The sequence below is a fragment of the Gymnoscopelus braueri genome (genome assembly GCF_963280865.1).
Source record: "Gymnoscopelus braueri genome assembly, chromosome: 8".
Lineage (NCBI taxonomy): Eukaryota > Metazoa > Chordata > Actinopteri > Myctophiformes > Myctophidae > Gymnoscopelus > Gymnoscopelus braueri.
Genome location: NC_137609.1, coordinates 31,716,966 through 31,789,054, shown reverse-complemented (window position 1 = coordinate 31,789,054; position 72,089 = coordinate 31,716,966). Strand labels below are relative to the sequence as shown.

The 72,089-nt window shown below is 41.7% G+C and overlaps 3 protein-coding genes across 7 annotated transcripts in view; 2 read left to right on the top strand and 1 right to left on the bottom strand.

Moving 5' to 3' along the window:
- The window catches only part of LOC308089964 (E3 ubiquitin-protein ligase RNF14-like), a 14,987-nt gene extending 2,750 nt beyond the window's left edge, over nucleotides 1-12,237 (top strand). Inside the window, exons 2-9 of the mRNA XM_080434957.1 lie at nucleotides 696-857; nucleotides 1,135-1,265; nucleotides 2,652-2,838; nucleotides 7,064-7,476; nucleotides 7,878-8,106; nucleotides 8,442-8,614; nucleotides 9,524-9,654; nucleotides 10,098-12,237. Coding sequence (XP_080291083.1) covers nucleotides 704-857; nucleotides 1,135-1,265; nucleotides 2,652-2,838; nucleotides 7,064-7,476; nucleotides 7,878-8,106; nucleotides 8,442-8,614; nucleotides 9,524-9,654; nucleotides 10,098-10,158 — 1,479 coding nt within the window. The 5' untranslated portion in view covers nucleotides 696-703 and the 3' untranslated portion in view covers nucleotides 10,159-12,237. The remainder of the gene's footprint in view (nucleotides 1-695; nucleotides 858-1,134; nucleotides 1,266-2,651; nucleotides 2,839-7,063; nucleotides 7,477-7,877; nucleotides 8,107-8,441; nucleotides 8,615-9,523; nucleotides 9,655-10,097) is intronic.
- Nucleotides 12,238-14,474: 2,237 nt separating this feature from the next.
- LOC308090770 (grpE protein homolog 1, mitochondrial-like) lies at nucleotides 14,475-16,564 on the bottom strand (the record flags this gene model as incomplete). The annotated part of the gene is made up of 4 exons (XM_080436036.1): nucleotides 14,475-14,818; nucleotides 14,927-15,008; nucleotides 15,830-15,962; nucleotides 16,497-16,564. 4 exons carry the CDS (start codon nucleotides 16,562-16,564, stop codon nucleotides 14,475-14,477), a joined length of 627 nt encoding a protein of 208 aa, XP_080292162.1.
- A 5,417-nt stretch (nucleotides 16,565-21,981) lies between these two features.
- Nucleotides 21,982-45,832, top strand: macroh2a1 (macroH2A.1 histone). Of its 5 annotated transcripts, none has more exons than XM_080436276.1 (9): nucleotides 21,982-22,046; nucleotides 23,775-23,975; nucleotides 24,375-24,481; nucleotides 25,900-26,091; nucleotides 29,247-29,354; nucleotides 33,931-34,030; nucleotides 37,583-37,672; nucleotides 42,682-42,856; nucleotides 44,207-45,832. In XM_080436276.1, exons 2-9 carry the CDS (start codon nucleotides 23,804-23,806, stop codon nucleotides 44,370-44,372), a joined length of 1,110 nt encoding a protein of 369 aa, XP_080292402.1. In that variant the 5' UTR covers nucleotides 21,982-22,046; nucleotides 23,775-23,803; the 3' UTR covers nucleotides 44,373-45,832. The 5 variants fall into 5 exon arrangements, with proteins under 5 accessions (XP_080292402.1, XP_080292405.1, XP_080292403.1 ...); XM_080436279.1 differs by lacking the exon at nucleotides 33,931-34,030 and adding an exon at nucleotides 35,302-35,392 and having other exon boundaries at nucleotides 21,992-22,046; nucleotides 23,772-23,975; nucleotides 29,250-29,354; XM_080436277.1 differs by having other exon boundaries at nucleotides 21,992-22,046; nucleotides 23,772-23,975; nucleotides 29,250-29,354.
- Nucleotides 45,833-72,089: the final 26,257 nt, after the last annotated feature.

Here is a 72,089-nt window from a genome sequence, read left to right as displayed (position 1 = left end):
CAGAGTCAAACTAAATGTAATGCCTCAACTCCTACAATTCCAAGTGCTTGTCAGGGTGGGGGGGTTCAAATGATTATTTTGGGGGGTCCGACCTGAAAAGGTTGAGATTGAGAACCACTGGTCTAAATAATGTTCTAAATATTTTTTTCTACTGGGAGCTACAGGTGAGAACAGTGTGGGGACTTCCCTTCCTTCTCCAGCATGGATGATGGCTCATAGTTCAATAGTATATATCTAGTACTGAGCCATGAGCCCCACCCAGCTTGGCTCACACAGTATATACACACAACTCAACTTCATTGTCACATTGCAGGTTTACATTGTGTAAAAAAAGTGGGTGAAATTCTTTGTCATACAAGCTCCATCATTTCACAACATCACAGTTGGAACGAAATAGGGAATGAAAGAAACAAAAATGATATCAGTATGAGCAGTGTACTGAAATATATACATGATCATGTTGACTATGTGGATTCTTGTTTGGTTTTTTGAATAATAAGCAATATCGTGATTTGACATTTGTGTGCTGGCAACATGTGACAACTGTGTTTATTACATCGAGTCTAGTGTTACTTGGAAAGCCAAGTTTTGTACTCCACAGTATGACGGCGCCGCTTGCCAAAAAGATCAGTTGTTTGAGACCATCATGCAACGGAGTATGAAATATTCTTAAGTACAGTTTTTGTTGTTTGTAGGAATGTAAATGTCTGAGGAGGACAGAGAATCGCAGGAGGATGAGCTGCTTGCTCTAGCAAGTATCTATGATGACCAGGATTTCCACAGGGCCAACTCAGCCCAGGGAGGAGAGATGCAGCTGTGCCTGGAACTGCCTCCCGACTTCAAAGTTGTCGTGAAAGGTAACGCACTGCTGTTTGGAGGAGATGTTTACTTGAACCACTTAGGCTTAACACCAGGTTTAATGTGGTTAACCCATTCAATCCGGGAACGCATACTGTGTCATACACAAAAAATACATATATTTAAAGATTTGCAAAAAAAATCACGATCTTTCAAAAATAGCAGATCTACAAGCTCATAGCGCAGCACTTGGTCTTAATGGGTTAAGTGACGATGTGTTGATCTCAACCATAACCTTTTCTGCCCTAAAACGTGCTACATTGAATCGTCTGACAGGGGAAAAACGGGCAGAGTACAATGTCTCCTACCTACCTCCTCTGGTCCTGAACTTCGAGCTTCCTTCAGAGTATCCATCTTCCTCTGCACCGATCTTCACCATCAGCTCCAAATGGCTGACCAGAGCACAGGTAAGGCTCATGCTGAACAGAACCTCATTATACCAAAACGTTACGTTGTCAGAAGCTAGAGATGTACCGATACCAGTTTTTCCTTACCGATTCCGGTCCCATATCTTGCGTATCGGTCGATACCGAGTACCGATTCGATGTGTAATTTAAACAAATCTAGGACTGTGGTTCTCAAAGTAGGGTCCTGGGACTATCTGGGTTCCTTGAGGGGGTTCCAAAATGGACCCTTACAGGTCTGTAACTCTGAGAGTGTACAAATGGAACCAAATGGACCATTTGGTTCCATTTGTACACTCTCAGAGTTATGGGGGGAAATGAAAAGGTCTGAGAACCACTGATCTAGGAAAAAAAATCTAAATTCCATTCATAATTGTTAAAGGTAGGGTAAGTGATATTTTTTGGTTAAAACAAAAAGTATTTTGTTAAAAGGTTAAAATACTATATTCTGATAGTAATCATTGATATAGAGTGTTTGTTCAGTAACAGATGTCTCCCTGTCTCTCCAGCTCTTTAATAAACAGAAAGTAAATTTTTCGGTAGGTGTCAAAATCTCAGCCAATCAGGAGAAAGTACCAATTTTTAAGCTTAATTTGTATAGTGTTCCAGTTCCAATTTTGTCTGCTCATTTCTTAGTGTCATCACTTCCAATTTCACTTGTTTAATCTGTATCCTGATTGAGTTCTCTGTCCTGGTTGGATAAAATTGGAAATGAAACTGAAACTGAAACGAAAATGCATTTTCTGTTTAATAAAGAGGTGGAGAGACAAGGAGACTCCTTTTACTGAACAAACACTCTATAGCAATGAGTACTATCAGAATATAGAGCTATTTAACACTTATTTTAACCAAAGCAAATCACTTACCCTACCTTTTAAAGTGCAGCTACAAGTAGGTAAAATAATGTAAATACTACAGTAAGAGTACAAAACAGTTGTGCAGTATGGTATGTATGGGTAGCCCAGTCATTTCAACACTACAGCTCTGAAGTAGGACTGTCACCATTACAAATTTAAGTTGACGATTAATTGTCACTCAAAAATTGCGATGAACGATTTAATTGTGTGTTTGGCATTGAATGTTGGAACATATGAATACAAAATACATTTCTTAATGCCTTTTAGGCTTTGTAATAAAACAAATTGCACAGGGCAGATATGAAAAATAACTTAAATATACAAAGAAATTATTGACATATTTAATAAGTTTATACAGGTAAAAATAGCAGAAATAGCTGATCTACAAGCTTGTACCAGTGGCTTGTTTGGCTATTTATGCTTTTTTAATATAGCGATTAGACGATTATGTAATAATTGTGACAGGCCTACTCTGAAGACTGTGTGTGTGTGTGTGTGTGTGCGTGTGTGTGTGTGTGTGTCTGCATATCAGATGAGTTCCCTGTGCAAACGTCTGGACGAGCTGTGGGAGGACAGCCATGGCTGTGTTGTCCTCTTCACCTGGGTCCAGTTTCTCAAGGAGGAGGCGCTGGACTTCCTGGGCATCCAGTCCCCTCTGGAGGTAGTCAGGGGAGGAAGCAAGGCCAACGGTGAACGCAAGAAGAGTGAGCCTGCTACAGGTACAACACGAGAGGATGAGTTGTGGGTTTCATTTGCTGTACTTGCAGGTACAATATGGTGATGATGGTGTTATGGGTGTCATTGCCTGGCTATGCAAAGAAAGCAGAACAGAGGAAATCTGCAGAAAAAAATAGATCGCTGTACATACTGTACATAGGCAACATAGATATACACATTACATGGAAACATCAGCAGAGCTTCTGTCTCTCCCTCAGTGAGTGAATAGAAACCATGACCATTATCTCCGTCTGATCCTTACGGATGAGGAGAGACATGGCACGGTCTCAGTTTGTTGTCTCGTCGTGGCCACAAGATCAAAGTCATGCCTCACGAAAGCCCGATCTCGTGAGTTGTGCTCACTAGATCTTCATCTAGTGGGCACACCTTACAGTTCCAGTGGCCGCAAGGTTGGGATCTTGTGGGCCCGTCTTAAGCGTCGAATGCGGTTACACGTTGTGATTGTGAAAGGAGATGTTTTTCAACTGGACTCTGTAAGCTTCACTATTGTTTCCCCTGTCATGATGAGGATTACTATTGCATGATGTCATAGTCTGCGTCTACTGGGATACATGATTAGGTCATGTGCATTTAGAGTTAATGAAAGTCAAGGCGTGAAAACTTCAATGTGCCTGTTAGTCAGGGTGGATATATTCATCAAATGTTAAATGAAACATTTACTTTATTTATTTGTTTATTTAGACAGGACAGAGCATATTAATGAACGTCACATGAACGTGAATACACCGGATTTAGCAAAGATGCTAATTTTCATCCGCAGTCCTCACACAAAACATAAAATCAGAAAAACATAACATCAGAAAACAGACAAACGGTGGGATACATTTACATAACATTACATAGCCTAAAAATAAACCTAAAATATGATCACAAATGTTTGCAGCTTTGGTTTTCAAGCAACCATCTTTTCACATTGAATTTAAAAGATGGAAATGTAGCACAATCCCTTATATGTAGAGGAAGGCCATTCCATGCTACACAACCCTGTACTGAGAGGACATTTTGACCGAAGGTTGTTTGCCGGTGCGGCACTTCACAATCTCCTCGAGTGGTTGCTCTTGTGCTGATTCCTCTTTCAGGCTTCCTTTTAATGAATTCCCTTAGGGGGGGCGGGCACAGACCATGTAAGGTCTTGTATATGACCCCAACCTGTTTGAACCTTTTGAAATTGTCGAAGCAAAAGAAATTGAGCCTCCTGAGTATGTTACAATGATGATAAGAGTGAGGCTTCCTGTCAAACACCTTGAGCGCACTTTTGTAGAGCTGTTCAATGGGTTTTAGAATCGTCACGCCTGTGCAAGACCAGTTTGCAAAACAGTATTCAGTGTGTGATAGGATCATACAGTGAAGATACGATCTGGCAGCTCCAACTGTCAGGAAGGGTCTAATTTGTTTAACATTTTGAAGGTTGAATTTAATCGTATTTGTGACTTTCTTCACATGTTTTTAAAAAGTTAGGGTTGAGTCTAGTATGACTCCGAGGTACTTGAACTCTGGGACAAGTTCAAGTTCCTCCCCACCCAGAAACACATTTGTATATGTGCTCAAATTAACTGAGGTCTTCACCCCAGACACCTTCGGATTTGGCATTTGTTCTCATGCCCACCGTGTTAGTTGTGTGTGGCTTTAATATGAGTTAGATATATTGGTGTTTAGAGCTGCATTGTGCCATCATGCCCACGGTGGCTGCAGTTAACTTCAAAACAAAGCTTTAAGAGGGAAATACGGCTTTGTTTTCTACTTATAAATCCCAGTTTATAAGGGCCCTGAGTTTCACTTTCGATTTTAATGACTTATTGATTTAAAAATAAATGAAAGGATTTTCTCTGAAAACGTAGATGATAAAGACACAACTAGGAAACTACTTGGCACAGGCCTAACGTCAGTTGCACTACATTAATTATTAGTTATTGTGTCCAAGGCTCATGAAGTTCACTACAATGTTAATTTGTATAGATATGGCGTCATGCTATGGTTAACCGTGGATAACCGCAAACACTCCCAAGTGTACATAAATGTTCCTTAAAGCCCACTTGACACCCCCACCATGGAAGCTATTTTAGTTTGTTTTGACTTCTTTTATTTTGTTGTAATGCTCATGGTTGAAGCTACATCTCTACAGTGTGTGATTACATCACAGTTGTACATGACTGCGATCTTATTATGGTGTTTGGGTGTTTGAGCTTGTTATCTGTGGACTGATGTGTTATTGTTTGCGTCATGGTGCGCAGACCGAGCAGATATTACGCATAGTTTAGCACATAGAGCCTATATGTCCAGCAGGCTGCCAGAATCCTTAAAATGTAAGGATTACTGGTCAAATAGAGCCCCAATCGAACCCTGATAGTGCATTTGATTCAAATAGGCTATAGGCTGGGTGTGGATGTGAAAGCTCATCTTTTGGAAAATGTATTACTCTATCTCAGAATTTTGCAGTCTTAACCCAGTTTAACGTGTGACTGTGATCAGAGGCAGACAAGATAAAAGTTGGCAAAAAATGCCTTGGCAAACATCAAGAGAAATAGACATACTACATCATTTGAAATATTACATTTTGTAGCCTGTTGTAACTTGAGCTGTATACAGGCAGTCCAATGAATTAGCCAACACCATAATGAACACTCCAGACAGTATTGGACATTGTGCTATCAACAGCCTTCAACTGTCCTACAAAGTTGTATTTCATAGACAAAATAATGAATAATCAATGAGCTACACATGTACATTTGTGACTGTGGTTGGGAGCGCCTAGTATCCTCCTGTATGATCCTTTTCTTAGCTGTAGGGCAAAACTCTTAGCCACAGATTATTCTCTTGGAAACCTGCAATTCTATGCTCATGGTGATACATTTTTATAGACAATTTTGTGAGTAGGTCTATGTACAGTACCGATGATAAAGTTTTGTTTGTATAAAATGTAGGCTATATCCCTTGCAGGCTGCATAATGTAGCCTATCAGTCTAGAGTAGACTATATTATGCCAAGATGATCAACAGCAGCTGATTTGTTTTTAAATGCTGCTGCTCTCTTGTATTTTCACGTGAAAACGACTTGACCAACAGCAGTCGACGGTCTCTTGATAATATGCACACATCTATTGTAGCAGATGACCCCCAACGCCAGGGACCTCTGCTATTGGCCAACAGTTGGCCTTTTGGAAGGGCCGCTTTATACAGCATCTTGTGCCCACTACCCATGAGATCAAGGATATGTAAAGAAGGAGGGGACAGATGTTCTACGTCATAGCAGGGGCCATAGATGGACTGGGTGGGAGGAAAAACTGGAGCCGGAAATTCAAAGGAATGCATTGAAGTCAATGAGAGCCAGTTGGCGCTGCTTATGAATAAACACTATTTTTAATGATTGCGACATTTGTCAGATTATCTGTTCATGAAAATAAAAGAAGACATATCACATGTAGATTCATGATCTCTTGTTTTTTTGGATGTGCACTCTACGGTATATCATTTCATTGACTTGCATTCCATTGAATGTTCGGCTCCAGTTTGCCTCCCTGTATCTGTCCTCTAGTTTTTTGCAGTATATATATTCTTGCACGAGATCAGGATCTCCTGGGCATATATGGAGTCATATATCCTGTGGCCACAACATACAGTAACTAACTGAACAGCACAGAATATCATGTGATCATGTGGCCAAAAAATATAACATGTGTGGCGTGCACAAGATCATGATCTCGTCACCACAAGATCTTCATCTCCTGGGCAGTCTTGACATGGCATTTCTAGTGGCCACATGCTCTGTATTTCATGGGCTCGTGCACATCTTGTACTGTATCTTGTGGCCATAACTAACTGTGTCATGTAGACCACAGATTACCGATGTTTTGACAGATGTTTTGACAGATGTGTCGTCAAAAAGAGCAACATTTCTAATCACTTTCTGACAAAGTTAGATTTGATTAAAGTTCTATTTGAACTTCTTTTTAAAATATACACAAATAATCACTTAACCCTATTCATAATGTTTCCAAAATAGCCAATCTACAAGCTCATCCTGTTGCAAAGCATTGTGAGCTCGAAGATATGCAATTTTTGAAAAATGGGGACACACAGGCTGCATAATTGCCAATACTAATGTTGTCAAAAGTCAATTAATGGCCGATACAACGGTTTGGCCGATATATCTCTCTAAAACATATATATGGCTCTAAACCTAAACGGCACTTTTCTTCACTCTCTTCAGCCGTGAAGTGTTCAGGCAAATCCTCTGATCAGGAAGAAGAAGAGCGACCAAGGAAACCTAAAAGGGGAAATTGTGAACCGCAGTCATCGGCATCTTCGTCTTCATCTTCGTCGCCCTCGTCTCAGCTGGATCCACGGGCCGTGCTGGCAGTGGACCCGCGCGCCGACATCCTACCTCAGCTGTTGGACTTTGACGAGGCACACAGTCAGAAGGTGTTTGACAGCAAGGTGTTCTGCTGTGGGATCTGCTTCATGGAGAAGCTGGGCTCGGGCTGCCTGTGCTTCAATCAGTGCCAACACGTCTACTGCAAGGCATGCATGACGGAATACTTCCAGATTCAGATACGAGATGGCAACGTACAGTGCCTTAATTGCCCTGAGCCAAAATGTACCTCTGTTGCCACACCACTGCAGGTGAGCAAGGCAGGTGTGTGTGTGTGTGTGTGTGTGTGTGTGTGGGGGGGGGGGTGTATGTGTGTGGGGTATGTGCAAGTTTTCTCTGTACCAAATTCCTTCACTTGAAAATGGCCAATCTACATGCCTTTAGATTTTGTGGCTCCACTGAATATTATGGATTTCACTGGCACATAAAAAAAATAAGCAATAATGTTGTTTTTGATACACCTCACATCACTGCGAGTATTTTAATTCTGTGTGTGTTTGTGCAGTTCTCTCGTTGCCTTATGCACTGGCAGAAGCCATCAGAATATTTTTCACTTTTTTATCATATTATTTTGCTAGTAGATTCCTGATAATGAGTAATGATTTTTGCTCTGGGTATTTCTGTCTCTCCATCCGCCCGTCTTCTTTCGCAGGTCAAGCAGCTGGTGGACGATGAGCTGTTTGCTCGATATGACCGCTTGCTGCTGCAGTCCACTCTGGACCTGATGGCAGACGTGGTGTACTGCCCCCGGCAGTCCTGTGCCACCGCCGTCATGGTGGAGCCAGACACTACTATGGGCATCTGTCCTGCTTGTCGCTATGCCTTCTGTACCCTCTGCAAGCTGACCTACCATGGCCTGTCCCACTGCAAAATCACTGCAGGTGTTTACCTCTGTCTTTTACTGTTCCTCTTAGCTTTTTGCGTATCATCACCTATTTTTGCCAATTTTCCAACATGGAGGTGGCTGAATTTGCCTTAAAGTCTTGGAAAGAATTTGTGGTTTTGACTTCAATTAATCATATTCCTGTGAAGGCTTACAAGGAGACTTTCTGGGAGTTACTTTCTATGTTTTTGGTTTAGTCTTGTACAGACTGGCCATTAACCAGAAAACAGAACAAAGTTAGATATCACAAGATATTAACAAGTTGAACATGTTTTGAAGAAAGATGACTGCTGTGCTGATGGTATTAAAGCCAGTGTCGTCTGTTCCGTACAGATGATTTGCGTGGCCTGAGGGATGAGTATCTTTCCGCCAGTACAGACGGGAAGAAGTTCATGGAGCAGCGCTATGGGAAAAGGGTCATCCAGAAAGCAGTGGAAGAGTCCTTCAGCAGAGACTGGCTCAATGAGAACTGTAAAGGCTGCCCACGCTGTGGGACAAATATACAGGTATGTACACCAGGGGTTGGACTATTTCATTTAAAATGACAAATAAATTGGCAAAGACAGACGTGGAAAGACATGCAACATAGGTCACACATTAACACATTCACTGCCACAGGCTTTCTAATGCTGGCAGATAGCTTTCTGCCAGCATTTTTAAGCATTCTGACTCATTTTTCAAGAACCACAGAATATTTATCTCCAGTATGATCGATCCCCTGATGGTTGATCCCCTAATCACGGAGGAAATCACTGCGCTTCCGTGAAAAAAAAAATGTCATCGTGACCTCCCGTTCTCTTGTTATACCCAGTTGAAAATAGCATGTTTCACCAAAAATACCTAGTTAAAAAACAAAGTACTCAGGAGCCGAGATACAGGAGTAAGTAATAAGTTAACCAGGAAGTGAATGGAGCAGTAAATCTTCGGATCACGTTATCTTGGGTTCTGGACGTTCCCCCCCCAAAAAAAAATCACGGACATATCCGTGAATGGCGGTAAACGCTTGGATTTTAAATCACGGATATGTCCGTGAATGGCTACAATCTGGCAGTGAATGTGTTAAGCTGTACACAGAGAGACAGACACACAGACATACAGAGATTTGTGGATTTATAGATGTTTTTGGAGAACCACTCATCTGACTGACTTCACACTTGGGTTCTCAGCAATACACACTTGAAGTTTGAAGTCGATTGGTTGGATGGTTCTCGAGATAATGTGAAGGACATACAGTACATACAGACAGAAACACACACACGCACGCAGAGATTCAGTGAATGTATAGATATATAGATATTAGAGACCCCTCACATATGTCATGGGAGCTCAGAACCTTCCTTATGGGAGCTCAGCTCCTACATAACTCGTGCCTCGTTTCTGCCCTCGTCTCATTCTCTTTACCTTCTGTCCTATAGAAATCAGACGGCTGCAACAAGATGACGTGCACGTCCTGCAGGCAGTACTTCTGTTGGTTGTGCCTGGGACAGCTCAGCAAAGTCAACCCTTACAGTCACTTCAACAACCCCCACTCTCCCTGCTATAACCAGTATGTAAACCCCACTCACCCTGCTTACAACCAGACTTAAACCCTGATTTGTATACCCTCAACTCAACCCTGTTTGGTGAAGGAAAACTCAGCGTTAGATTGTGCTGTTTTCCTGCACCTTAGCCATTTGTCTTTCTATTATAATTCACATACACATCTCAACACATACAATATATGAAACTCTTCACATAGTGACGTACACAACACTACACTTGTTTTCTCTCAGAGAAAGACAGCATGAATATCCCAATACCTGTATAAATATAATCAACTATTTGATCACTCAGTCCTCAGTCATATTCTCTATTCATTATGAATCCAGTTGCATAATTGGATAAATTGCAACCTGAACACCCCTGCATAACCATCACACACAGCTAAACAATCATTTCCCCAGTGCCTGAATGTGTCTTTAAAGACATGGTCTGTGTTGTCTGTTCCAGACTGTTCCAAGGTGTGGATCTTGATGAAGAGGATGCCTTCTGGAGTGACGAAGAGGACTGACACACGTGCAATAAATACCTCCCTGCTCTGTGCGCCATTTGAATGCACTTTAATCTCCCCCTCACCACATCACACACATTGACCATGCTTTACTGTATGTGCATCTGTACACAGACAGTTTCAGTGCCATAGCTACAGTACCATCTGTTGACAGAACAGAGATGGTCACTTATACAGTGTTAGTAGGAAGGCAGCAATGGATTTTCCTTGTAGTGAGTTTGGCAACTTATGAGTTTTTGTCTCTCAAAATGTATCAGCTGGAGACAGCATTGCAGTGGAGTCCATTCAAAATGCAAAAAGTACAGTCAATTTCCCAGAAGATATCACATCACAAGACCTCAATTTAGCAAGTTAAGTGTTCTCGAAATCAATGATATACAAAATAATCGCATCTTGCAGTTGATGCGTGATTGAATAATAATCTTGGAGATATTCCACTTTAATGAAGTTTTGTTAAGAAAATTGGCACAGAATGGTTTTATCTGTCCAAATTCAATTTGGAGTTCACGGTTCACAGTTTGGTACATAAATTGCTTTTGTAATAATGATTGAGAACACGTTCAATGCGTTCAATGCAAACCTTTTTGATTTGATAAATTGCAAATTTTATTTTGTAAACTAAATAACAGAACTTTGAATATGTTAAAAGCAAATTGGGTGAAGGGAAACCCCATGCTTGAATTTCACACTGATGCACAGCGTTTTACTGCTCTTTCAATCTATTCTGTTCAATCAGGAATAAACATTTCACTCCTGTAATAAGTGTATATATTTTCACATGTGTTTAGGCGTATTTATAATAAACTTTAAATTGAGATACTCTTAATAAAGCTGCAATCTGTACATGTCATGTTCTAACCAGAATTTGAACCTGGGTCTGAGTTATATTGTCATCTATCATATTTTATCATACTACAGATTGGTTGTTTTATTCATTAAAATAATACGTTACAGATTGCAGCTTTAAATCAGTATGGAATGGCTGACTAGTATCCCCGGGCCGATATGTATCTTTATGGAAGAAGACATGTCAAACAACTGTACTCCGGCAGTTTAACGTAGCATTGCTTCTTGGCAATAGATGCATACCATGCAAAAAAAGCTGGTTGCATATTATGTAGACGATGTAGCACGGCCAAGGAACATTGCAGTTTACACATTAATTTCCATTCTATCAAAAAATATACATACCTGTTGATGGCAATTATTTTACTTCATTTCTTTAAGGGCTACAGTATGTTATTCTGCAATGAATGTGTATCCTGGGAAATTTGTTCAGTACAAAAAAACACTTGGCAATGGTATTTCTCCTCTTCTGCATTTAACTATAGCTTAAAGATCAAGATATGGCCCAAACTATTTTTACAAACCAAACAGCTTAAGTGTCGCGTGCCCAAAATAGCCGATCTACAAGCGCACAACGTGCCACGAATACGAAGCATTGTGAGCTATTTTGGGCGAGCGACACCGTTGTATAGCGGAGAATACAGTGGCATTAGTTAATTTTCACTGGGAAATCTTACTACTACTTACAAAGTACTTAAGTCAAAATAAAGTCAGGAGATATACGCTATTAGGTATAGGACCTATATCTAATACCCATACTATAGGTATTAGGAAGTTTGAAGGCTTGGGCGTTATCAACCTGTAGCAAATTATAGAAACAAGGAGTTCAATACGTTTTGATAGAGCTCCTTTTTATTTTAATTAAAGTAGCAGGAAGAATCAGCAGATTCTTATATCTATGTATTTTGGTGAACATATCATAGAGCAAATGTTTTTGTTGGTTAGAGTAGATCCTTTGCTGAGTTTACTGATTACCCAGTGCAAGAGGTGAAATTGTTGGCAAACAGTGACTGGCAACAGCTTGGGATGATAATTCACTATTGCACACATTTGTATCCCTCCTTATTTATAACTACAATTTAGTCATGGTTGCAGTCATTTTTTTCTATTGCCAAATAATGATTGAAGGCCATAGAAATTTAATAATTGGTGTTTTTTTGTTTTTTCCAAGTGCACAATCTTCATGTTTTTCTTCATTTTTTGAATTGATAAAAATGAGATCATTTATGGAAAGTTTGTCTCTGTCTTATGTTTTGTTTATGGAAAAAATAGTGCTGAATGTATTGTTCTCCTTAGCCAATGTGCATTCTGAATGGTTAGTAGGTTCTGTGATTATTATCACTGGCTTTTGTGATCCTGATGAAATGATATACTATCTCTGCCACTCCATCTCTATCTCACTCGTGCATTGCACACTGCTATTTTTTACAGTGCTTTTGAGCTTTACAGAATAAAAGAGCATTCACAGTCATAGTCCTATAGAAAGAATGTGAGTGAGATGCTGCGTTAGTTGTTCCTCCTACTTAGTAATTTAACAACCATGCTGCTGAGTCCTACATGTCATACTTGTAAACTTGTCTTGAGCACCAACTTGTTGAATAGAAAGCTCTGAACATGTCTGAAATTGCTCATTCCAATACTATTTTTTATTTATTAATTAGATATTAAATGTGGTGGTTTTAACATTAGAAATTTAAAGTATGTATGTCATGGTAAATGTAGGAAAACTGGAACATTTCCAACATACTGGTAATGTTGGAAACCTTTTCCCTGGAAATGTGATATCCCACAGTAGGTCTTACGATTAATGGTCACTGTTTTCACTTTTGCTGACGAGAATTATCTAACTCTTGTTCTGAATCATGTTTAAATAATTTTTTCCAATGATTTCAGAGGCATACATCTGGTCGGGAAATGGGGCGCTCGCTTTGTTTCAACCAACATCCTGCATATGTGCAATTTCACAAAAAGTGATAAAATGACCTATTCCGTACACTGCAGGCATGCCAACACGAACGGCGAACGCTCTCCGCTGGCATTGGCTGGCGGCTCACTCTGGTGTGCATCTCAAGCCTTGAGGCCTTGCGGTTGGAGGGCCTGCTTTGTTTTCAAGTGATGTAAATAGTCATGCTCATGCATGTAAAATCATTCTTTATTCAGGTGAGAGAGTGAAACAAAACAAATGCTCCCCTTCCCTCCAGCCCATCCAATCTAGTACTAAAGACAAGTGTTCTGATGGACCGCTGTCAGGTGGGTGTCCACATTATTTCCATATTTCATGGTCTTCTGGGAAATATCTACATATCCTCTAGGAGATGTAGTCTAGACATTTACCGGTCTGTTGGGTAGCGTGAGAGATTTCTAACATTTCCTGTCTCCCTAAATTTACAGTGACAGTTGCTGTCGGGCAGAAACCAGCTAACTCCATCTTGACACTTTTGCATTTTTGCACCTCATTGTGAGCTTGGAGGTCCATCAATGTATCAATGATGAACAAAACCTCCTAACTCCACTTTTTGTTTTGTTTATTTTTCATTTCCTGACAAATTAACATTTTGGAGTTACCTGGTTTCTGCCCGACAGCAGAGATATATTCCTTTTTAAGAAGATTCATTGTAATGAGTACATTAATATTTAACAACAGACTGCTCTGTAAATGAAAATCTGTTTTCTTTTGTTTACTTAAATAGTTACCAAAATGTAAGTACCGTAAGTAATATCTGTGACAAAACCCATAATTACTCCAGAGGGTTTTTCCAGAAGGTCAAGTTGTGGCCTGACTGAAGCCTAATTTATACTTCCTAGCACAATTTAGGCATTTAGCAGACGCTCTTAATTAGAGAGACTAGTACTATTGCCTCTCTCTCTATGAAAATGACAAGGTTGTTGTAGGAAGTTTAAAGTATCCCTCAGAGAGACAGAGTGGGAAACTATGAAAACCACAAAGTTTCTAAAGAGATTTAGAACAACCCTGGTGTACACCTGTGAACATATTAATTGTGGCGTTTCTGCTGTGCTACATTGATAAATGTCATTCACTTTTTTGCTGTAGATAATAGAAGGACAGTTTGAACGTATATGAATAACTAACTTCCTGTAGTTTCAATATCCAGAGATATAAAACAAGAAATCGTTAAGCAAATTGAGGAACCAATCTTGTCAGGCATCAGAAACAGTGGAGCATGTTCTTGTGTACTGCAGGAAGGATATGATTGAGGGAATGGAGCGAGCTGGATTAGCAGGTGTAGGAATGAAGGGAATATTATGAATGAATGTAGTGGAAGTGGGCAGGGAAAGAAGCATTTGCTAAATTTTCTAAAGAGAACCAGACTGCTGGGAAGAATAATATGATTAGTGGAAAAATGTAAGAGTTAAATAACTCCGGCAGATGGCAGTAATGCAACACAATGGATGCAAGCTGCAATTAAAATCCACACAGGAGAAGAAGAAAGTATGTAGTAGATAATCTTTTAGGGGGCTTTTGCTACACCGACAATGGCCGGCCGGAGTGTGCGGCCGTGGAGCTTGTAGCCCACCTTGATCACCATTGTGACCATACCGGGCTCCTTGCCCGGCACAGGTGCGTGGAACAAGGCCTGATGTTCATATGGGTCAAACTTCTGGCCATCGGGGTTGATCTTCTCCAGACCATGTTTGGAGAAGACTTTCTGGATCTCCACCTCAGTCATCACAACACCTTTAAACAAGTTCTTCAGGTAGGGGTTCTGGGCTAACTCCTCCTTGGGCACACTTTCCGTGGCCTTCTCTAAGATGTCGGCCACCTCCAGCAGGTCTTTGCAGATGCCCTGGATCCCTAATGGGTTTGGGGATTGAGTGGGACAATTAAGAAGATGTTATGCTGTTTGCGGTGACTTCTGGGTTAGGCCTATACATGTTTTGTAAAGATGTTTTTATTTCTTACCATATAACTTGGCATCGTCCACCAACCTCTGATTCCTCGCCCGGAGGTTCTCCATGTCTGCCAAGGACCTCTTATATTTTTCCTAGTAACAAAAGTATGAAAAAGATCAGAACATACATTTAAAATACATTACAGTACAATGATACAGTACTATCTTGTACGAACGTGGCCAAAGGCCAATCCATCTAAACTAAAGCAGAGTTTGTAAAACCTTTTTCTTCAGTAAATACACCAGAATTGTTCTTTTCAATCGGTTTTATACTTAATATTGTATCTATTAAGATCACTATTTACATTTGGTCACAGGAAAAGTAGACTGTCCCAATTATACAACATAGGAATTTCCAAATTTAGAAGATGCTCTTATACAGAGAGCAACTTACAAAGTTAAGATGGGAATATGGCATGAACAATAGTCAACGGTAAATGCTTACATAGAGTGCTAAGAAAATACAGATACTTATACTGTAATGCTAAGCATGTTATTTAGATGTTGTTTATTTAGACAGATGCTAGGTTTGATGTTCACCTGTTATCCTACAGTAGTTACTAAATTGGCCTTTTTATTCTACCCGTTGTTTGTTGACTAGGGTTCATGATATTTCTTCTGATAATGCACTCTGTAAGTGTCTCTGGCTTCTGGATAAGCGCATCTGCTAAATGTCCAGGATACAGGATAAGCAAGTGAAATTGGAAGTGATGACAAAGAAATGAGCAGAACATTTTGGAACTGGAACACTACAAAATGTAAGCTGATGAATGGGGTACCCTCTCCTGATTGGCTGAAATTGGCAACCCACCTGAAAGTGTATTTTCAGTTTATTAAAGAGCTGGAGAGACTTCTGTTACAGAACAAACAGTCTATAGCAGAGCTCAACCCCCTTAGCTGGTGAACTGACTCACCATGACCTCCTTCAGCTGGCTCTTCTCCTCCTCTGCACTCTGCTCTGGCGTTACACCACCTTCCTCCTCCGCAGACCGCTGTCCATTCTTCTGCCTGGCAACTGTACACAGCAACCATGGAGATGCCCTGGACCTAATGGAGAACATTAGCCAGGGTCACTTCTTGTCATATAATAAAGTCATCATGTGAACAGTTTATGATATTCACACAAGTCAGTTTATTATTATTTCTCAGTTAAAGACAATGGTCGATGCTCATGAACCGGAACATTCGCCCCAAAACACACTCGCCCCTATTTTTTTCACGGACCGCTCGCCCCCAGCGGTTCTTGTATTATTTTATTTGTTTTACTGAGGTTAAGGTTAGGAATACATTTTGGGTTAGGCATAGTTTTACTGAGGTTAAGTTTAGGAATAAGGTTAGGTTTAGGCATAGTTTACTGAGGTTACGTTTAGGAATACCTGGTGGCGACACATGGTGGCGACCGCTCCAAGGTCGCCGGATTTGACCCGGCCGGCGGGCGTGTTTTGGGGCGAGCGTTCTTCTATTCAGACATGTGTGTTCACATGACAGCAAGGCAAGCTCACAGCATTAACTTTGATCTTAAAACGTACGGTATAACGTACACATTTGGAGCAACACGAAAGCTTGGGTTGAAATCCTTACCGTAGTAGTGAATTTGAGGCTACAATAGAGTAGCTCTGTCTAACTGCTCGTACACACAAACTCGCCATCTTTCAGTACACACACACTGATGGGATTTCTCGATATCCTCAATGAATCGCAGTTCTGTATTCCCAATGTCTGTGTCTCTTTGTGGCTGCGTTTGCACCTTTATTGTGTGCCTGCATGGCAGTATGCTGATGACATCACGCTCATGTCACTATGACACAGCTATGTCCATATATGGAGTTCCAAATACAGAACGGGTCATGTTACTATGCCATAACCATGTATGGAGTGTGTTGTCTAACCTCAATGGGTTGTCATGGCATCATACGCAACAATCCATATATGGAACCGAACAATCATTCGGTTCCATATATGGAGATCTAGAATAATCACCATATATGAAGTTGAGGTTGGTATCCTACATCGAAATGGGCGGACGGACCACGGCAATGTAACTCTGACTCAGACATAATAGTAAACAAACCCAATACGCCCATAGGCAGACCACGACCAAGACACTATGACTCAGACATAACCATAAATAAATCCGATACACCCATATATAGGCATGTCACTATGAACTTCACTATGAACTTCACATGCCACTATGAACTTCTCACCCTATCTCTAAGGGAGATGCCAGTCACCCGTCTGAGAAAACTCATTTTGGTCGCTTGTAGCCGCGACCTTATTCTTTCGGTCATGAGTCATGACCCACACTTCATGACCATAGGTGAAAGTAGGAACGAAGATGCCAAACCCTAAACTTATTCCTAACCTTATCCTCAGTAAAACGAATACAAGAATTGAGGAACCGCTGTTGGCGAGCGATCTGCAAGAAAAATGGGGGTGAATGTGTTTTGGGGCGAGCGTTCCGATTACCGTTTGAAGCAGGAGGGGACTGCAGACTGGTTCAAATGAGGATGAATATAGAGGGCTCTGCTAGCTGGTCGGCACACTCTCTGAGGACACTGCCTGGAATGTCATCTGGCCCTGGTCACTTTTGTGGATTACCTCTCTTTGAAAAGCTAAGTTAGCTGTAGTTGGGTACAGAGTGCAGTTGTTCTGGGCCTCACAATAGGAATGGTGTTGCTCTCCTCAAACCGTGCACAGGCGTTGAGCTCATCAGGGAGAGATGTACTCTCTAGGGCTGGGCATCACAAATATTTCTCCCTTTACAGTCTTTAGTGGATCGCCATCCACACCACAGCTGTGGTAGTTAGACCCCAACTTGTCCTTGTATTGTCTTTTGCCACCTCAGTTGGCTTTCCACACCATCACCATTCACCCAGGGTTTATGGTCACGGAAAGAAGAGGTGAGGCAGGCAGAAGACCTTGAATGATGGGGGGCTGAAAAAGCATACCAGAGCGGGGAAGGCCAGAGAGCTGGTCAGCTGGTCACCCCTTTGGGGTTTAATGAAGTGTTATCCTTTTTTTTTTATGTTTGCCTTTAATTGATAGCTAACAGTTGAGATACACAGGGAACAGGGAGAGAGAGATGGGGAGAGACATGCAGCAAAGGTCGCCGGGAACGGGACTCGAACCCGCGACGTGCCGTACGGCTACTCATAGCCATGTGTTATCCTATTCTATTATGTTTGGGGAAACTCCTAACTTTGACTTTTGTCTACTCTGTGTGTTCAGCTGCAACACAGAGAATCTTCCAGTCTGTGGTTTCAAACCAGCCCTGGAGAGTGGCAATCCTCACAACACTGTTGAACTGTCCAAAAAACTGGTTTATCCTTATCCTGTAGTCAGTATTGTATAGGTTGGGAGTGGAGGATAAGAATGGAGATGCTTTACTAAAGGCAGGGCAGAGGAGGGGTTTGTAGCAATAATGCAACAATCAATGGCCTGATCATGGCAGGGCGGAAGGTTAATTTGCTAGTGATTTAGACACACATTGAAGTGCAGTAGTAACAGTACCACTCTCAATTCCACATTCATCTAAACCACCCACTTTTGCTTACTTCTGATAAAGCCCTAATAAATACTGCTCTATGGCTTATAGTGTTGTGTTGACTAATCTATATAACCATATTTACGGAATCTCTGTGTGCGTGCGTGGGTGTCAATGACGTTCCACATATCTCAAGAACCGTCACAAAAGTGTTAAGTCGGTCAGATCTCCAAAACGTATTATACATTTCCATACATTCATATAATGTATGACGGTGAAGTGACAATTTAAGGAAAAAATCATAATAATGATAATATTATATATATATATATATATATATATATATATATATATATATATATATATATATATATATATATAAAATAAAAAAAGACCATTACTGCATCAAAAGTAATCAGCAAACTATACTATAAAACTGGTTGGCCAAACATTGGCCAAATTGTCAAATCATATAAGGAAGAGGCAAAAATATGAAAATAGCTGACAACAACGTCTTGGTTGCAAGGCCTTGTGAGCTTGTAGATCTGCTATTTTCACAATATGTATCTGTTGAACCGAGTCAAACTAAATTGAATGCCTCACTCAATCCCTACAATTCCAGGTGCTTGTCAGCCCCTGTTCAAATATGATCATTTTGGGGGTTCACTGCCTGAAAAGCTGAGAACCACTGCTATAGACCATATTCACACAGCGGCCATATTGGAATTTAACATTGAAAGTGCCACCCCGTTGCCGTGGAAACGGGGTGGCACTTCATTGACTTAATAGCAACATGGCCGCCGTGTGAATATGGTCTATTGGAAGGACCAGCACTTACTATCCCCAAGTTTGTGCACTGTGCAGGTGTGAGAGTCCAGTGTTGATTGGTTGGTGAATGAGCTGATGAGTAGGCGTGAATAACTCAAGCAGATTGACAAGAAGGGTTCAAACACGGGAGGAGTAATTAAATCAATAAGCACACGTGCAACCACCTTAACCTCCTGACACACCCAGAAAACACCGAGACTGACATCCTGACTGACACCAAGTAATATAATAATGGGTGTTGCACTAAGTACTCTTACAACAACAGGTATGTGTACAATGGGTAAATAATTGACAACATCTGCATAAACATTTCGGAATTGATGGCATACACCTAATTGAATCAATTCATCATCTCAGGGATGCAAAACAAATGAATGACTATGTAGTTGATTTCCATTGTGAGACAGATTTAGTGTGACCGTGTTGATCTGATTCGATAAAGGCTATGAGTCTGGGTAAAGATCATAGGACAGGTTTTTTTTCTCCATCCAAGTCTGCTATTTGCATAGAACCAAATTACTCATGGCAACAGCGCGCTCACTCACTTCAATGTTTAGTTCGCTGTGGATTGTGGGAGTTGACACTGGCCACTGACTGAGCCCAGGCTTGTTACCGGGGACTGACAGACGAGCACAGTGTTCCGTCAGGATACATCATTGAAACACGCTCGTCATATCGGTCCTTAGTAAGCATTTCACTTCCGGTTGGTGGACTTCACAATAAGTGTTCAGTTGAGTTGTCTAATAATGTTGCAGTTATATATTTTTGAGTAAGTAACAAATACAACGAAAAAGCACTGTACACTAAACATTTCAGGAATATGTTGCAAACAACAACAATAAAAAAATAAAATAGATTTGGTGGCCACTTAAAAATGTTACAAACATGTTTGTAGTAGTTTGGGACAGTGAAGAGCCTGTTCGTCTTAAAGGTAGGGTAACTAAGTGATATTTTTTTATATATATATTTTTGGGGTTTAAAAAGTTAAAGTACTATATTCTGATAGTAATCATTGCTACAGAGCGTTTGTTCGGTCACAGGGGTATCTCCAGGTCTTTAGTAAACAGAATATAGAGCGTCGCAGTTCCCGCCCACTTCCTGTTTTTTTTGGTGCCGGAAGAAAAAACTCAATGCATTTTTCCATTGACATTTCCAAAAATATTTATATCTATTAATTTAAGCCTCGAATCAAGCCATCATGACATGACATGAATCATGACCATAAACGTTTGATTCTGTGATTTTTTTTTTGTTGAAAACGGCAAAACAAAGGGTATTTATTAAATATAGTATATCATATAATTAAATATAAAAAAAAAAAAATCACAGAAAAAAACGTTTTATGGTCATGATTCATGTCATCTCGTGATGGCTTGATTCGAGGCTTAAATTAATAGATATAAATATTTTTGGAAATGTCAATGGAAAAATGCATTGAGTTTTTTCTTCCGGCACCAAAAAAAACAGGAAGTGGGCGGGAACTGCGACGCTCTATAGTACATTTTCAGGTAGGTGACAACATTTAAGCCAATCAGGAGAGAGCACTGAAAATGCATTTTCTGTTTAATAAAGAGCTGGAGAAATGTGGGAGACTCCTTTTACTGAACAAACACTCGCAACTAGCAATGAGTACTATCAGAATATAGACCCATTTTGCAATTATTTGAATAATTGCAAATCACTTACCCTGTGTTTTGCATGTTTATTGTGATTGATGCGATTTGTGTCTGTTACTCCATTTGGTTTTCGTATGCATGTGTATGGGCTGGGTTGTGAGACCATGGGTGATGGGGGGGCATTTCCCACTGCCCTGCATTGAAGATACACTTGACCACATCTCTGGTCTCAGTTGGTTCAGCTCGACGAACCAACTTTACGCGGGAGATATGTATATATGTAGAGCGAAAACATGAGGGGGACCTGGGTCACATGCTCAGCAGAGAAGGGTCGCCACTGACCCAGCTAAGGTGGCCGGCCAGGCCACTGTAAAGGACTGTCCGGCAGTTTTCAGGGCCTAGAATTATAATATAAACATTTTGTCAGAGACTTTGCGGCCCATGCCAGGCCACTGCACCGCCTGACACACAAAGTAGGCCTTACTGTGGGTGAAGAGGTGCGGTACAGCCTTCGATCAGCTGTGATAAGCACTGGGTACCCGCAGGGCCGGATTTATAGGAGTTGAGACCCGTGGGCTAGAGTATTTTTTGAGGCCATTGGCTTTTTTCCTTTTATTTCGGGTTTTTGTTACTTTAATTCAGTTAATTTGGTAGGGTTACTTTACAATTTGATCATAAAAAGAGGCCCCCCCAGTTGGGGGCCCCTGAGCTAGCCCAACGGTAAGTCCGGCCCTGGGTCCCCGTCCTGGTGTACCCCAACTGAGGTTGGGGTACAACTGAGGTAGCTTGAGAATTACAGTAACAGAGTTATGGTTATTACTAGTGCATTGTCTCCATTGGAACGCTGATGCACTGTCCTGTTCTACTGGGAAAATATACTTTTCTACATACGTCTTTTACTTATTTTATATAATCTAAACCATTTTAGCATTTACAGTGCATGATTGGTCAGAAAAATATGTTAGTTGTTTTTATGATCTTTATTGGACCTGTAAAAGGGTTTTTTTGCACGTTACAGGTTCGTTACAGGTTCGTCTACTCCAAATGCAACTTCACCCAGTATGCTCTTATTTTGAAGTCCATCAACCGGACGTCGCACGCTCATGTAGGCGCGACTTGACGAGCGTGTTGTCAGGATTATTTTACCTGACGGAACACTGATCAGAGGACCGTGTAGACATATTGCTGTGCCGTATTCCCGTAAGTAATTCACAGGGTCGGGTGGTTAAACGTCGTGTTGGTGGGGGGGATTTGCGCACCGTTGCGCCAGGTCCCACTCTCCCGTGCGAACGTTGTCATTTGGTGTTATTTCCTTGCATGCTGGGGGGGCCGAGGAGTGTTGAGAGGCAATGAGTGTCGGGGCAGCTGCCTGTGCACTGATGACATTTCGTGTGTTATTTATTTTTGCCCCTTTTCCCCGGAAATGTGGAAATATTCACTATGTTATGGGCTGATGTACTTGGTTTGGCGGGCGTTCGGCAGTTTCACTGGGAACGGAATGGAATTAATGGTGCAATCCCATAATATTGTAAATATGTGTACACGTGATCCAGTGGACTCTTGACACGCGGAAATCGCTCCGCTTGTCAGCGTCAATTTATTATTACGCTCCATCGCGCGATATTGTCGCTTGACAAGAATAACTGATATCCAAGCTATGCTGCGGTTGTTGCCTTGCCTTGTAGATCCGTTATTTTTGCCAAGCGACACTACTGTGTAACCCCCCAACAACCCCCACCTACACCTGTCCAGATGTGGCAGGGTCCGCAGGGAGGAATAGTTCTCCCAATGACTTTATTTCATGCTCGTTATATATGCTCTTGAAAAATGTAATGAAAGGAAATTGGTTGTTTTTGCCAAAACATTGGAAATGTTGTTTAAATTGCTGAAGAAAGACTGACAATAAGGTTTAGAAAATGTGAAATTTCGCAATTAAAGCTGTAGCCAGGCCTAGGCTAATTGATGATCTATAACAAATATTGCTAATAGCCTTATTCTTCAAGGCATTTGGTTCAATAATTTATGGTCTAGAAAGATTTGAATTATTTATAAGGTTTAACTGAAACATTTATCAGATGTGAATTTGATATAATTGGTCATGCAGTGCTGTTTAGTAATCTGTCTGGGTGATGTTTAGTCTTAAATTAAGACATTGGACTAATGAAGGCTCTGGTGGGATTCAGTCCCAGGCCAGCAGGGTCACATGAGGTTCCAGAGGCAGTCTCAGGAGGTAGCCTAGACTAGAGAATCAGAAGGACCCTGGATTGATCCGCACTCATCCGCTTCATGTTGCCTGGTTAAGTTAAGTGCCCCTGAGCAAGGCACTTGCTCCCCTCGTGCTCACTCTGAGCAAGCCACTGCTTGTTCAGTGCAGAGAAGTAATTTCCCCTCGGGAATCACTCAAAATCCTCCAACACAAAGTGTGCTTTATACCTACTGATTGTGATCTTGCTCCCGGCCTGGGGGTCTCTTTCTAACACCAGCCTATCTGGCGGATTTGATGGCTAGAAACAATTAACTTTGATTTCACCTGCTTGTCAGACCACCAGGCCACACAACCATTCAAAAGTCAATTGACACTTCCGCTACCTGTAAAAATATTGACTATAAATTCTTAAAAGTTTTTCATATTTATCAAATAATTTAGTGTCACCCGGTGTCCAGGCGCTTTAGAGGGAAATGGTTTTCTCGTCGTTGTCATAATGAGGATGATAGCTATTTACAAAGCAGTTATCAAAATCAGCAACCAAATGAAAGAAGTCACAACAACGTATATGCTAAAATATAAAAGGTGCAGTGAGAAATAAAATGTTAAGAGAATCGAACAATACAATTTAAAAAGGAAAGACGTGATTTAAAAGAAGACCCTGATTTAGCAGGCCTGTGTGTTGCATGCTGTCTATTTTATCCTCCTGGGTGTCGCAGCAGAACCTGACGCTGTCAGTGCTCTCGGCACAATGTCCAGCCGAGGAGGAAAGAAGAAGTCGACGAAGACCTCCAGGTCCACCAAGGCGGGGGTCATCTTCCCTGTGGGACGGATGCTGCGCTACATCAAGAGGGGCCTGCCCAAGTATCGCATCGGGGTGGGGGCTCCTGTCTACATGGCTGCTGTCCTCGAATACCTCACCGGTGAGCTATATATATCTTTTTATAGGAGAAAAACGGGGAGCTTGGTTTCGTTACTTCAGCAAGGCAGACAAGCACGCCGTCCGAGTTTACAAGCCATGGTGGACGGAATCGTTTATCGAGCGCTCCCGTCCCCCATCTCAGCCAATCACAAGCCAATTCCTCAAGCCCTATCCTAGATAGCAAATTATTGCCACCGGTGAGGGGGCTGGGCTGCTGTGATCGGGTTTAATTGAATTTTATTTAAACAGCTTTTGTTTCATTATGAGATTTCTACCTTTTGTTGGTAAAGCACAGTTTTTCACAATACTTTATTCACAATAGCCCATTTTGTATCATCAATCATGTTTTGCTGATTTCGCCTATGTGGTATCTTTATTGTTGTTTGTTTTGTAACAATAGCTGAAATCCTGGAGTTGGCGGGTAACGCAGCAAGAGACAACAAGAAGGGTCGGGTCACCCCGCGACACATCCTGCTGGCAATCGCCAACGATGAGGAGCTCAATCAGGTTGATTGTTTCTCAGAGCAACTATACGTTTGGTAGACTGTACCTTATCAATAGTCGTCTACGACTGCCAGTCACTTTTATACTTGACAAGTGTGTACATGCTCGCTCGTGCTCCAATTACTGGGAATAATCTGACTATGGCATGATTGAAGCATTTACATGTTTTAAAGTTTGATATCCTTGCTTTACACGATTTTATTCAAAAGTTGTGTTTCAAATGTCTTGATTTCTCCCGCGCACCATGTTCTGTGTGAAAAGTACTTCATGCATCTGCAAGTTATTTTCAAAATTGAAAGAAATCAGACGAAAGCATTTGGAGTACATGCTCCAATAAATCAAAAGATTGTCTAAACATCCAGCCGTCTTAATGAGGCATGATTAGTCTGATTAAGAGCCTAAATCTAAATAAGATGCTATTGTTTACATGACCGTTAATAATAATCAACAGTATTAGATCAGTGTTAGATCAGTGTAAGACTGGAGTGTTAGTGTGCATGTATACACACTTGCTATTGTGCCAGACCATCTGTGTACACATCCTTGCTAATTATTTCACGCAGGACACAAGAATTTTTAAAGCAATTTTCTCTCTCTCTGACTAAGCACAGTCATTTGATCCCCTTATTATTATCTATAATCAGTGTTAACGGTGTTTCAAGTTTGCTTTGCCATTATATAATTACAGATCAATATTAGGGGTGCAGCAGTTAATCAAACTAATCAATTTAATAGAAATAATGAGTACCATTATTTCCACGTTCTTTGCTGGTGTTTTTTTTTTTTTAGTATTGACTAAAGCTGAGCACCCACAGCCATGGAGGCAATCAGAGGATGAAGTGCACCTGCTCCACATCTTGAGCGCAATGAAATGTTTACTGACTTACTTGAATACCAACTTATATGACTTTGAAATGAGGCAGTTACAGAAAGTATACACAAGGTGCCGTACACAAGTGCATGTGGAGCAGTAACATTATATAGATGCATAAACAGTACGATGCAGGAGTAAGATAGCTACGATAAATTAACCACTTTAACTCTGCCATCCCTATTTTGGGGACGTCATTAGACGCAACAATTGTCTAAAATAGGCATTTCCGCTACTCTATAGACCCACTACCTTTCTCCCTTCATACCAAATCTCTATACTGAATCTACAAGCGTCACACACGTGTTTGAGCTTTTAGATCTGCAATTGTTGCCGAAGTTTCTCCCCAGAACAGGAACGCTAGGGTTCATATGGTTAAGTGTTTAATGGGTTACGGTTAATAGATGGGGTAGGGTTAATAGATGGGGTAGGGTTAGAACGGCTCATGTCATGCGTCTCCATTGGTAACTTGTGGGTAATCTAATGACTGACCACCACAGTATCGTTGCGATCTAGTGCCACTGATATGTGCCCTGTCTGTATATCTCAGTTGCTGAAGGGCGTGACCATCGCAGCGGGTGGCGTCCTGCCCAACATCCACCCAGAGCTGCTGGCGAAGAAGAGAAGTTTCAAGGGCAAGCTGGAGACGCCCGTCTCACCCGCTCCCGAGAAGAAACCCAAGACGGCCAAGAAGCCAGTGACAAAGAAGCTGAGTGGAAAGAAGACAGGAGGAAGGGCAAAGGTACACAGAGTGACTGAAAGAGTGACTGAAAATATTTGTGTATTCTGACCTTTTTAAAGCTTTTCTTGTCAATTGTATGTTAGATCTGTGTGTGTGTGTGTGTGTGTGTGTGTGTGTGTGTGTCTGTGTTTAAATGTATTCCAAATGTGCATGGCTGAGCCTTGTCAAGGACAATTGTCTGTTACTTAAGTTGTGACAGACAATAAAGTTATCTTGAATCTTAAAAGACTTGAACCAAAGCAGGTAAAGGATATTTCTTTGGGTGAAGTACTCCTTTAAAGGACCATACTGGTGTTTACCACATGTAATTGTCCATTAACAACACAGGACACATATTTTTCACCTGTTTGTTCGTGTTTTCTCCTTGACAATATTTGTCAAAAGTTAAACCTCAGAACTTGCCTGAACTTATAAACAAGAAACTAAGTCAATAGCGTTTGTGCCTCAGCAGAATCGCAAACTAGAAACAGTATGTGCTTGTTATTGAGCCTGGCGTACACCTGAACTGAGAGGCTTCATATTAGCAGCTAGCCTGACGTCAACCTGGAGCATGGTCCTTCAGTTATTATACAGTGTCTGATTTTTTAGCGGTGCAACCAGGCGCGTACGGTGGGTTTTAACGTGGACCGGGCAAGATTGTTAATGACTCCCCCCTTCCCCCTGGCCCCCCACCCACTGCGTCGCGGGCATGTGCGCCCGCGAAGCGCGACCGATTTTTTTGCTTAATTAATTCATTAAATGACCATAAAACAACATTAACAACACTCTACCCATCCCTCAGTGTGTTCCATCCTGAAATGTTTTACTTAAGTAAAAGTATCAAGGGTTAGAAAACTTTTTTTTCACATTTGAAAACTTGTGAAATGGGACCTTCTGCATAATGAGTATCCGTATACTTTTACTTTTGGTACTTTAAATACATTTTGATACCAATACTTTTCTACTTTTACTCAAGTACATTTTGAATACCTTACTTTTACTTGTAACAGAGTATTTTTACATCGCAGAATTGATACTTTTGTTTAAGTAAAAAAATGTAGTACTTTTTCCACCACTGCCACTGGTATTCAGTGCATGCAGTTACTGTTAGTGCACACAGGACGAGGGAGTCAAGGGACACAGCATAGCGACCCTTCATTTCAATAAGGGCAGATGGCAGAGCCAATTCAGCCAAAACCTGCAGAACATGTTTAGCACAGCCACAGCGATCAGGACTTGTTTATTAGAGGCAATTAGCATGTCTGGCTGGGGCCGCTTGACAATGGGAACGGTGGGGTGGGCGGAGGCTGCGGAGCTACTGCGCCGGTAGAGGAAAAAAAAGACGATTTATTTTTATTTTATATATATATAAAAGAATAGGGGAGCATAGTTTTCCAGACCGGGCCATGGCCCCATTGGCCTCCATGACGGTACGCCTCTGGGTGCAACCGCTCCTATAAGAGGGTTTAGGATCCATCCGTGGTGAAAGTTTTTCTTTTCGTCGTGAAAATGTGTGACGCCATGCTGTGGAAAACACGCCCATAGGCTAAGCTTTGCAGGACGTGCTGTGATTGGCTAGCGAGACACATGATGAAATTAACTTCAAACTTCGCAGACGCCCTGTGATTGGCTAGCGAGACGCATGATGAAATTAATAATAATGTAAAAAATTTAAGCACGTCACTTCGCAGGACGTGCTGTGACTGGCTACCGAGATGCATGATGAAATTAATAACTCATAAATAGCACCGCTCACTTCACACTGGGTGTTGATAGGGTTAGTAGAGGTGAAATAATGAGGAAAGGAACGATGGAGCAAGAGGAAGAAATCCAACCAAAGCAGCATTGTATGAGCATTGTACCTAGCATTGTGTGATGAAGTGTATTCATATTGGTACAGTATGAGAAACAAATTGCCTCAAGTTGCATCATTATCTCCATTACAGAATCATCCTTTGCTGCTGTAGCTCAGAGCTCCATGAGCCACTGTATTGCACACATTTCTCTCAATTTGTATTATCTTATTGTTAATCAAATGTTTTCTGTCTATTGTGCTCAACATTTGAAACATAACTTAGCACAGTGCATTAGAAATTTTGAAGCTAATTCACAACATAACATAATGATAACTTCATTGGTGGAACAAGCTCACAATATGTCGTGATGTGACGAAGTATATAGGGTTTAAAGTCATACTGTGTAACTTTTTCAACAAAAGTTATTTGTGATATAATCTTCCACTGGTCTATTTTTCACACTAGACCCTCCAGAAAAACGTGATTATAGGGAGCATTGCATAATATGCGCATCGCATAATATGCGAATATGTGCATCGCATAGCAATGCATAATATGCGCAACGCATCGCATAATATGCGAAATATGCGCAACTTTATTTACATTATCTCGCAATTATTAACATTATCTCGCAACTTTCCGGATATTTTGCTACTTCACGCAATTTCACCGCATAAAATCACATAAAACCCCCGCATATTTCATTGCAAAATCTAGGATTTTAGCCCGCATAATCTAGGATTTTAGCCCGCATAATCAAGGATTTTTTTTGGTCAACTTCTCTAAATATTATTAAACACTATTCTTATTTGAGTCTGCTCCGACACTCGCGGCGAAATGATGTAGGCACTGGAAGTAAATATTTTTTATGTGACGTGTGGTTGCATTCCAAAATATCCTCGGAAGCTAGCACTCTGCAGCATTCATTTTTTCTTCCCCTATAGACAAACGCTGCAATGACAACAGAGCTACAAGAGGTGTCGCCAAAGAAAGACAGACTGAAATGAATGTTACACAATATGACTTTAAGTGGGGGGAGGGGAAGAGTGCTGTATCAATGTTGAAAAGTTGTATCTTAAAAATTTAATGTAGGAAGGTCTGTGAAGTCTGAATAAAACTGAGTTGATGTGGATGCTGATCTGTCACAATTATTACATAATCGCGTGATCACAATTATTTGAGATTTTGCAGAATTGTCAGAACCGTTCCAAGTTTAAACATGACTTGTTCATAGATTTTCAGATTAGATTTCATATATATATTATGGATATGTTCCATGGCAAAACATTTTTTTATCGTTAATCGCAATTATTTGTATGACAATTTGTCGTCATGTACAATTTTATGATGGTGACAACCCTATTGATGTGTTCCTTTCAGAAGCAGGGTGAGGTGAGCAAATCGGCGTCAGCAGACAGCACCACAGAGGGCAGTCCAGGAGATGGTTTCACCGTGCTCTCCAGCAAGAGTCTCTTCCTGGGACAAAAGGTATGTATCCTCTGTCAATGTCGCACTTTTATTAGCACCAGACGGGTCTGTGCTACCTACTTAAGGCTGGGCAATTAACCGAAAAAGTTATCGAAACCGACATTTAGAACCTTTCACCGACTTAATCTTGCACATGACGTTAATCAAATAATTACGTTTTTATTCATTTATATATATATTTTTTTATATATCAATGATTTGACAATGATTTTTTGTTATAATCGACTAGTCTGATGAACCGCTTAAGTCCTATAATTATACTATGTTGTACAATGGTGGCGTGGGAAAATAGGGGATCTACAAGCTCACAATGCATTGCATCACAGCGCGTTGACAGTTTGTATATCTGCCATTTTCACTATTTATGACAATTGATTACTTTATGAAAATTTATATAATTTTTATAATTGATTAAATCATGAAATTAAAATACAGTAAATGAAATGAAACTATGAGACAATAACAAAGAAAATGCTTTCTTCTTCATGAATTAAGCAAGTGATAATGCACAACAAGGTGTCCGAATGGATGAGGCGGATGTGAGGAACTCGAAGTGTGATATGGACTTTCCTCTGCCGAGTCTGTTTTGATCCAATATGGGGATGCTTCATCGTGCATTATCACACTTAGACTGTACCGTGGGCACTTACAGTACTAAAGAAGAAAATAGGCTGTTTATATATATTTCTTACTATCATATCAGCAAATAAAAGTTGTGGCAACATAAAGTAATATATTATTCAATCACTTTAAGTAATGCAGTTTACTGTATTTAAACCAGGACCTACAGTACAGGAACATTTTGGATGGATAATTTGTCGTACTCTGATTGATCTGTCTATTTAGCAATAGAAACTGTCAAGAGGAGGTACAGTACAAAGACAGTATGAGTTTTCAATTCTGGGCTGGTAATTAATTGAATATTGCCTCATATTGCCTCCTCCTTTTTGGTGAATCAGAGTGTAAGGTGGAAAATGCTAATCCCTTAACACCACCGGAACTCTTCTTAAACTAGTTCCGTTTATCCCAAAAAATCTGGGACCTTGGTCATGGGCCGACAGGAAAAAAGATCACACATGTATGAAAGGAACTCCTATAAGTCACAACACTGTTTGAACTGTACAAGTTCAGCTGCCTGCAACACCCAAGAATGCTATGGCAACGTGTGTATGTGTACTTCCTTGCTTTGCCGCTGCTGTTAAAACAATCAAACGCTTTGTGCTTCTTTTTTTTGTGAGCTCACTTGCTGCTTATGTCACATGCTAGCAAGCTAATTAATCCAGGCTGCGGCAATAGAACAAGGACAAACTTTGGGGTAAATCAGGAGCTGATGTTGCCCACAGCATTCACCTAGTATAGTCTGAGTAATTTATTTTCACAGATTTGGTTTGCGTTTAACAACATTAACCCCGACGTCCCTATTTGGGGTATGTCATTATAGTTATCAGAAATAACCTAGGCTTACTGTATGATTAATTTATTCAAGTTGTGTGCCGGTGTTGCGCAGTGAAAATAGCCGTTCTACAAGCTCACAACACATCACACATCACAGTGCAATGCGTTTTGAGCTTGTAGATTGTCTATTTTCTGTGTATGACGTGTCAGGCTCAAGCGGTTAATGCACGGTGACACACACCCACTATTTTTGGATTCCCCAGACAGCTTGTAGCAATGATTGCCACCTGCTGCCTTCCCCCATCAACAAATACCCACATTTTTGGAAGGAATCTCACACAAATGCATCACATGCTACAGGGTTTGAAATCAGATTCACAGCCATTGTTATGAAATGTTTTCAACCTCTTATACTGTACCTTTCTAGATGGGCCACATACTGTAGATTGAAACAGAAGATTTGGTATGCTCCATTGACCCATTATATAGACATTTATTACAAGACCCAACATATTACATATTTTATGCATTTTAAACAGAATAGACTAAAAGGCCAAGTCGCATTAAGTCAATTGGATTTTAAAAAGTGATTATTCTACAATAAGTAGATCATTTTGGATGCACTCCAATATTCTCGCTTGCCATAAAAAGGGCACATCGTGGATACTTGACTAGGTAGCTAATCAGAGATTGCTGGAGTTGCTAAAAATCAATCCAAGATAATGAATCAGATGAACAGTAATTAACTCTCCCACTGATTAGCAAAATAAGCCCGGAATAAATGTTGCTGTCTACCATGATATTTTACAGTCTAGTAATCATATGAGCTACACCAGTCCTTGCTTGGGTTTTCTCTTGCACTGTATATTATTCTGCCTCAGTCAAGTGCACATCATTATTCTGCTCCACCGTTCCCACTGGGCAATTCTTAATCAAGTCTAAAATTCTATCTCTGCGGTAGCTCAATAAGTGATTTGTTTCAACTTGAAGGAATAATGAATGATTCCTAAATCCTGAACCCTGCAATACTAACAGACTTTAATACATTCCCCTGGAAATTCCTGTCATTAAAGGGATACTTTGACAGTTTGAGTTTTAGTTGCCTCTTCATCTTCCCTCACATTCAGCACCATTCACTTAATTCTGAAAGATGTTATCTGTGCCAGACCCTCTAGTGGGGGGGGGGGGGGGCGATATGGGTTCATGTTGCTTACTGTCTGACTGGCTGGCTGGGTGAGTCACTGACTGGCCATGGTTGAAACAGGCATGCACGAGTGAGTTATCTGTTCCCTACTGGGGCCCGGTCCTAATGGCATTTCTTAGGCCTCTGACATTTGTTGCCGTTTCGGAACGAACTTGTGAACGTTTGTTCTCAGGTATGTTAGGCCTATTAATGCTCTTGTATTTATGCTCTCGTAACGTTTTAATGCTGTGGTCTTAATGCTCTCGTATTAACGCTCTCGTCTGCTGGTGCGCCGTGAGGTGGCTGCACTGACGAGGGCTCCGAGTCAACTCATCAAACTTGTTGCGAACGCGGAAGGAGGCGCGACCAAGTGGAGCTTACTATCACACCGTGCTCGGCTTGTGTCTCTGTGTGAGGCTCTGTGTGCACTGCCTGTGTGCAGACGCGCCCCCATGTGACTCGCGCTCTCATTGGCTGCTGACAGTCATATGAAACCAACCCGATCGCCCCCCAAACACGGTGAAATAGCACGGATTGCCAAACGCCAATTCCGTGCATAGATGACTAGGAACTCCAAAACTCCGTGCAAGGCGTGCATACTAGGAGAACCATATCCCCCCCATTAACTTCAATACGAGGCGGAGGCAGTCACGTGACTTTCTCTCTAAGCTCTCCCCATCACGGTGAAATAACACGGATTACAAGTCCGTAAATACACAACACACACATAACAAAAAAAAAAAAAAGAAAAGAAATGTACTTTGTATTACTAGCACTTTTTGCACAGTCGGTGCACTTTTGCTTTCACTTCAGCCAGTTCTGCTAGGAAATGTTCAGTCCCTACTAGAAAATAAGCTAGACGAGCTGTGTGCACGGATTAAATGCCAACGGGACATAATAGGTACTGCAGTGTTCTGGCCTTTACTGAGATAGCAGGCCCAACTGTGCCGTCACTCTGACAAGTGGAGAAAAGGGGGAATGAGCATTCTGGTTCTCCTTGGGGATTTCGGCTCAGTCCTCCTCACAGCTGTTCCGTCCACCACAGGCTGATGAATCTCTAGGCCTGAACGAGCTGTATAAGATTTTAAATGGACTTGAGAACTCACACTGAACTGCATGCCGACTGTACCACTGTTATGGAAAACACATAGTCGTGTACTTAATCATAATTCACCTACACATAGCCCCACTGGCATGTAACCAGGTCTAGTCTTCTTGCCTAGTTTAGTTTTTTAATGGCTTGCTGGCACTGTTAGCGTTAATTTTTGGAAACGAGAGGCACAGATAACTGCAAGATTCATGATCAGAATACATTGACAGGAATTTGTCTTGTTGCTGTTGGTGCAGAGTCAGAGACATATTGACCATGTCTCTGGGACGCCAGAATACATTGCTTAGCCTACTGGAGACGTCGTGGGTTTAAATCAGCGAAACGTTGGTAGTAGGAACCCACTTGACAACCCCTGTGAAGTGTCTGTCCAGCTGTCTCAGCACCACAGTGTTCAAGTCTTCCATTAGGTATGCGGTCAAGTGCAAGCCTGGCTCAGGGAGTAGGACGCCCCTGCCATGCAGAGTCCCTAGGCACTTTGGAAATAATTATTCTGCGTAGCAACATGATGCATGAATACATACTTGCGTATTTTACAAGGACAGTCTACTTTGTTATGGGACAAAGTACAGCAAATACTATACAAAAACAGACTATACAATTAGATCACGCGTATCACTTAAAAAAAAAAAAGGATTCAACATTCAGTCCCTATGTGCATCCAGGCAAGGTGAATATCACTGGACCAAATTGTTAAAGTATCCCTATCCCTAAGGTGATGGTGTGTGACTGTGTGTCTGTGTGTGAATCTTTTCTAATGGCTTTGCCTCCTCCTTTCCTTCCCTCCTTCTCCCTGACCCTCCCTCCTCCCCGTATGGCATGCCTCCTCTTCCTCCTCCCTCACTGCTCCTCCTCTTGCGCTGACCCCCTGACCCCTACCCCTTCCGCAGCTCAACCTCATCCACAGCGAGGTCAGTAACATGGCTGGCTTTGATGTGGAGGGGGTCATCAACCCCACCAATGCTGAACTTGAACTTAAAGATGATCTAGGTGAGGCTCCCCATCCCCCCACACAGCCCCTCCTGTCTCCCTGCTGGCAAAAAAAATCCTTGAAACAACTCCTGTGATGTCAAAGCATTCAATTGGATGCAAAGTACAATCACTAACGGGTGATTTATGAAAAATATTGATTATGAATTATTAAGTCTCCAATCCAGTTTCCCTGTGGAAAAGCTGACTTGAAAAAATGACCTGTTGGGGACATTCAAGGATTTTTTAAATGTCTTCAGAGCAGTTGCTTCGCTTATTCTGCCTGTCATAGATGTTTTAAGGTACATTCCAGGCTGCCACAATTGCACATCCTCTAGTACTTGGAGGTAAAAAGGTCGGCCTCATTGCATTATATATCAATTACATGCTTACATTGCAGTAATGTAAGGAGATGTTGTTGTTGAGACGTTGGTGCCTCAGAACAAGTCACCACTTAAAGATGGGTGCTTGGCATGGCTTCAACAGAAAACCTGCATGCAGATTTGTCGAGTGCAGCTTTGCTGTAAGTGCAGGCAGCCTGGAATGTGATCCTCAAATTCTGGGTTCTTTATGTTTCTAAGAGGAGTATTCCAGAGATCAGGATTATATAGTTAGCCCGAAAATGTGAAACCTTGCCTGATTTTTTTGAGAATGGAATGTTGGTTCTATTGATGATTGATGACACAATTTCTATCCAAGAATGTAGTCTCGCGTAGCAAGACGTATCATTGATCTCCGCTTACCAATACATCAGGTGACATATAAATTCAATGTACTGGCTACTGGCTAGAACTGCGGAGAAAACAGTAGATAACAAACCTACACCTCCTGCTTTGAAAACCAGCCCACATACTGTCCCAATAAGAAGGACCACTTTAAAGTTTTTACATTAGTTCTGCAATGTAGTTATTTTTCAAATCTCCAAATTGTTTCCGTCCAGTTCTATCCCCTAGTATTGGTAGATAGAGATCTCAGAAATGTCTGGCTACACGAGAGTGCCAAGAAGTCTACTGTTTTCTCTTCTCTTTTTTTTGGCCATGTGATCCTGCCCCTTGGAATAACCCTTGAACACAAGTCCATGTTCCTAGTCGCCTCTTTGAGTGTTGTGATGTCAACAGCCAATAAGGAATGATCACACTTCTTTACTTCCTGTTTTTGTAACGCCATTCAGTTACAGTATATATATTTCTTTTTTATTTGGTCATCTTGTTGCCCCTCGTCACTCACTGTGTTTTGACCACCATGTCGTTGCCTGTTGTTGTTGTTCTTGTTACTGTCGTTGTCATCTGTAGTTGCAAGTTGTGCAAGCCGACATTTCCATCGTGGATAGCGACGCTGTCGTTCACCCGACCAACTCCTCCCTCTATACAGGTGGTGAAGTAGGTAATGGAACCATCGCCACCTCCGAGACTACGGCTGCTCGTGCACTGCTCTCTCTCTCTCTCTCTCTCTCTCTCTCTGTCTCTCACCCACTCTTCCCTGTCTCAAAATGTTCCTGGTAGCTTGCACTGCAGTCTGCGAACGAAATGTTCACACAGCATTATGTCTAAGACACCTACTGTATGTTTTAGGGGGACTCTACAAGATTGTAGAGTCTACAATCTTGTAGACACTCTACAAGATTGTGTCCATCAGCAAAAGGGACCATTGGTCCTGACCTTGTGTCCTCCCTGCAGTGGATACGTCACACAGTAAAAGTGATCAATAGATTGTTATCACTACAGTGTAAGTGCTTGTACCAGCTTCTGGTACAATCATGGTATTAAATATTCAGCTGTAGTTTCTCAGGCAGAAGGATTCGGCGTCAGCAGAAATGGAAAGATACATTAGTTGTGCTACATGTGCACATTTACAGTACAAGCTACAGTAAGTAATTCATATCATGTCACGTCACTGTCAAATTCAGTGAATCGCGCTGTTTGTCCTTTTGTTCCCATTAACTGCAGTGTGGGTTATTTGGGGTCTCGCTCTTTTCTTTTGCAATCTAATGCTTAATTTATTGTCCGTCGTAAGATGTTGTTGATCTTTACAAGCTCACGACACGTCGCAGAGCGAAGCGTCGTGAGCTTGTAGATCTGCTATTTTCGGCATGTGACACTGGTGACGAAGTATGAATCAGGCTTAACCTTCCTTGAGCGATGTCTGCTGTCAGCTTCTGTTATGAATAATACAATATTCTTTCTCAAGATATCAAATTCCGCAGGGTTCATCAGAGGACATTTTGCAACTAGAAGTTTGTTTGAGTTAACACAGCCAATTAAAGCACAAGCTGTTAACACTTCAAAAGCAGATTTTGTGTTATATTTGTTTATCTGAATTAATTAGCTCTGTCACTCTGCCTTTGGTGAAGAACAGGTTTTTACTAACTTTGCTCGTGTGTCTGTTCAGCGGTGTTGCCAGAACATTCAGATGTGGTTCGTGTGGATGCCGTCACTTCCCTTCTCTTTGGGTTTCAGTTCAATAAATATTAACTTTAGAAGAACATTTGATCAGTCCGGTCCTAAATCTAGTATTCGTTTGTGCTTGTGAAATCTGGGTACATTCCAGTTGCTTATATTCCTGGCACATCTTTGAAGAGTTAGATTGCTGTCGTATGAAAACGTACTTTAATATTATGTATAATTATATATGCATCAAATTATTTCACATTACACATTGTAACAGATCTGTTTAGCTTACAATGCTTACAAAACCAGTGTAAAGAACTTGTCGACTATCAAAATATTGGGAAGACATCACATGTGGTGTCCTTATGTGTAAAGCTCTATTAATCAATTTGACATGGAGGGTGTCTTCAATTAATGACATACAAACATCAATAACGTGCTAATAATATACAAACAACTCAGTGGTGGCAGGGGTGACCGTGTTTAATTAGAGGCGATGAATTAGAAGTGATGTTGAACTTTGGTAGAACCTTGGGTTTGTACTGTACAGCTCCATTATCATGATATTAATCCACATGCTGCTGTGCTCTGTGATCGAGGAACACACACACACGCACGCACGCACGCATGTGTGAATGAGAGTGTGTTAGTACTGGTACATACATGTACATAATTGTGGTGAAGTGTATGGCTGTATTCATAGTACCCTTCATAGAAGTTCTCTATTGCAACAGATCACTATCAGTATAATGTGAGTGATAACACCAGTAGGTGAAGTAAGCAAAAACAAAATGTATGTATATGTTTGTGTGAATGTATATACTGTCTATCCATCGATCGATTGATTGATCGATCAACACACAATTTGGACTTAATCATGCCCAGGTGGTGCTAGCTGTATGATTCAAGGCTCTACTAAAGTTCACCACTGATTTAAGGATTGGAGAGTCCAAAAAGCAAAGAGTTTCATGCTATATGGGAGGTACAGTATGATGGCAGAAGCAGAAATTCAAAGGGGCAAGAGGAAGTGACCGCATTTTGCATGTAGACATGTATGTGTGTGTGTCTGTGTGTGGCCTTCCTGCTTCTCCCATCCATGTGCATGGACATCGCGCCTTCCCTCACCGGCGGTCTGTTTACAGTATATAGACCCACACTGAGCCCAGACCTCTCTCATCCCCCACAGGTAATGCTCTGGAGAAGAAGGGAGGTAAGGAGTTTGTTGAAGCCGTCCAGGAGCTGAAGAAGAAACATGGCCCTCTAGAGGTGGCTGGTGGTAAGTGCATGTAGAAGAATATTTGCCTGTACAAAGGATTCAAGTCAGATACTCCATTGTCCCACTCTAGTGACCTTTTCAATGAGGCAAGCCCTTGCTGGCGTAAGCAAAAATGTCCATAGTTGTCGGTATGTTAAATTAACCACTTGAACCCTTATCGTCTTTATTCATTCACCGAAAATAGCAGATCTTCCCAGCAGCTTGTATAGCTGGGCTATTATTTTCCAAAGATATTTTGTGTAGATTGAAAACAGGCGCATCCCTGATACAGAGCCCTGGGGGACCCCAGTCAACTAAGTATATAGGGTTCAAGTAATAAATCACAGCAAAACTAATTTGCCTTGTTTCCCACCTGAACGTACTTGATATCAAATCCACGCATTAGCTATGTATTCTGTAGATGTGTACATTTAATCTGATTTAATTAAATGTATTTATTTTCCATTAACTGATTTAAATCTCATTTTAAATCCTGTTAAAACCGAACCCCAAATGAAAGTGAGTGAACTTCTTATACTATAAATAATTATTCTTAAGACAAGTGAAAATAATGCAAATTGTATGAAAATTATATAATATGCAGTACAATATACACTGACTGGACTAGAGGATGGTATGGCAATGTAGGCAGAGAAATACCGTAAAGAAATGGTAATTTACTCACACTGAGCAGTACAGTGTATAGTGCATATGATCAATATATAGCTTGTTCTGGGGCAATGAGGGGCGGGGTTCCCAATCCCAGATATCTGTCCAATGTCTACTTCTACCACGCCAGTATTGTAGGATGTATGTTCTTTCTTGTCTCTCTCCTCTCTCTTTAATGATGACTTTGAGAGCTATGCTCAAAGCAATGAAGTCTCTTAAAGTCAATCCTCACCACATCCATCACCATCTTGGATATAAACCCATGTGACATAGTTTGGATACTCTGATAGGGCACCTTTCATTCATCAGACTCATACATCATGTACCCAGCAGAGATGAACATTTTCAAGATGGGAAACGTGACATGGCGTGTGCACATGTTGAAACTTGGCCTTTTTTGTATACAGTACAGTGTATCACAGTTGCGCTAGTTAGACTGAGCGCCCTCCAGTGGTAATGTCACAGTATTCCATAAAACACACCAAGCTACTTCTGTTCATCATTACATTACATATCATAATAACTGTATGGATAAGCCCTCCTCCACTCCTGCCAGTTGCTGTGGTGTGTGTACCGTACGTCACCAACGTACACACACACACACACACACACACACACACACACACACACACACACACACACACACACACACACACACACACACACACACACACACACACACACACCTTCATCGTCCCTGTCGCTTTCAGCTATTCTTGACCTTCACTTATTCTTACTCACTTTCCCTCATTATCCTCCTGTCTCACACATCACACCTTCATCCTTCTTTCCTTCCTTCTGCGTCTTTCACCCACTCACTCTCACTCACTCTCTCTCTCTCTCTCACACACATGCATACATACTGTACGCTCACATACACACACCGCCAAGTTAGAACGGCGTCCTAATCTGGGTTCTCCTTGAGGAGATCATAAGTAGCTTACCAGGTGACTGAACCCCAAGCCAGCAGAGCCTGACAGGGATTTCTGGGGGATCTGGGTCGGTTTTCGGAGTCAGAAATTGTTCTGCCTGCTGGAGCCCAATGTTACTGGACCAGACCCGCTTCAAAACAAATGTTGAATAAATTCCCAGCATACTTAAGGGAAGTGGAAAAAAATAAGTTGAGCACTACCCTCACTCACAATGCCTGTTTTTTTTAAGGAAGGGAGGCCGGGATTTTAAATGACTGAGTTGTGGTTCACACTTTTAATACTGAATTAAAATCTCCCAGAAAGCTGCCCTAATAATAAAAATAAATATCAAAACTAATAAAAACAGCATTTAAGAAGATAAGCAAGGATAACACAGAGGCAAAAAAGGAGTTACAAAATAAATAAGCCCTATGAAAGAGCAAAGAACATTAAAGTACGTTTTCAGGGGCGATTTAAAAAAAGACATTGATTTTACTTGCCTGAGATCATCCACTACAGCTTTCCATAGCCTCATGCCCAGGCCGGACAATTGCCCCCCAGGTAATGAACAACCAATAGGGTCCTACAAGTCCTCTTGGTTGAGGATCTCAGGCTGTGTTCAGGCTTATAAGAGACTAACATATGTAAAATGTAATAACTATGGGAGCCTGGCCTTGTAGGGCTTGAAAAGGCATCAGTAAAATCAGTTCTGAAACTCAAGGTTGTACACTTAGTTCTTTTATATGACCGCGTGGGCAGTGTTTCCACTAAGACTTATAAAACCTAATTTATATTTATTGGTGAAGACAATCTTAAATATCGACAAAAGTAGACTTGATTTATGCCACTGCATGCAAGCTTCCTGTTTTTAACGCCATGCATGTGCATGTGACTATGGTAGCTAAATATTCCAAAAATATAATACTGTACCACTTATCTCTCTGCTTTTGATGTGACATCAAGTCCTCTTAAATTAATTCCATCCACTTATAATTAATAGCTAGCTCAGGCAGAGTACAGAGTACAGAGTGCATAAGTGAAGAACGACAGGTTTAATATAGAGATAAACATGCAAGCAGGCAGATGTCAAAATGAGTCATTCCTTTCTTATAGTCATTTTATTTAAATATTTTATTTAAAAAAATCATCAATATCACACAAGAAGACAAGCAATCAGCAACATAAAACAATTATCAAGTTACAAAAAGCAAGGAGACAAGACAATGAGAAAACAAACATCTGTCTTAAGGAATAACAACCCAGGGTTAAGAGTTAACATTAAAACATTTTTACCCATCGTGTACAACATCAAGGCCCTTTCCAAAGTTGTTTGGGTTTGGAGGGGGGGCGTCCATATAACATATAGTACCATTGTAAATTAATTATATATTGGAGATAAACATGACATCAAAGTGGTTCTAAAACTTAAACTGAATAATTATAGGTTAATTCAAGGGGATGTACAATACACCAGAAATATTCCCCTAATGTTCCACTCAAACACCACTTCACCACAGCAGGCACCATTACTAACTTATACTTTACTCACACTGGTGTTCTTTTGTTCTTATTCTGTCTTTACTAGTCTATTCTCGGCTCTTCAGTATTCGCACACCAACCCGTTTTACATACGTTTCCTCCTGGTTAATTTTTTATTTTTTTGTCAAGTTCCAACTTTACAGGCAATCATGAAAATACAATCATCATCATCAATCCACTTTCCTCACAAGAAGATCACACAGACAGTCTAACTGGCACTCACTCTCATGTCTTAGGTCTCTCTGTGCCATCTGGAAATCAGCTTGTCCCCGACTTTGAGTCTGTAATTCGGTCCGATCCTGTCACACGCTAGCGGTGTGGCCTAATGAAGTATGACTACAGTGCTTTCTCACTTCACAGCGTCAAGGGCTTTGGCTGAGTTACAGTGTCTTACAGCCGGCTGTTTGATGGCAGACAAACCTAGATGTTTGAACCAGCACAGAGCTGCACTGTTTCTCAATTACATCCAGGCTCCAAGATCACGATGAGTCTCTTCTCTTCTCTTCTCTTCTCTTCTCTTCTCTTCTCTTCTCTTCTCTTCTCTTCTCTTCTCTTCTCTTCTCTTCTCTTCTCTTCTCTTCTCTTCTCTTCTCTTCTCTTCTCTTCTCTTCCCACTGCCGTTCATACTACTTCTAAGATTTCTGCCTGTCCTCCTTTACAGTATCTTTCTTCTCCTTTAATCTCAATTCTTCTCTCCTTACACTCCTCTCCTCGTGGCTTCACTCCAACTCGTCTGCAGAAGTGATTTCTCCAGCCCACCTCTGTCTAATACCCTGGTCTCAACAGCATTAAGCTCTCCAATTTTCTTTTTTCTTCTTTCGCTGCACAAAGAAAACTGTTCTTTCAACATGTTGGACTCTCCCGGTGGACCTCTTGGCTTTTCAGTTGTGTTAAAACGTGTACAGGCAGCGACTCAGGAGGTAGAGTGGCCGTCTGGGAACTGAAAGGTCCCGGATTTGATCCCTGGTTCGTCCTGAATTTGTGTTGAAGTGTCCTTGAGCAAGACACTGAACCCCTTTCTGCTCTTGATGCGCAGGTTGGTGCCTTGTGGAAATTCAAGTGAAGCATGGCAACAAATGCATACAGTAGCCCCTTTCTTTCCTATGCCTTAATTGTAGGCAATTGTATTATTTTGCTTATATTTAGACTTTGACGAAAACGTCAGCATAGAGAATTTGGTCATGATAATGTAAAGATGCTGATCTTTAATTCCCCTCTCTCCATCTACCACCTCTCACTTTCCCTTCATTCCCTTCATTTAACCTCATCTGTTTATTTCTTCTACCAGTCTGTCCTTTTTTCTCACCTCCTCCTTTATTCTGCCATTTCCCTTTCTCATTTTTCTTCTGCATTCTTTCTCTTTTCAACTCACTGCACTCTCTCACTTAATTAATGAAAGCAATTAATTTAAGTCCACTATGCTTAATGGGTGCCACTGCCAAAGTTAGATATAGCGGTCAAGAGGTGCACGCACATCCAAACATTTTGACACGTGCTGGAGCAAAATAGATAAACTGTAAAGAAAAAGAGAAGGTCTGCACACCACGCCCCCCAAAATAATGTATTACTAGTGCGGTAACAACAAATAACAAGACACACGTTTTTTTTAAATGTCATCTGCACTCTGTAATTTTTTTATCCTAGCGTCTTATTTTTAATTGTATCCAAATGTCCTTTTATAATGTGTCTTAATGCTCTGTGTCGTAATGTCTTAATGCTTAACCCTTTGAATCCTAGCGGTTCCTATTCTGAAGTGAACATCCGTAACACAGCCGACCGGCAAGCTCAAAACTTGTCGTGTTGTGACCATGTAGATATTTAGTTTAGAGCAAAAACAGGAAGGGACTAGTAGAACGGGGCCAGCCAATGAAGTATAGGGTTTAAGTGTTAATGTTTGATGTCATCCCTCAGCTGTGCTGTCTGCTGGCTTCGGTCTACCTGCTAAGTACGTCATCCACTGCAACAGTCCAGGTTGGGGCTCTGACAAGTGTGAAGAGCTTCTGGAGAAAACGGTGAAGAACTGCTTGGCACTGGCTGACGAAAAGAAGCTCAAGTCAGTGGCCTTCCCGTCTATTGGCAGTGGGAGGTAGGAAGAAAGCGTGTGCGCGCATACACAGACACAACACACACTCTTGAGTAGTAGGATTATATTGAACTGAAGTATTGAATTGTATATGTTGCCCATGCTAATTATCAAACTGCCTGCTGCAACTCTTAATGAAAAGAAATTGGTAACATCTGGAGGAGTGGATGCCACTTCTGGAACAGCTTTGGTTCAAGCTATGTTGGTAGCTTTGTTTTTGTGATGTATGTTTTGTGCTAGCGTACTTTAGATGTGCTAATTAATTGCATTAACATACAGTATGTACCAGTTACTTATGTAGCTGTGTGTGGTAATGTTTGTGTGTACGTATTTTACACTATTTAGTCAATAGTATGCTATATACCAGTGGTTTTAAAACTTTTTGTGCCCAATGCACACCAATGAAGTCAAAATCCCAAGGCACACCTATAATTATAATGACAGAAGCTGATCTACAAGCTCACGACGTGTTGTGACGTGTTGTGAACTTGTGGATCTGCTATTTTGGATAATTTCTGGGGGGGAAAAAACCTTTAATAATTTAAAGTATTTGCCTATAATGATATGCCCAAAATACGTCAGGTTGAAAGCAGTTAAAATATATTTCTCTTGGGTATAGACTGTGTCTCTGTATTTAGAAATGAGTGTGCCCAAAGCACTGTTATATCAAATTAAAAAAGAATAACTTCTCTCTCTCTCTCGGCACTGTTTGGAAAGTAAACTTCACAGCTATGAGCTGTCTGTTGCAACCAGGGCTGCAACTATCGAGCATTTTTTTAGCGATCATTTTTGATTAATCGAATAATTGAGAAGTTTGTGTTTTTATATATTAAAAAACATTTACAGTATATCAAAAAATCGATTAACCACTTAATAGTTAAAGGTTAAAGTATTATATTCTGATAGTAATCATTGCTACAAAGCGTTTGTTCGGTCACAGGGGTCTCTCCAGCTCTTTAGTAAACAGAATATAAATTCATTTTCAGGTAGGTGACAACATTTAAGCCAATCAGGAGAGAGCACTGAAAATGCATTTTCTGTTTAATAAAGAGCTGGAGAGACATGGGAGACTCCTTTTACTGAACAAACACTCTATAGCAATGAGTACTATCAGAATATAGAGCTATTTTGACAAAAGTAAATCACTTACCCTACGTTTTAAATTAGCCGATCTACAAGCTCATCAACATGTTACATAGCGACACATTGTGAGCATTTTTAGATTTATTTTGCCTGTGACACAAATAAATTATTGTTTATTTTTCAATCGTAATCAATTTAAATCTATTAGTTTGATTAACTGTTGCATCCTTTAGCTGCAGATCATATGATGTGGTGCCTGTTGTTTTGTAGGAATGGCTTCCCCAAGCAGACCGCTGCACAGCTCATCCTGAAGGCCATCTCTACCTACTTCGTGGCCACCATGTCCTCCACCATCAAGACGGTGTACTTTGTGCTGTTCGACAGTGAAAGCATAGGGATCTATGTGCAGGAAATGGCCAAGCTGGAATCGAGCTAAAATAACTTCTGTTGTTGCCCTCCTGTTCACTCCCAAATGCCCCTCGTCTTCTTGTCACGGGCGCGGGGAATTTATTATTTTAGTTTTCTTAAGATTTTTAGTTTTGCCAGAAAATGGGAAAGATATTTATGAGTGTTTGTTTAAAAAAAAAGAAGATGAAGAAAAAAGAGGCCGGGATATTGATTTGCATTATGTTTTTATTTTCTCCTATAATCCTTTCTGGATTGATTTTCCTCTGTGGTGTTTAATGTACTGTAGAAATGCACTGCTGTTCCTGCAGCTTTCATACAAACGGTGTTCCACAAAAGAGATCCAAGCTATCTTTTAAAGTTTAAGGATAAACTTCCAATGCAGCGACTCCCAACCCGTGAGGATATTGCTAGTGGGCCCCCACATAATCGGCAAAACACTAAGACTTCATTGATATAACATTAATAATAATAAAAATTATTATGTAAAAAAAAAAAAAGTCATGGTATTTTTTTCTTTAAACTAGAAGGAATACGAGCACAAACTCCACGCACAAAAAACGATATCAATAACTTGCCCAAATGTATATCATGTAAGGAATGATACCCAGCAGTTCTGTCCATTTTCAGGAACTTCTCATTTTATTAATCAAGCAGGCAACGTGACAAAGCCTTCCTCAGCGTATTCATACTGTAAGTGATACAATTCAGCTGTGTCATGACTCGGCTGAACAGAACGTGAGTTCTGGCTATCATTCCTTACATCGTTCTTTTCTTTAAAATCTTGGAAAAATTAGTTTTCAGAACTTAGAAGATTTTCAAGTGGGCCTTGATCCAAAAAGAAGGTTGGGAACCGTTGTTGTAATGTTTAGTGTGACATACTGTATGTAAAGATAGCTAGTCCTTGGTTACAAGGCTTCGGAAGAAGGCCAAACATGAATACGGGTTCATGCATGTGACAAGCGGTTTATAAGCTGTAACTATCCTCTTTCTTTTGAACTCCAAAATGCAAAAATTATTCTGACCTTTTGTTTTACTTAGTGTACTTTCTGGTTATCAGTTCTTGCTTTATTGGAACATCTCTCGTGTTGATGGTGCTGTGTATATAAAAAGGTTTGCCGTTTGATGATGCTGTATAATTGAAAGATAAAGGCCTGATTTATGCCTGGTTGCATATCGTGTCTCGCACCGAAAATAGCCAATCTACAAGCTCACAATGCGTCGCACTGATCCACTTTGTGAGCTTGTAGATCCGCCCTTTTCTGTGTGAGACACTGGCATGCAGCGAAGTGTAAAGCAGGCGTAAGGTTTGCGGTTATTTGGTCTTCAGGAGACAGGCATGGAAGGAATGATGGAAGAGATTTAGTTTTCGTGCTGCGTGTTGTGAAATCCCATCGGTTTGTCGCCTTTCTTTACAGGAGGGGAAGATTTTTGTTGCATTTGTGTGCTGCAGAAACCTTGAATATCCGAAAAGTAATCTTTTTAGAAATAGTAAGAAAAAATATAATAATTATAAGATTATTGAGACCCTTGTACATAAATACTACTATTGGTCTTGGTCTGAGAAATATATAAAAATATTTTCTACTCTAGCAATTAACACAAAGATTCAAATTGGAGACAAAGTTTTTGCAGGACAAAATGTGTGTTTATATTGTATGTTACTATTATAGATGGAGTACTTGTGAAAGTTATAGTAAAATATTTGAACTGTAAAATAGAATTTTTATTTAATATTTTGATTTTAACACTGATTACAAGGCACTGGTAATGTTGAAGGGGAAAAAAGCTAAATTAATGAGGTTGTTTTTTGTTAAGCCATAAGGGGAAAAAAGCTAAATTAATGAGGTTGTTTTTTGTTAAGCCATAAATAAATGCGATTGCATTTGTTTTGTTGAAGGACGGGTCATCTTCCCTACGCCACTAGATGGCTCTCTCGAATCAGAAATTGAGTCTCCACCTGAGCCATGTTCTGTGCCGGCTTAACCCATTCAATGCGGAGGTCCTACCCAGACATTGGTTTGATTTTACTTGGATTTGGGATCACAACGGGCACACACTTGAGACCTGACTGCTTTGCTGCATTTGGACTTTTCAATAACTTTCTTATGACAAATGTAAAATGCTTTCTAAATAATTGCTACAATCAATGATCAAACACAAGGTCTGTACACAGTCCGATAATAAAATGCCTTTAAAAAACATGGAAATGGTTCCTGTCGAAATTATGAGCTCATTTTGTATTATATGCAGACGCTGGGACCCTGCCAAGAGTTCTGGGCCCCATAAAAATAATAACTTTGGCCCTCAAAGCTATGGTATGTGTGTGGAAAAAGTGCGGGTGAGTATCAGGCAAAGTTTTGTTTTAATCGAAAATTTCACTATTCCTCCTGGAGAAAAGCTGCATGTGTGTGTTTTAAATATTTTTTTATGGCATTTCTGCCTTATTAGATATTATAATATGGAGAGCGACAGGACAAATGGCAGAGTGATAACATGCAGCTGCATTGAAAGTCATGACGTAAGGTGTACACCCTTAACGCACGGAAGAACATTGTGTGTGTGTGTGTGTGTGTGTGTGTGTGTTTTTTTTTTCTTGCAGGTCTATCGTTATGAGGGCCCAAGTCCGTTTTGGAACTTCAGAAGTGACGACCACTCAGTAGTGTGAGTATGTGGCTAAGTCCGAACTTATACTGTAAAATTCTGAGTTCTACATTAAATCTGAGAGTGTATAAATGAAACCTTTGTACCCTACCCTCAGACTTAAATAATCACTCAGGCTTTTACTGTGTATCTGTACAATTCCAGATACAAATTCCACATGATGTGCTGGCGGTGGCCGGTGGCATGCGAGCCTTCCTTCCGGATGGAGGTCCACTATTCATAGACGAGAGTCCCGCGTCCGAGTACCATCCCAGGGCAAAGTTAGCAGGGCACTCCGAGGACCAGGGAGTCAGCCGGGGGTCACTTTCCCAGCCAGCCAGGGAGGCAGGGACCCAGGAGTCGGGACCTCCTCTGAGGGCGTCCATCTGAGGCCTAATCCACAGGAAATACAGGCAGGTCCACCCCAACCCCCCACCCACCCTCATCCTCTTTCTCTCTCTCTCTATTCCACTCAACCCTCCGTCCCATCCATTCATCCATCCATCTCTACTCCCCCCCCCCCCCTAGCAGGCCAGAAAAGCCCCGTAAATTCAAAGCATCTGTACGGAGCAGGGGCCAATCCAAAGGCCGCGCTTCTCAGAGCCCGCGCAGATGAAATTTTGTTCTTTGCACGAAAAAATTACTTGCGGGGGTAGAGAACAAAACACAAAATAAAGTAAAGCAAACAGAGGAGAAGATCAAGGCGGAGCGTAGACGCGGGGTAAGACGCTGGTCATCAGAGATCTGTGTTCCTAAGAGGAATGTAATATTATGTCCTTTATGACTCCAACCTTTGCCGTTCTTAACAACAACAGCCTGTTTCAAGGGGTTTATTCCCTTCAAGGGATACCTTGACTTTATTTTATTTTTTTGGTTGCGTCTCTTCACCAAGAAATTGCAAGAAAAAAAACTTTCTACAGATTGCCCTTTCAGTTGTCCTGAAAATGGCCTCTTAAGACAAATGTATATTTTATCCTGTGACGAAATTACCTTTAATATAGATTAGTCTGTGTTCCCTATGCAGATATTGCTTGAATAAATCATAGCATAACCACGATTTAAACTAAAATGGGAATGTCAATTTATCCCTTTAAGCACATTGTCCCAATATATGATTAGCTACATGTCGGAATGCAATTAGATTGGGTTCATAGTTTTAGTTGGGTGATGTGTGCCAGGTTTTAGAAGTTGATGAATAAAAAGAGAAGGCAGCTCTGCATTTTTATGTGTTGTAAAAGTTTTGCGTGATTTTGGAGTTTGGAGTGTCTAATAAATGTTAAATGTCCAACTAACAGAAAGACAGACATCCCTATCACTATGCAACATAATGCGAGTGCTAAAACCTCCTCCCACAATTTCATATAGCTTATGCTACATATATGAAAGCTATGAAAGCCAGATTTACCTCTGTAAGCACTGCTCTGGCAATATTTCCGCATAGTCCTATTTGAGTTGCATTAAATAGTGCAAAGTTCTTTCCTGTTGTTGGAGAGGGGCAGGTAGTCGATGAGGGCCGGCATTCCCAGAACATTTTCAGTTCCAGGAGCTCAGAATAGATGCACACTAAGCCATGGAGCCCCATTTGATTAGACCTGGTCCACTGGAGTGCTGTAGGAGAAGGCTGTGCTATGATCTGTTACAAAATTGCAAAACTCCTCATGTTTCAGGATTTAACAGTAGGCTCTACACAGTGAGAGTGAAGCAAGTCAAGGAATAAGGTCATCTTCTCATAAGCCTACACTGGTTCATTGTGACAGAACATAAAATGAGTTAATTATTGTACATTTCATTTTGGGGGCCCACAGGGATCCATTCAAGGACCCTTGAGAGACACCAGAGCTCACTTTGACAAAAACTGAGCTTTCAGTTACATCTCATGTTAAAATAAGTTTACAATACAGAATCCTGCCTAAGCCTGGCAGTAAAGTGACTTTTCACATTTCAAATATAGCAGCTGTGAAGGATATTTGTGGATGCGGTAGCATGTTGGTGTGCCTGTCAATGAAGTTTAAACAAGTAGTCTTTGGTTGCTTTTGGTCAGCGCCTGCTGTGATGTGGTGAGAGACAAAGTCACATGAGATCCTTGACAAATTCCGAGAACTCAAAGGATAGATTTATGCGAGAACCTAGAAAATCTAATTTCTGACCTTATTTGACCCACATTAGACAGTATGTAAAAACGTTTTATTTTATTTTAATCTTGGTCTATGTCAGACCTGGGTCAAATAGCACTTGCAAATTGCCTTTGTTTCAATGTACCTTCAGCACCAGATGTTTGTTTATTGTATAATGACTATTCAGATAGTATCACATATAGACATACGGTATATGTGACTAAACAGTGTCACATAAGTTAAGCAAGCAATGAAGAACTGTAAAGTAAAATCATTTCATTTTCTTTTTATGTTGTTATATTACTCTGACTCTGCTCCAAGTCAGCATAGAAAATAAATTCTGTGAACTGTTTCCCCCCAGATCTTTATCCTACTGTAATCCACATACTTATAATCAACCAATCAACCTTATCTTTGATCATTCTGACAAAAAAAAATCACCATATATTCGCTTGTATTTTGCTGACTTTTCCTAACTCCTTCACCGCATGACGTTGCTGCTCACTGCCAATATGGCATTACGAGCGACTTTCCTTTCAATCAAAGCTAAACCTACAGCACGGGGGCTACTTCTGTTGTGGCTTACATGGATAGAAGTAGCTGTCCTGACGTCCAACATGGCTGTCCGCTCCATGCTCACAAGTGCTATGTCTTGCCTGATTTATGGTAACTCCTATATTTTATTGAATGGTTGCACAACATGATTTGATTCCAATTCCAAGCTATGCATTCATTTTGTGTGTGTGTGTGTGTGTGTGCGCGCGCATGTGTTCCCTGGCCATGTGGCCTGCTAATTAGAGTGTGATTCCTTGTTGTGTATTACTCCGGATAGTTAACCACTCTTAAGCCCTATTTTATACTTTGGCTCGGGATAAATAGCCGATACAATGCATCATGTTGCAACATGATGCATTGTATGATTGTAGATTATTACTATTTTCACTATTTTCTGAAGTTTAAAAAAGATTGCACCTATGATGACTTGCCCAGGTTCAAAGTGGTTAATTGCCTAAAATGCTAAAAATTGAAGAAGTAATAATCAATTTTCTCATAATGTTACAGTAAAGCGAAGCCAGGTCTGCTCCTATAGTATTTCCCACTATAACTCCATGTCCCATAATCCCATGATCCACAGCCATTAAACAAGGCTAAAGAAGGGATATCTAACGGCTACCAGGGGCTGGGAGGGAGTGGCACCCATTCACACCATGTCGGTTTCAATCCACAAGTCCTTATTGAGCCTGTGTGACTGGGGGCTGCGGTCTGCAAGTGTCAGAAGATGAATTAGTATCGACATGGAGGGCTGCCTCCTCTGCCACTCTCCTGCCACCTCTGAAGGGTTACGTCCAATCCCGGCCCGGCCACATCACGCTGTTGGGCCTTTTAATGCAGGAAACCTGATCTCCCGGTGCCTTTTGATGGGCTGATTCCCCGGCTTAGGAGAATAAATTAAATTCAATCCCCCCGCCTATAGGCCTCAGCTGCAACGGAGAGGCATGGTGATTTAGCATTTTCATCTGTGGAGCTCAGAGGGGCCAACTTTACCCTCCTTTGTGCCTGCTATCCACTCCACATCAACCTTGTCTGACAGCATGCACGAAAACATAAAGTTGTTTGGGAGAAAAAATATAAAAGTTTTTTTTTAGCGGCCGTAATGATGTGTGAGTCAGGGTTGACGGTCGCCGCTGTCGAATGGGACGGGGACAGGGGTTGGAGGAGAGGAATAATTGCTGCCCTCTTGGCTTGGCTTTGGAGAGGGAGAGGAAGGCAGAGGATGCCTGGCTCAGCCGTAGAACACCCGACTCTCTCAGGATTCCAGCATTCTAACAGACAGACGCCCATTGCAATATTCAGGCCTGATCCCCGATGCCCCGTCACAGTGTGAGGGACTTTGCTAGAGCCACCAGTCTTACGTCCAAAAGGGGATAACAAGGCTGTAATATGTGTTTAGACTGCTGATCTCTGGCCCCGTGTCGCTTGGTTGTGTGACTAGCACAGCACTGCAGGGGGATTTGAGGATTATGAACCCAGAGTAGAATGCCCCTTGTTAGCGCCAATTATGAGACGCAGTCTGACGGATGACTATATATATTCTCCGGACAATTAAGTAGCAATACTACCGCCCCCCCTGTATGCGCAAATTACCCAACGTTCAACATGGTAAAATAAACAACTGCTGTGTGTATTGAGTTGCACTTCTCAAATTCTTACTGCTTTCCAGTTGGTTTACATTCAAAAATGATGTCGACTGTAACAACTGGACTTTCTGTCTTTCTGTCTTTCTGTCTTTCTGTCTTTCTGTCTTTCTTTCTTTCTAACTCTATTAATGCCAAATCACAACAAGGTGTCTCAAGACGCTTTACATATAGAGCCAAGACCCCTTGAGCCAGAATTTGGCGACACTGCCAAGGAAAAACTTCCCTTTGATGAGAAGAAATCTCGACCAAAACTATGTATTTTTTTCTTCTTTCTTTCTCTCATTCTTTCTCAATTTCTTGACTTCTCTTTCTTTCCCCCCAACTCGTCCCATTTCCCTCTCACTTTGTCTATCTGTCAGTGGCAGGCAAACACCGGCTGTGTACTGTTCTTTATGATACATTGATGGTGGTGGGTGGTCGCCAGGACCATGTCTTCTTCATCCACAGTTCGGTGAGGAGTCAAAATGGAGCGGAATTTCATTTCAATGGGATAAAGTAAACTGGCCACCGGGTGAAGTAAGCCATAGGGTTTTTTGTAGACTGTAAATAATCTCAAGAATGCGAATAGCAACTTGTGCAAAACGGCTCATATCTCTAGTCTTGAGTGAGTTTCAGTTATTACCCCAACTTTGAATCAAAGTTTTAGATTAGATTTTTTTTTGTCTGAGATTTTGTGAAGTTGGCCTATTAGCAGTATGCACAAAAGACAACTGGAGCTGATCGTACGAGCTGTGTGCAAGACTAGCTCCGGACACACACACACACGCGCTAGGGCATTCACAGAATAGTCGAATATTCGAATATTCGAATATCAAACCGACTATTCGACTATCAAACCACTATTCGACTATTCGAAAAAAGAAAAAAAAAGCATTTTTTTTTTTTTTTTTTTTAGATTTTCTTTTTTTTAGTGGCTTTTCTAGAGCAGACACACAGCTGTGAGCTCTGGTGTGACGTCAACTCGCATTCCTTGAGTCGAGTCATCAATGTAATTGAAAAAAAAAAAAAAAAAAAAAAAAAATTTAATTTTTTATAATCAAACCGAATAATCGACTATTCGAATACTTTTGGGTCGAATAATTCGAATACCATAAATCACTATTCGTTAATGCCCTAACACGCGCACACACACACACACACACACACACACACACACACACACACACAGCCCCTTGTATAGACGGTTAGCCTCCTACAGAGCCACGGAGAAAGAATAAATGGCAGTCGATCTAACACAATAAAATCCTTATTAATTTACCCATTTATAACTCTGAGAGTGTTCAAATGGATTTGTATCTTAAAAACAAGTGGGTCGTAAAATGTTGGATTGCTGAATGTTTTGTTTGTATTTTGTTGATTCGCACACGCACACACAAGGTTTTCATCCAATAGAAGTTAACCCAGACAAGTTAGACAACCCCTCATTTATCTATGACTGAAAGTATTGCAAGCTTGATTGTACCTGATAAAACATTACTTCTTTTGACCTTTTGACAGGTCTCTGTGGCCTATAAACTTTTACAGCCGCTCGTATGGTGATAGTGAGTTAAAACTCAACCCATTTTAATCATTAAAACATTTCAATTGCCGTTTCAGTGCTTGCTCCAACATGTTGCATCATGACCTATGACTCACCCACCAAAGACAGGTTTAATGGGTCAGGAATTCATTTGACCTACAAAATGTTGGGATTATTCACTTAATCAGTGCCATTGCAAGAAAAATACAAAGAGATCATTTCTCACGAAAAACTAAAAGAATGTGTCTTGTCATAAAACTAATTCCAAACATAAATGAGTAGTCTAATGTAAACTTTTAATTCATATTCAATACTTTCTTCTACAGGTGTACATAAACTTCATACAACTGCTGCGAATAATTTTTTATTGATTTGCATTGGAAATTGAGATTTTAAAGTATTTCCTTAACCCATCATAACAACAACAAATTTCTTTCACGTCATTATTAATCATCAATATGAATTTAAACATCCTAAATAGACTGAATACTGCACTACCAACTAAAACATATACAAAATAAAACAACAAAACAATTGGCTGCCACATAATGTCATCTCATTATGTGACGGTAGACAACACGGTGAAACTTTTAGTTAATAAAGTGCAAGCAAATCCAGCGGTGTGATAATGGTACAATACTTGATTCACAGATTGGGATTTTAACCACTTTAGCCCTATTTTATACATTGTCGTACGACGGTGTCATACAACGAAAATGGCCGATGTACACACACTCAGATGTCACATGGTCTATATAATGACATGCCCCAAATGGGGACGCCAGGTTGAAAGTGGGTAAATTAAAGAACCACCAAGGCATGGGAATAGCACAGCAAGGTCAGATCACTGGACAGTTGTAAATTGTACCAAAGGACTTTTATTGGTCTTACCAGGGTCTTAGGGTTAGGCTGAGGTATCTCAGTGGCTCACACATAAGCAGTCACACACACACATACACACACACACACACACACACACACACACACACACACACACACACACACACACACACACACACACACACACACACACACACACACACACACACACACACACACACACACACACACACACGCGCACACACACACACACAGACAAGCACCCCAGCCCTATCTCCACCCTGCCTTTGTGTTTGGGGTTAATCTGTGGGCCAGATCAAAGGGTCAGGTCCAGGAGATAAACTCTCGGCCCTAGAGCTTCCATCACCCCCCCCACCCTCCTCCCCTCCCCTCGGCCATATCTGCGAATGATTAAGCTCAAGGTGATTCACGGCGGCTCGCCGAGGAGCCCCGGAGGATTCTGGGCCAGATAGAGGGGGATTTGTCCGAGCCATCGCTGTCGAACTGGCTGCCATTCAGCCGCAGACACACGGTCGTTACACTGTCACTCGGCTTTGAGCCTCCGCATGCTCCGAACCAGACGTGGGAGCCGCTCAATAGCTCCCTTGACATAAAAGACTTTTCACCTTTGACAAGATGGGATCTGTGGCGCGCTCGCTCCAACGCACTGCCCAAATTATACTGTCTCTCTGCTTTGTATGAGTGATCTCTGAAAGGAATCCTCCGACTTTTCAAAAGGCCAAATATTCCGGCTGTTGAATGTTTGGGAGGCTTTATCGAACGAGGGGGGGGGGGGGGGGGGGGGGATAACCGAACGAGCACAGCGAGTCTGGCTTGTTCCTGCTTGATTCGGAATACACGCCTTTTACAATCTAAAGAGGGAGGCGGATGAATGGGTGCGTGTGTCATCGCCGTTGACGTACTAAATGAAGGGTATCAAAGCGTGGAGGTTCGCCACGGAGGGAGGGAGAGAAACAGAAAGAGAGAGAGAGAGTAAGAGAGTAAGAGAGCAAAAGAGAGAGTGAAAGAGGGCTAAGTTAAGATGAGAGCATGAGAGTCTGATAGAAAGAAGGTAATCTTCTCTGAGATGCTTTGACAGAGACAAGCAAGCCTCCACGTATGTAATGTTTCCACTAGAGCACTCTGAAAAAGAGGAACTCGCCGCTTGAACCTCTTGGTTGATTGTCACTGAGCTCATCCATCATCTGTACACAGTGAAATCCGCAGTGTTAGTTGAACTCTCGAGAGAGTGTCAACATGGACCCTCAGAGATGCCTGCGTGTCCTGTAGGGGCGTCCCGCACAGATCGCGGGAGGTCGGCTGCCCTGCGGCTGATCGGGAGCTCAGCCTCCTTCAGAGGAGCTTTGACACCTTCAGAAGGAGACAGGTGACTCAAGATGAGAGAGGGAGGAAGGGAGATTGGGGGTAGCATATGGGAGAAGAAAGGTGGGGCTAGGATGAGGTTGTACCTTCGGGCTACCGGTGGCGCCGTGACTCAGGATTGTGTGTGTGAGAGTGTGTTTCTTTACCTTTGCCTGTCCATGTGTCTGTTTGCATGCACACACATGCATGCTTGCACACATTTGCTCAGGCTGACGTGGGTGTGTTGTGTTTCCAGTAGCGAGTTTGTCTACCAAGCTGCTTTAAAAGGGTGTGTCCTCCTGGCCCAGGCGAGACCTGTGAAATGCCATTTTCCTCATATTTACTGGAGGATGCAGAATTTAAGTTATTTTTTTGAAGACATAAGGCATAGGCTTCTGGTGATCAGTTACTAGCAGATGACAGACACCCGGACAGACCAGCCACAGACAAACTTGATTGGTGTTCATTTCATGTCCAGGGTGTGACCTTAAATCCACTCAGTTCTCTCCAGAGTGGGTCACAGTCTGACTGACGCCACTGTCCACGGCAGACGGGACCCCTGAAAACACCAGAGGCTACAGTAGGAGTCAGGTGGCAACAGACGGAGATATGGAGACACAATCTGGATAATAGGATATCCCCCAAAACACAGATAGTAAGGTGGAAAAACTAATCTTTATCTAGTCAGGAAGACCAATCTCCATCTACAGATACATAGATACATACATGTATGTATACTACATTGATACAGAAATACATACACGCACATATACTACACGAGTCGTTGCCATACATTGACGGAGAGTTCAGTTAACCACTTACGCCCTATTATGCTTCATTGTACATCGAATGGTGAAAATATGAAATCTGCATGCTTACAACCCGTCATGGTGTGACCTGTTTTTAGTTTGTAGATCGTCTGTTTTTGCTTTTTCTGAGGCTTTTTTGGAGGTACATGCAGAACCTGATTCCAAAGTAGAACCTTCACACCGAGCTATAGGCCTATTTTAGACTTATTTATTGATCTGAGATGACATTTCATGATCCATGGTGGATCTTCCTCAGGGTCAGAAAAGTCTAAATTAGGCTATTACTGCACCTCTAGGCGTTCTACTTTCAAATCATTGCCATGTACAAGAGGAATAAAATACACAACGCTCCAAACAAGCACCTACCTAACAGGCGCGGCACCCAGTGGTGGAAAAAGTACTCAGGTATTTTACTTAAGTACAAGCAGCAATACCACAATACTGTATAAAAATACTCCGTTACAAGTAAAAGGCCTGTGTTCAAAATGTTACTTGAGTAAAAGTACAAATATTGGCATCAAAATGCGTTGCAACGCGTTGTGAGCTTGTAGATCGGCTATTTTCAAATAGCCTATGGATAAAATAGGGCTGAAGTGGTTAATGTATGTTTTATAATATAGTAATTTGTATCTGCAAAGTAACTAGTAACTAAAGTTTTAAAATAATTGTAGTGGAGTAAAAGTACAATATTTGCCTTTGAGATGTAGTGGAGTAGAAGTAAAAGTACTGAAAATTGGAAATACACCACTGGCGGCACCTCAAAGCAAAGGGTTAAACGTTCTCCCTAGTCTTATCGCAGGTCCATCTTCTCATGCACCCGTGCGTACAGCCAATATGAAGGGGCTCAGAAAGAGGATGTCAGGGATATTGGTTGAAAGATGGACTCTGTGACGCAGTAGGCAAATTAAACCTAAAGCCAACAGGCCCTTAAGTCCGGCCTCTTTCTTAAAACAACAATTTGACACAGCGGATCAATGGTGAACTGTGCCTCTCCAGTGTGAACCTGGGAGTGAAACAGTAGATATCTGATTCAAGCCTGGGTTACTTCTAAGTACTGGGTTACTTCTAAGAACGTTTGTGTCTGTAGAGGGAAGGCTGCATTCACTGGTAGCAGCAGCACTGTTCAGACCTGGGTCACACAGCAACGCTTATTTTAACCACTTGGACCCTAGTGTCCCTATTCTGGGGGGAACATTCAGCGATCTACAAGCTCACAATGACGCATTGAGCTTGTAGATTGCCTATTTTCGGTAAAGAGATTTATAGTATGAATCTCTGCAAGCTCACAATGACGCATTGAGCTTGTAGATTGCCTATTTTCGGTAAAGAGATTTATTAAGTATATAGGGTTAAAGAGGTTAATTATTCGGGAATACTGTACCTGATGGGTGGGGGTTAACCACACTCAGTCTCTTTCTACCTGGTGTCACTAATTTGGTCATGTCATCACAGGCACCCCCCCCCCATTTATTTTTTGGGGGGGGTCTCCTTTGTGTCTCCTACCAGAACCGCTGCCTGTTCATCAAATTATTGTGTTAGGAATGCGACAAAAACTAAAAAATGTCCATGAATTCAAGTATCCATGGGGTGACCAACCGATATATTTTTTTAAAACTATCCCTTTAAGTCTGTTAAGTTGCTAGTCACTAAAAAGACTGCCAACTTAAAAGACCTTCTAGTTCTTTCCTAATGATTGTCTACAACTTGCCGTACTTGTTTCACATATAAAATAAACCGTCCACAACATATCCCAGAGATAGAACTGAGGGGAGAATGTCATCAAATCTACAACCCAAAAACCATGATTATAGCTTTTAAAACTAGAGTTTGGGCTGTCAGCAGACCAACCGACCAAGCAGTTGTTGGGCTTATTTATTGCATTGTATCACATAAATACAGCCTTCCTCATAGACAAACAACATGTGGTAAACAAATGTTTGTGATTAAATTGCAGGTGATGATTGATGACCATCAAAACCTGCGGGAAAATTATCAATATGGTTGGCAACGCGGGGCTGTTGGGATTTATTTTCCCAGAGACCAGATGAGATAGTTGATGAAATCAGTGATGGCTAGCTGGCAGCGAACGCGCCTGCACCTGGTCCCTACAATGCAAACCTTCAAATCTCGCACACGTATTCATTTCTCAACCTATAGTTAAAGGCAATATTTCCATAGATGTTGGCGCCGCGGAACTGGACTTTTGAAATCCTCATAAACCTCGAAAGGGCCACAGATTTGTTAATGATGGTCAGATAAGCTTATATTTCATATCAGTTTATGCACACCTGTCAATATTAATATTGTAGCACTTATGTGGGGTTTGTGGTACACGGGACAGTCATGTTACACAACACTATGTAGGTCTAATGGTAGTACACTGTAGTGTGAAAAGGATTCATACATTTATTTTTCCCAGGGATATATCTTTTTATACACAATCCAGAGACTTTGTTACGGTATACAATACGTACGAAGCTGTGTATAAGGAACATAAATGAACGGCGCAATTATCCACCAAAATATAATACCAAAACAAAATAGTGCCAGTATTCTCCTATTGTCTACTTACAGTACAGTATAACCAAGCTCTCTTGAAAGACCAGTTGACTCCTTTGCCGTAACAATGATGAGTAAATTTAACACAGAGACGAGGCCCAGTTAATGTCAAAATCTGTTCTAGAGTGGAGCGACAAAACGCAGGCTAGTATTCCAGAACAGCCGTTTACAATGCATTAGATCTCCATCTTCCCTCGGACAGATTGCCGTATAAGTCAGAGGCTGTCAGGCATCCAGCTGGGTGAAGACAAGCTCATTGATCCTCAGACACCAATATGTCAGAACCCACATGAACGGACCGAGGGCTACAGACACAGGCTGGTTTTTGTTTTCATGCAGTATGTCTCTCTCTCCTGTCAAAGTGTCTGTTCAAAGACGGTTGTGGAGCAGCCTCTCTGACCAGGAAGACGCCCTGGCCAGGCCACCGCTCACTGGAACACGGCTTGTCTGTATTTATGTATGTACAGCACAGTATGTCTGTCCCAGGGTTTGATTTGCTGGTGGGGGGGGGGTCCATGCCTCTTTTGATATGACCCCCTCTGGTCATTCATTCGTAGCGCCAGTGGGGATGGGGATCTAGTCTAGAGAAATCTAGACTAAATATGTTTGGTATTTATGTTTGATAACATCAGATAAAAAAAAAAAACTATGTTAACCAGCATGGCGTCCCTATTTTGAGCTTATTTTCCCCCAAAAACGTTATTCAAACATAGGGAGAATAGCAGATCTACAAGTCCACAACGCATCACGATTTGACGTGTTATTTTCATAGTTTTGTAAACGGTAAGCTATTGACCTGTCTATAGTGGATAATAGATCAGACCGTATGGAGTTGGCCTGTAAGGCTGGACAAATTTGAGTTATCTATCCCTCCAGTAGATAATACGAGGTAAAAACAACCTAGTAGCTTTGTCCTATCATGAAACCTGCTTTCCTCTTGACTGATAGTAAATGTACTGTGGTGATGAGAGTACCTCAGTCCAGGCATACAGACAGACAGACAGACATCACACGGTGGTAAATGAATGCCACCGGATCTGTGTCTCGCTGAAAAGACAGATTAGGTCTAGGTAAATCTCTAAAGGGAGATGGACAGGCCAGGCCGACCTGGTGGTCCTTGGCTTGGGGGGTCTGGCCAAGGTGGGTGAAATGGGATGTGTGTGTATATGCACACACTAATTTATGTAAGTACATAAATGCATACGTATGCATGTATGTTTGTAAGTACATAGTGCGCTTGCACACACATGTCCATGCATATTGTATTTCTGCCTGGTCTCTTATCATTTGTGTGTAGGCCCAGGCCCACGCATGTGCAACGTATGACATTGTACGAGTGTGTGTGTGTGTGTGCGTGCGTGCGTGTGCACTCGTGTGTGTGCTTGGGGTCTGAAGGTCTTGACACACCCTGACAAAAGTCTCAAAGCCTTTTTTCCCTTGACCTCCCATACCTCCAATGAGACAGGACCTTAGGCCCACACACACACACACACACCCCATAGTGCCAGTGAGACAGGGTTCTGGAGCAGTCAGCAGACCTGGGTGTCATCTATTACTACCCTCACAGTTCAAAGTCCGTCGCAACAATGAGACACAATTAGGAGCTTATAGAGGGGATCTGGACCTGTCACTGCCTGGCTGATGGACACTCAGAGTGAAGTGTACCAACAATCCTCCCTGCATGTGTGTGTGTGTGTGTGTGTGTGTGTGTGTGTGTGTGTGCGTGCGTGTGTGTGTGTGTGTGTATACGCGACATGTGAATGCGAGTGCATGTCCATTATTTCCCTGTCACTTCTGCTCTCCTTTTCCTGGTGTCAATTCTAGAGTCAGGTTGATATATCGGCCATTATTAGATTTTTATTAAATTTTTATGAAATTGGTATCGGCAATTATGCAGCCAATGTGAGTTCTTTTTTTAGCACTTTCAATCTGGCATCATTTTGTCATTCTAGGTGAAATTTATTGTCGCAACACATCACATTGTGAGCTTGAAGGTTTCTCAAATTGATTAGAAATGATTTGGCACTTTTTAAGAAAATATCGTTCAAGACGCAATCGGTGGTCTAGGACTCGGTCTAGAAATCTGAATCAGCATCAGAGTTGTGGGATTGTGAACGCATGTCCATTATTTACTTGTCTCTTCTCCTCTCCTTTTCCCAACATCTCTTCCTTGCTCATCCTCCTGCAACCCCCCCCCCCCCATCTCCCTTTCTCTCACTTTCTCGTTCATTCATTCCTTCCTTTTAAGAATGAAGGGTTTTTAGATCGGAAAAGAGAATAAGAAAACACGCTCAATCAGAGATAATGGAGGCGCTGGAATGTCTTGGAGTGGTTGGGATCAGTGTAAAGGGTAGCTTACCGTTAGGATAATTACTTCTTTTTTTTTTTGCTGACCTAGGTGGTCCTCATCGGAGATGGAAAAGTACTCATTCTGTCACTGTCAGGACATGTAAGCGTAATTAAAGCCTTCCGGTGCTAAACGCAGTTTATCCATTTAAGAAAAGCCGGGAGTTTGTTATTAAATTGATATAGAAAATAGGATTGATACGGGACATAGTGTTCAGTCTGAGTAAGTGTTTAGCTACTGTTATTTACTATCCTTTAAATTAGAACTTGATTTATTTTGTTTAGATGTTTGGTGCGTAAAGAAACAGGGTGTTAACTCTTCCAGGTAAGCTTGTTTCAATTGGGAACAAAGCTCCTGTTATTGCATCACACGCTACAAGCTTGTATACGAAAAGCTTTTCATATCAGCAGTGAAGGAGTTAATAAGCCCTAAATGTGCACAGAAAGCCAGAGCGTTTAATTGTTGCCTTCAATTCCTCTTAATTGTAAGGGTTTGGATCCAAAATGGCCGCCAGAGGCCACAGAATTTGTTTCTGGTTAGCTTACATGTCTGGTACTGGAGTGAAACCATGTTTTTTGTTTTACCACATACACCAGTAGTTTATTTGTTTCCACTTGTATAGCATAGGCTGTAGGCTGTGTGTAAACTTAACCAGTGTCCGCTCACTAACATTGGTAACATTTGCATTAATCATTGGTTATTCTAGTCCAGTTATGATGTTTACTTTATGTCCGATGATACATCAGCCACTGTCCTGTGTGTACGCTGTGTGTATATGGAAGTCCATACATATGTGTACGTGATTGTGTATGATTGGAGTGTGACGTTTCACTAACCCCCACCTACCCTCGCTGCAAAAATAATTTGCGAAAATACCACCTGTCTGCCCTAACACACACACACACACACACACACACACACACACACACACACACACACACACACACACACACACACACACACACACACACACACACACACACACATATTTTCAGCCCCTACCCGCCCATTTAATATATTATCTATAGTGTCCCCTCCGTTGGTGTCTATGTGTCGCAGTCATTGTCTGAGTCCAGTGTAACAGGAGAGCAGTCTAGACTGGCTGGCTACTGGTTCTAATCCTCAGAAACATGCAGCTGAATCAATCTGAAACTAAAGACCCACTGACCCACCCCCAACCACCACCACCCCTCATTCATTACACTAAAAACATAAGGCACGTATCACACACACAAGATCTGGTCCACCCCGCATCATATTACTCAGCCATAGCTGAATGGGTAGAGAGCCCGCCTGGGAAGTGGAGGGTCCCAGGTTCGATTCCTGGCCCCGGTAATGTGTCGAGGTGTCCCATGAGGAAGAGATTTAACGCCTAACTGCCCCACCCCTGGCGCAGCAATCAGCTGGGTGAAAACACTGAAAAAGCTGAAAACGGAAACGGACCCGTAATGGGTCCATTCGGTTCCATTTGTACGCTCTCAGAGTTACAGACCTAAGAGTCCATTTGGAACCCCCTCAAGGAACCCTAAGGGTCCCTGGACCTCACTTTGAGAACCACTGCTTATAACTATAATGGTGGTAGTGGTCATTAGTTTGGTGATGACAATAAAACAACAACAACAAGACAACTTACCACTTCTACCACTAATACTAAGCAGACAAACCGTATTAATACTTCACAAGCTAAGCACTAATAACTTGTACACAAATGTACTTTTCATGGTAGGCATCATCCGGTTAGTGAAGATATCACAATTATTTTTCAAGGGGTTAATATCTCGCTTTATAATAAAACATTTGTTACATCAGAACTTTGCGACTTTCAACCTGGCGTTACTATTTTGGGCATGTCATTAAAGGAAAATGTTTAACATTAAAAAATGACTACAAGCTCACCATTGATCTTCTATTTTCGCTATTCATCTCCCGAAGACGTATATAGGGCTTAAATGGCACGCACAGTATGATAAATGTAACACAACTGACATCATTACCTTGACATAGTGACATACTGTATGGTGGTTCGAAGTCCACATTGAGGGACTGCATAGCTACATAACATTAGGCTCTGGATCTGGACATGGATCCAAGGCATGGGAACTTTGAGAAGGCCAACTAGACATGCATATGGAAGGGATGATACATTGATAGTACAGGGAGGGGGGGGTTAAAGGGGTATTGTGTCATGTTTGTCCTTCACAATGCATCGGCCCCAGCCTCTGAAGCCGTACGTCTCAAGAGAGAGCAGCGCATGGGTTGTTTGGAATGTCACGTTACGATGGCCATTTTTGACCTGTTAAGATCCATGTAATGTAGCGGGCTCACGTCGGAAGCATATTTTGACTTTGCTATTCATGATTTGTAATTGTTGGCATAACACCAGAGGAAGCTCCTCTGACCTTATTCCCCCAAATTAGGTAGATATTAGTCTACCTAAATTGATAAAGATCGATCTCCAAAAATGAATGTCTTTCACATTTGTGGTGCCCCATAGGGGTCGATAGCATAGACTGTATAAAAGAAATGGATAACGCCACACCCCTGGTTTCTACAGACAGTAAATGAAGCTGATTGTTCAGCTATTTGAAATCCGCCATATTTAATATATACAAAAAAGCAACCGGCAATAGGAACCGGAAATCAATCCCTAAATGAATGCTATTGGTTGGGTAGCTTGTCAATCAAGAGCGGGGGCGAGGAATGAATGCTATTGGTTGTGTAGCTTGTCAATCAAATCATCCCACCCCTCCTAGAGCATAAGCTACTTTATCATCGATTTTTTAATAAATGCGACCATAATTTACCAAAACGCATATCATGATGATTGAAAGAAGACTTTAAACTAGCGACTGGAAGTATATAGTATGTATGACAATGTTTATTAAGGTAAGAAAATCAAGTCTAAAGTTTGTCAAAAACCCATCTGCTTGCGTTGAAAAAAAAATCTTTCTGACACCAGCAGGGGTAAAACAGCGAAACTACAGGCCATTCATTTGAACTGTCACTTGAACTCACTTCCTTATTAGACTCAATGCACAACTCTCAAGCTGGGCCCTTGGGTCGAAGTTAAAATGCTTTCGACTATACATTGTTTAGAGGCCGATCAGTATATGACTTGGGGTCGATCGGACAATGTGTTCATCATTCTTGGCATTTTGTGTAAAATAGGCTCTATGACATAGTTTTATCACAGAAGGCCAGAGATCATGTGTAGCAATTTGTGTGACTGTTGGACAAAATCTATTGGAGGAGTAGCAAAAAGTCTGTGTTGAAGAAAATGTAAAATGGACAAAAATATAGTTAGGCGGGAAAGAGCATATACCTTATATGAGGAGTTGGATAAAGATCCAAGGAATCCAAAGTTTGCGAGATTAGCTCCTGACACACAGATGGGGTGAAAACCTTCATCCTGGCGAAGATAACAAATACAGTATACAATAACAATAGCACGCTGTGAGGTTTTATCAACGTCACGGTTCATCAGCAAAGTAATCAGACCACAGTCCTGAAACACAAGCGGGGCAGTAGACTGACTGTGTCATCGTATAATCAAACCATAATATTGTTCTGTCGCTTGCCAGATTAGTGGACGCACGATACCATAGGGCAATGGTTCTCAAAGTGGAGTTCGGGGACCCCCAGGGGTCCTTGGGGGGGGGGGGTTCCAGGGCGTCCTCAGCTAAATTAGTCAATATAGCATCACACTCATTTCAACCACTTTAAGCATATTTTATGCTTTGGCTATTTAAATCCCTATCTTGAAAACTTTGAATCATTTTGTTTTGTGTTTTTAACAAATCTTCTCTTCTGGGGCCCTTGGCACAAAATCTTTTGAGATGCTGGTCCCCGGCCAAATACATATCAGTTTGGGTGAAAAGGTTTGAGAACCACTGCCATAGGGGTACTGTCTGTCCCATAGGAGAATAATATTGTTTTAGGTCAGCAATTTAAAATAAATTAAAACAACCCCCCCACAATTACACCACATCAAAGTGCTGATCAGTTTACATGCGTAGTAGTATATCATCACCCAACACAGCCGGTGCGGTGGAACATGTGTTCGAAAAAGACTGAGGTCTGGACAAGCACAAGCATATGGTACCGTACCCCCCCCCCCCCCCCGCAAATAGTAGCGTCACAGATGACATAGCCTAGAAGAGGTGGTCTAGACGACGTGACAGAGAGTTTTTCCAAGAGGCCTGACCGGATCATCTTCACTATGCTGTTAAACGACATCTTAGAAGCCGACACTGAGGGATGGTGGGAAGGGAGTAGGGAGGGTGCGAGGAGGAGAGGAGGAGGAGGAGGCATGGGATGGTTGGAGTATAGATATATACACGTAGATACCGCATTGGCCTTCTTTTGAAGCGATTGGAGCGATGCGTCAATGCGGCCGCCATATGGGTATAGGGGCAAGCCCTGCTTCCTAAGGCCTCATGTACAGCATGTCTACTGAAGCAGGAGGTCTCAATACAATTAAAATCATCATAACTCCCTGAATTCTCAACTTATTTTCAAGTGGTTTGGTTTCTTGCAAATGTCTGACATACTGTAGTTACTGTATGTTATGATATAGTAGGATACTTGGTTAACCCATTCAATCCGGTAAATCATTTTAGATTTATTTGGCTATTCAAAAATAGCAGATCTACAAGCTCAAGTGCCGTGCTATGAGCTTGTAGATCTGCTATTTTCATAAGTATAAAATATGGCTAAAATCTAAAATGACACATGATGCTTTCCTGGTCTTAATGGGTTAAATAAGAAAATAATTTGGCTGTTCATAAAACACCTTATCTTACATACTAGATAGTAACGGTAATGGTTATTAAAACAGTTTTAATCTCAGGTATCTTCTTGCAGTGGAGTAATGGCCAGGTTTCCCTGCCAATTTGGCAGCGACATTGCCATACAATACACCGGCCAGTGCCAGCGTCTACATTATATTATGTCTATGGGTAGGAGGAGTGGAGGGATGGCAGGTAGGCAGGCGCAGAGCAGTGGATGATGTGACGGTCAGGCGTGGCAACCGGCTGTGGCTCTCATGTCATCCAATGGCATGAATGATGTTCCTCTGTTGTCATGTTTCTGTGTCTGTCACTCCCTCTGTCTCCGTCTCTCTCTCTTTGTATTTCGAAAGATGGATCTTTTGCTGATGAAGGTCATTAGTCTGTAACTAATACTCCTCAGCCACGGACCCACAGTAGAGCTATTACAACATGATGAGAACAATTTGATGTTTTGTTTTGTCTAGAAATCATTCAAGACTAGTAGTAAGTGAACTGAAAGATCACTGATGAATGTTTAAAGCACCGTAAAAGTATACGTTTTTGACATTATCTATCTATTAATTTCATTTCATCTTTATGTATTTCATTCATGGTTTTACATGATTACATTAATTTCCTTTTCCCCCCCTTTTTCTTCTTTAACATATTCCACAAATGAAAAAGAGCAGGAAGAAGATAAATCTCTGTGTGCTTGGGAGGGGTGTGGGCATCGGCTTCACTAATTGGCTGGCCCGACTCATCGGCTTCACTGATTGGCTGAGTCTTGAGCATGTGAGATAAGCCTGAGACTAAGCCTAACATGTCAGACGACATGTACAACAACAACAGCAGGTAAAGGAGTATTGCACAAACGGGTGAGCATGTACAGTATTCCCGACTTCATCGTTCCCAACATGCATGGAGTCCGAAACACGTCATCTCCCACGGTATTTTACATTCTATTAAGTGTGTACATTGCTGTTAAAAGCCATGGCTCTGCCCAAAGTCATATGGTCTGTTCCATACAACAGAGCCTTTCTTTGTGTGTCTTAAGTAGACATCTACATTACTGTGGGCAGCAAGGCAGCTGCAGCATACTGCATATGCTGCAGGCCACACAGCTTCATCATCAAAAACACCTTGTTGGTTTACATTTGCCCCCACTTCCAGCAGCCACCTGGCCCCCGCTCATCAAAACCACAAAAGACGTAGAAAATAAATATAAACTGCACAGTAACACTTCATCTTCTACCGCAGCCATACAACACATAAATCACTCAGGATGAGCCAGAAGGCCCCAAGGACCCTCTCACCACCCTGCGTCCAGGGTGGGACTCTTAGATTTATGTTTATGTTCCTGTTTATTTATTACTGAGTACTACATCCAAATGTAAACAAGGAACGTGTGTGTGTGTGTGTGTGTGTGTGTGTGTGTGTGTGTGTGTGTGTGTGTGTGTGTGTGTGTGTGTGTGTGTGTGTGTGTGTGTGTGTGTGTGTGTGTGTGTGTGTGTGTGTGTGTGTGTGTGTGTGTGCGCGCGCGCGCCCCCATTATTGAAACATGAATGCATGGCAGTTGCTCCCTCATGCTATACAGAAACTTTGTTTTAGCTGTGTCTCTATATTGTGCATATGCAAAAATGTTAAGAAGATATTTGAAATGTCAAACTTTGCTCTTTTTTATTTACTTGCCAGGGACAGTGCAAATTAATCAGCATGTCAGTTTTCACATCCATGTAAATGAGCCAGAGTTAGCCAGAAGCAAATTTTCATCTGTAGTTTTCATAACACAGCGACTTACAAGTAAGATCGGAATAAGTAGCGTAAGCTTATTCACTACCTTTTTAAAAATAGCAAAAAAATATTTGTGAAATCCGCTAACCTGCGGCAGTGCTCTCTAACAACTGAGCAAGGCACAGTGCGACGTCAGAATTCTCCTTGGTAGGAAAAGCTCCTTAGAACCAGCTGAACGTAAAGGGGAAACACTCATAATCTAACACACGTAGTTTGACTGCTCTCTTCACAAACAATACATCATGGCACACACGGGATCGACTTGTGTTTACTCTTTAACACCCTGCCATTTCCCGCCTCTTGTTCTCGGGGGGGGCGGCCGGCCCTTCCGTGCCTATTTTAGCCGAGCCGAGTGTGTTTCTCACTGTACTGTATATGCAGCGCTGGCAGCGTGGTTATACGTCTCTATGAGGGCAGATGAAAGGATTGGGGTCAGACGTGTATATTTGACTGAGGGGGGGGGCCACCACTCAGAGATAAACCAACACTCCCTTCCTCCATGTCGTCGCTGTCAGGGTGGAAACCTTGTATCTCCAAAACTGTTACTTTATAGGAGATGGAAACAAAGAACCCATGTTCCAATGGATCCAATGTAGTTATTTATTTACTCACAAGCTCTTGTCAATACTTTCCCATTGGTTAAATATTTATAAAACCCACAGACACACTTAAAACACTTTCGCAATCCGCAGTTTTTTTCTACTCTTTTATGACACTGACTGTAGTATGACAAAGTTTGATTTATGAGAAAGAAAACATGAAAAGTTGAAATATGGAGATACAAGGTTTCTGCCCGACAGCAACGATATGCCCTCTCTGCCTGCCCTGCCTCCTGTTTCTATCCCTCCACCCATTCTTCCTCCTCGTCCTTCATCTCTGTCCTCCTGGTTCTCGGTGAGCTCTCCTGCGTCCTCTCTCTCTCTCTCTCTCTCTCTCTCTCTCTCTCTCTCTCTCTCTCTTACTTCCGCTCTCCTTCCCCCCTGTCGATCTCTCTGTCTACCCCCCCATCCTTCCTGCTCTCTTTCCATCCATCCCCTCAATCTCTTTCCCCATCTCTCCTTCTCCCTCACTTCCTCTTTCCCCTGTGCCTCTCTTAAGTCTCTCTCTCTCACTCTCTCTCTCTCTCTCAGAGAGGCCCTGCCCTGACTGAAGAGACCATAAATCTCTGCATAGGAGGAAGCGAGTGCTCTGAGGTTGACCTGGGGTAAACACACACACACACACACACACACACACACACACACACACACACACACACACACACACACACACACAACACACACACACACACACACACACACACACACATATTGTACCACATGTGCACAGCATGCACACACACACACACACACACACACACACACACACACACACACACACACACACACACAACACACACACACACACACCACACACCACACACACACACACACACACACACACACATATTGTACACATGTGCACGCATGCACACACACACACACACACACACACACACACACACACACACACACACACACACACACACACACACACACACACACACACACACACACACACACACTCACACACTCACACACGTCACTTCCTCGGCCCCCACCACCACTACAGTGCAGTATGAGCACATCTCCTCTGAAACAGACACAAGTCATACAGTTAAGCTTCACATACCCACAAATCTCAGCGGTACACACACGTGCATTTCCATGCATGTTACAGTATGTTACGCACGCACGATGATTTAGACATTCACACTCACCAGTCAGGCTCACACTAACACATGCCTGTACATGTGTGTCAGTATCTTAAGATCTTGCCCCCATTTAGGGACTTGTGCACTCATTGCATGCACTCATTTAAACACGCTCTCAGACACAGTGAATATTATTCAATGTCTCTCTCACACACACACACACACACACACACACACACACACACACACACACACACACACACACACACACACACACACAGAGAGAGACACACGCATGCAAACATTCGCCCCACCCTACACAGAGGTCCAGGTCAAGCGTGTGAAACAGTGTAGCTAAAAACAGGTCTGTGTGTGTGTGTGTGTGTGTGTGTGTGTGTGTGTGTGTGTGTGTGTGTGTGTGTGTGTACACACAGTATGATGCGGGTGTGTACAGTATGATGCGGGTACTGTATGTGACACAGGTGTTTGTGTGGGACTGCCTGCACCCTTGAATGCATGCATGGGTTTGATAGACAAGTGTTTTTAATGTATGTGTGTGCCTTCTTTGCACATTTGACACTGATAAAGATACAGTTTATAATGCTGCAGCATTGAGTTAAGGTGCTCTGTAATAAGCATGAATTAACAGTTAAAGGCGCTTAAGTCCATAAGATGCTTATTAAGCTTATTATTTGTTAATCGTTCTTTCACTTTTTGACCCAAGATATTGTAACTGTATGATTTTTACTGCCTTTCTACTTGTATTTTAACTGTCTAACTGTCTATATTAGCCTGGCATGGCCAGACTAATATCACTGCGTAGATATTAGTCTGGAATCTCTGTGTGGAACCTGCATTTCCGAGGGCAAATAAAAAAATGCCTCTGGTGATAAACCCGCCTCATATTTGCATACTGGGCCCTGATTGGTCCCTCACAACTTCGGAGGAGAGAAATGCAATCTCTATTGAGAGGGGCCAGACCTAATCTGCCGAGGGCATTTTTATTTTGCAATGGCAGATTCATCTGGAACCAGGCTATATGTATCTGTATGGCATGTCATTCAATCAATACCTAATAGGCTTGGAGTTGTAAGCTGTGCTTTTCAAAAAACTCATCCTTGATGTCTGTGTGCACGCATGGCTAGATGTGCATTCTTTTGATTGATTGAATAGTTTATACATTCTTAACCACTTAAAACTGTAGACTTGTAAACTGGACCTGAGTTGCCTCTGTACTTTGACCACTTTTTCCATTTACACCAAATCTCTTTGCCAAACATAGCACGATCTACAAGCTCCCAATGCGTCACGATGCCCATGTGTTGGTTGGGGAGCTTGTAGATTGGCTATTTTTGGCTAATGTTTCTCCCAGGAATATATTAGAAGTGTTAAAGGTACAGCAAGTTAAAAACAGGGCAAATGGATGACACAAAAAACAAAACAAAGGCTTGTTTCATTTGTGATCCATACATTCTGAGCATCCAGTTGTGCGTCCATGTGCGTAAGTTGCCTTTAGTTCTGTTGTTACAACACTACGCTGGAGTGTCATGCTTCTCTGCTCACACAGACTGTATTCAGAGATGATTTCCATTGAGCTGATTTCTAAATGTGTGGTTTGCATTAGGAGAATAAGACATCTCAATGGGCTAAAATTAACAGTGGTTTACATCCCGAACAGAGCAGAGCGTTCCGCTTTGAAATCCAGCCTCTGTGTCCGTGTGTGCGTCACACAAATCATCCTTTTCATTTCACCGAACCAATATTGGTAATAATGGCAAAAACGAACACATGTGCAGTAGTAAGTAACCAGATATAAGAGGAAAGAGAGAGACAAGCTGTGTGTGTGTGTGTGTGTGTGTGTGTGTGTGTGTGTGTGTGTGTGTGTGTGTGTGTGTGTGTGTGTGTGTGTGTGTGTGTGTGTGTGTGTGTGTGTGTGTGTGTGTGTGTGTGTGTGTGTGTGTGTGTGTGTGTGTGTGTGTGTGTGTGTGTGTGTCCACATGGGCGTATCTGTGTCTCTTCAGGGCATGGTCCAAATCAACCCCCCACCCTAATCTCACACACCGGGCCCATCTCGTCGGGAAATTGCACTGTTTGTAATTAATGCTCAATTAAACTTGACATGGCCGCCCCAAATCCCCTGTAAGGTGACGGATTAGCCCGCACAGCTGGTCCACATTGGCCCGGCCCGACGCGCCATCTAGAGTTACCTAGTTAAGGTACATTCCCTTACCTCAATGATAGCATTTATAAGATTTGCTCTGTTCCTCGTGGCCCCCAGCTGGACCCAGAGACACACAGAGGGGGCGAGAGAGCATGGGGGGCGGACAGTAACAAAGTACATCCACTAGCTTACTAACTCCATTACATTTAGAAGACAAATATACCATAGTACTTTTGACTCCACTGTCTAAGAAGGGACCCCGCTGGGACTCAAACTTACAAAAATACATTGAATACATGAATTTAACTACTTAAACCATATTTAAAGAATAGTGACAATAGCTGATCTACAAGCTCACTACGGGTTGATCCATCACTATGTAGTTCACTTTTTTTTTTAAAGTGTTTTTTTGGGGGGGGGGGGGGGGGGGGGTATACATTTCAATACAGAAATGCACTGATATTAGAAAGGAAACGTAATTTGTACTTTTCAATTATAAAAATAAGTATTTTTAAAAGCAAGCACTGTAGCATTTGAACTCAAGTACAAATTTTACTAAGCAGCTTTCACTTTGAAAGTTGAGTAATATTTGACCACGAATACTGAAGTACTGAGGTTGAGTGCTTTGTCCACAATAGAGAGAGAGAGAGAGAGAGAGAGAGAGAGACATAGACCGTGACAGGAGGGGACGGGAGTTGGGTTTGATGGCGTCTCCATACAGTGGTAACTTCACCATTTGATTGCGCTGCGATCACGAATACTTTGTGCCGTGCAAAAACCCGCTCGTCGCACACGAATACACGTGCACACGTTCACACGTGCATACACATGTACCCATAGGCCTGCTGATGGAAGGAATCCGTGGAATCCATCCATCTGCAGATGGATTCATCTGACTGCGTATTAAGTTTTTATTAACAGCACATGGCATGTGAGAAGAGAA

What these genes read in the sequence shown, in the direction of transcription:
- macroh2a1 (XM_080436276.1), top strand. Translation starts at nt 23,804, where the DNA reads ATGTCCAGCCGAGGAGGAAAGAAGAAGTCGACGAAGACCTCCAGGTCC. An exon ending in TGTCCTCGAATACCTCACCG is followed by an intron (nt 23,976 to 24,374) that starts GTGAGCTATATA and finishes TTGTAACAATAG; the next exon opens with CTGAAATCCTGGAGTTGGCG. An exon ending in TGAACTTAAAGATGATCTAG is followed by an intron (nt 34,031 to 37,582) that starts GTGAGGCTCCCC and finishes CATCCCCCACAG; the next exon opens with GTAATGCTCTGGAGAAGAAG.